The sequence below is a fragment of the Notolepis coatsorum genome (genome assembly GCF_963971535.1).
Source record: "Notolepis coatsorum genome assembly, chromosome: 7".
Classification (NCBI taxonomy): domain Eukaryota; kingdom Metazoa; phylum Chordata; class Actinopteri; order Aulopiformes; family Paralepididae; genus Notolepis; species Notolepis coatsorum.
This window is the reverse complement of record NC_140171.1, coordinates 126,613,724-126,685,812: the sequence shown is the minus strand read 5'-3', so window position 1 is coordinate 126,685,812 and position 72,089 is coordinate 126,613,724. Positions and strand designations below refer to the sequence as shown.

The 72,089-nt window shown below is 42.7% G+C and overlaps 2 protein-coding genes across 2 annotated transcripts in view; both read left to right on the top strand.

Moving 5' to 3' along the window:
* The window catches only part of get3 (guided entry of tail-anchored proteins factor 3, ATPase), a 20,215-nt gene extending 3,086 nt beyond the window's left edge, over positions 1-17,129 (top strand). Inside the window, exons 3-7 of the mRNA XM_084317838.1 lie at positions 1-130; positions 7,981-8,131; positions 9,195-9,302; positions 10,389-10,586; positions 15,320-17,129. The exon at positions 1-130 is cut by the window's left edge and continues 19 nt beyond it. Of these exons, the coding sequence (XP_084173964.1) occupies positions 1-130; positions 7,981-8,131; positions 9,195-9,302; positions 10,389-10,586; positions 15,320-15,448 (716 nt within the window). The 3' untranslated portion in view covers positions 15,449-17,129. The remainder of the gene's footprint in view (positions 131-7,980; positions 8,132-9,194; positions 9,303-10,388; positions 10,587-15,319) is intronic.
* Positions 17,130-18,178: 1,049 nt separating this feature from the next.
* On the top strand, positions 18,179-47,213 carry best2 (bestrophin 2; the record flags this gene model as incomplete). Its single annotated transcript, XM_084318377.1, has 9 exons — positions 18,179-18,333; positions 18,523-18,617; positions 35,238-35,471; positions 35,840-35,994; positions 36,763-36,840; positions 39,414-39,566; positions 42,938-43,018; positions 45,512-45,666; positions 46,523-47,213. Exons 1-9 carry the CDS (start codon positions 18,182-18,184, stop codon positions 47,211-47,213), a joined length of 1,794 nt encoding a protein of 597 aa, XP_084174503.1. The 5' UTR covers positions 18,179-18,181.
* Between the last annotated feature and the right edge of the window lie 24,876 nt (positions 47,214-72,089).

Genomic DNA, 72,089 nt, shown 5'->3' with positions numbered 1-72,089 from the left:
GTGTGGCAGAGCTACCAGATGAGTTCTTTGAGGAGGACAATATGCTGAGCATGGGCAAGAAGATGATGCAGGAGGCCATGAGTGCCTTCCCAGGCATCGACGAGGCCATGAGCTACGCTGAGGTCATGAGGTCAGCTGCTGTGGTCACTGCTAGAATCAACTCCAGCATGCACACAGTTAGATTTTCCATCATGTAGAGTCAACCTGGAATAAGCGCCTCCCATTTTGTAGTTGAGTCTACACAGTTCTCATTCCACCAGGCTGGCGATGAGGACCATGTTGACTTCTAAATTATGTGCTTATTCCTTGTAATTGTACCTGGTTGAGTGTACTTGGTCCTCATCCCAAATGATGGGGAAATATAAAACACTAAAGCAGCTCTTCTGGGGACAAAACATTTTCAAAGCCTTTATTTCTTGGCTAGTATGTATACCTAACACTGGCCTCTGTCAGGAGTAAACAATATGAACATCTTACATGGATCTATAAGCCAGTGGTCCTGATCCAGAATCACTTTTACCTTTCAGTTCATCATGAATGAAATTATCCAAGAGTAGCTGCCGAGTGTCATTCCAGTTACCTCATGTTAGCCGCGTTGCTTTGTCAGAATGCCACCGTTAGCCAGTTCATATCATATTATAGCAAGCATTGATGCTAACTAGCTAGCTAGCTAGCGGTAAAGGTCAGTTATCATTCATTGTCTATTCCTGTGTTGTCGGCAGGAGAACTGTAGTGCTTGTACCCCAATGACTGGGCAGCTGCAAGTACAGCGCTCGGTCACATTATGTTATACAAATAACACTGTAGCCATAGACTAGATTAACAATTAAGACTACATTACTAGGGATGCCCCGATCGATCGGTATTGGCCGATATTCAGTATAAATATGAGATTGGGGAACTATTACAAAGTGTCTGAGACGGATGCAACAAATGCCATCTGCAATGTATGCCAGGATAAAATACCTTGTGGGGGAAGCAATGTAAAAAGTTTCAACACAACAAATTTAATAAGACACTTGAACTCTCATCACCCAGAGGAGCATGGAGAGTTCGTTAAGCTTACAGCGGAGAGTACAAAGAACCAAAACGTCCGCTAACGCAAACCACTTTAGAGAGCACCCGTGCGTATAACCGTGATAGTCAGAAGGCTACGGCAATCACAAGAAACGTCATGGAATTCATAGGGCTTTAAGTGCCATTAAGTGTAGTCGAGACAAGCACTCTTTCAGCCCCGCTGCACTCTCCCAGCCGGTCGCTGAAAGGGACAACGAGCATGCCATGTCGTGAAGACCCGCCCTACTCTGCCTCTGATTCACAGACTGTGGGTGGGGGAATGTGATTGGACCAAAGCAGAGTAGACAGACACACAGACAGTGGAGCAGCCAGTCGGACATGCACAGACGCTGCTTGTAGTGGATATAGTGGAGACTCGTTGCGTGTTGGCGCTGTCTCACACATAATACAGATAATACATATGAAAAGTATAATTTGCTCAGAGTCCAGAGACGGTTGTGGTTCGGTCCGGATCTGGACCGGAGTCCGCACTTTGTGAATGCCTGTGTTAGACCTACAGTATAATACTGCCAGCTGCTATAACAAAACCAAAAAACGATCGATATCGGCAGTGTATCGGCCGATATGGCTCATAGACGATCTGTGATCGGTATTGGTGGCAACAAAAACGTGATCGGGACATCCCTAATTACGTGCCTATTTCTCTTTTAACACTATGGTCGCCAAAAACGCCGTAGCACGTCTTTCCCCGCCATGCTCATTCTGCCAAAGACGTCGTACCACGTCTTTGATATCAATATTTCAAAAATCTGTGATCGAAATCATATTTCTCCCCCGGAGACTTGAGATCTACTGCTGATCCCCTCTCAACTCTCCAACTGTTCAAGAGCGCCATCTGGTGGCCGATCGGCGGATCGCCCAGAGCGGAAACAGGAAATGGAAGCTGGTGCTCATTTCAATTCGGTCCGATCACTTGGTAATAGTCCCAGGACTCGAGCTAGACACAACGGATAGCAATCCGTTACCAATAACTCGATAAACAACATGATTTGGACGTATATACTATTATACAACCTGGAAATCGATCGCATATTTCTACATCCCATAATAGGAATATTTCTGTTCCACGCTCATCGCCCAACGCTATGAGGAAGCTACGGTAAGATTCAGCATTATTTTTTAACGTGTTCGATACTAACTGCTCTAATGATCATATCGCCCACACTAGATGAATCATCTAACGTTGGCCACGGAATTATAAACGACCCCCCCGCCCATCCGGTCAACATCAGATGATCAGTAGTAACTTCTAGAAGCACGTCCATTTGACATTTTTTATCTCGCGCAGATTCCTATCAAACTGTATTTGATCATAAATATAATTCATTTGGGGCTATAAATCACATTCTGGAGAAAGCTGCAGAAAACGATAAAAACATACTTATACTTTAGACCGTATTTTAGTATGAATATGTGAATGAAAAAGTATAACGTTGCTACACCCTGAACAATAGATACTTGACGTTGAATGGGCCATAGTAATGTCAATTTAGCAATATTTAAAAAGTTATAGCCCGGCAAAGAAGGTAAACATCCCCATAGACAAATAGAGCTGGCGGAGGATGGTATATTAAGAATATAAGCCTGGCGACCAAAGTGTTAATTGTACCTGTTTCAGGCTATAGTACACTCAACCAGGTACAATTACCTGGAATAGGCACCCCATTTTGTAGTTGAGTCTACACAGTTGTCATTCTATCATGCTGGCAATGAGGACCATGTTGATTCAACCACTACATTACATGCCTATGTCTTTTTGATTGTACCTGTTAACACTTTCAGAGCCCAAGCTTAATTCCTTTTTACCCCCTTGAATGCCCAGCACCACTTCAATGTTGGTGTTAATATCGCCTAATCTATGTTTTAAATTATGGCTATGTGTCTAATCTGCCCGTCGCTTATCAAAGACTCATTTTCCAGTCAACATTGTCAAAGCAGATTGTTTTTTTATTAGTTCATTTCCGTTTTCTAGCATTTTGAAAAGCACTCGTTTTCACGGAAAAAAGAAGACATTCCATGATAATCGCCCTTTACTGGAATATTCTAGAACGTTGTCATTTTTCGGCCTATCTATGAATCGTTTTCAAATAAACACTAGATTATCGATAGTATATGTGTACGCATGCACGCTCGTGCCGCGAGCTGAAAATCGATTCTCCTAGTTCCTGACCGCTCGCACAGTCAAACAGCCTGGGGGACACATATGGGAAACGCTTATATCTCCGTGAAAACGGGTCTGATTATCCTAAGACTGGTAAAATAGATTCCTTAGATCAGATGGTATCCAAATGGATTATTCCAATTCCTGATCGCCATTTCGAAAATCGATCCTTTTATTGATCCCTCGCGTATACTGTAAAACACATAATCCCCGCTGCTCTGAAGGTCCAGAATGAAACTGATCGGCTCTCACCGGTTACGGTGAGAAGTAAAATGTGGAGTCAGTTTTTTTTTTCTCATTCATTTTTATTGAGTCCAATCCAAAAGGGTGAATTACCATCTGGGAGACGATAGGGGGCGCTTTTTTCACATCTGAGCGTCTGGGGTGTCTGACTTACCAACGTTAGACTCGGTTGATGAAATATGAATTCAGATCGCCAATAAAAAAAAAGAGAAAACGAATATTCTCGTTATGGGCATTCACCCCGTGGGGGGTAAACCTGAGAAATCTCGGGTTGGGCAATCAAAGTGTTAATAGTCTACACAGAGTGGGTTCTCATCCCAAATGATGTGAACATTTAAAACAAAGGGAAAAACACTAAAGTAGCTCTTCAGGTGACAGACGTTTAAAAAGCCTCTTGTCATGTGAAAATCTTAAGTCAAGTCAAGAGTTTTAATTGTCACGGCATACAAGTATACAATGAAATGCGGGTGGTCTTGCCCGCAACGATGTGCAATAAACAGGTAACAGGTAACATGGTGTGACATCTCGGTATCTGTACATAGTTATTTACAGAGCATATAGGACATGCTAGATAGCTTTGGTAGTGCAATACACTGTTCCTGTTATACTAATTTAAAGTGGCCTTTCCTTTTGGCCATAAGTGTGCGTGTGTGCGGCATGAGTGTGTGCCCGCTCATGTTAAAGTGGCTGCTAGTGTGTGAGCGTGCACAGCGTGCGTGTCGTGTGTGTGCTCATGTGTGCTTATGTGTGGATAGTTCAGTGTTCTGTGGTACTCAATGTTCATTGTTCAGGACTCTGATGGCCTGGGGGAAGAAGCTAAGCCTAAGCCTCTCTGTCCTAGTAGCTGGGGTTCGCAGGCGTCTGCCTGACCTCAGCAGCTGAAACAGGCTGTTATTGGGGTGGTGGGGGTCTTTCATTATTCTGCAGGCTCTGGATTTGCACCTCTTGTTGTATAGAACCTGCAGGGGAGGTAGTGCAATACCCGTGGTACGCTCGGCTGAGCGCACCACTCTCTGTAGGGCCTTCTTGTCCTGTGCCGTGCTGTTTCCATACCAGGCAGTGATGTTTCCGGTCAAGATGCTCTCTACAGCCCCTGAGTAGAAGGACTGGAGTATCTTCCCCGATACTCTGAACTTCCTTAACTGTCTCAGGTGGTAGAGGCGCTGTTTCGCCTTCTTTACTACTGTGTCTGTGTGTTGACCATGTCAGGTCCTCTGAGATGTGGACCCCCAGGTACTTAAAGCTTGGTGCATCTTTAAGCCAGTGTTGATCCAGATTCACTTTTAGTTCATTATGTATGGAATAATCAAGTGGCATTCAGAGTCGGCCTAAGTCGTACCTAAGATCCTCATTAGATACTAGGGCTGTCCCCGACTGAGGATTTGGATAGGCGACTATGATTGGCCAAAATTTGCCGTTAGTCGACTATTAGTAGAAAAAAAAAATGTATAATATATATATATATTTTTTATCATTCCATTTGGGCTGTGGGGGTGCTTAATGTCTGAAGGAGTCGACTGAAGGCTTCTTGTCCTCTGCAAAAGCATGCAATTGGTCCACTGATGGATACATCTTGATATTTGTCTAGTCTAGTGTGTTCATTAGATGGGTGAAATCCTCTTTCAGTGCCTCTGTGCCTGTTTTCTTAGGCAGTTAGCCTCTGGTTCAGATTCAGATTACTTTATACGCGTATGCGTGCCATTAGCGTTAGCCACGCTTCTAGGCCTCTTTTCGTTTGGAAATAATGATAAAAAATATATATATATTTTTTTATACTTTTTTTAAATTTTTGTATTCGACTAAGAGGTTTTCAGTCGACTACGGCTCCTTTCGACCGATTAGTCGACTAATCGACTAATAGGGGTCAGCCCTATTAGATACATGCAGAGTGCCTTTATATCTGACTAGGGTTGTGTACCGACCGAATTATGTCGGTACTACCGAGTACCGATTCACATTAGATCAATCGGTGCCACATTTTGGTACCTTAAGACCCGCCCATTTAGAAAATAATCAGAATTCCAGTGAAGTGCAATTGTAATTTCATAATAGACACAGACCACCGCCGACCTTCAATTTTACAAGCTAGATGACATCTATCTATTCATCCCTGCGTTCAACAGCCCTGTGACAACTCCTCTCATGAGTCGTGCTGTTTCTATGTGTAGTGAATTTTTTATTTAATAAACCTTTAACTTCATTAGCTGAAATATTCTAAAATCATTAAGTCTGCTATAAGCCATTCTCCCTTTCTGTGTGTGTGCGTGCACGCTCACCCGTCCCAAAGACCAGATGAGGTCAGAGGAGGGACATGCCTCCTCAGAACTTTTTTTTGTGTACATTTTAAAGTTAAATGCATCAATCTGGTGCACTTTGAGAGCAAAATAAAGAGGCTAGATCTATGATGAACTTTGTGCTCAAAACACAAAATCGACTAGACTAGTGCTTCCCAATCCTCTCCTCGAAGCACCCCAGCCGTTCAATGTATTTGTTAAATTCCACCACCAGCACAACTGATTCAATTTAACTAGCCCTTTTATTAGTTGAATCAGATGTGCTGGTGGTGGAATTTAACAAATACATGGAACAGCTGGGGTGTCTCGAGGAGAGGTTTGGGAACCACTGGACTAGAGCAGGGGTTCCCAACTTTTCAGGCCGCGACCCCCAAATAACGGTGTCAGAGAGTCGTGACCCCCACTTTGGGAACCCCTGGACTAGAGCATACATTTGAGCCATCAAAGAAATGAAGCAAAAGTGGTTACCTGTGTTGAACTGGTTTATTTTTTAGAAAATAAAAAAATATATAGTGGATTACTATTACGACTACTACCACTGCCAATACTACTGATACATCCCTATTGGCAAACTTTATATTTAAAAAAAAATAGTAAAACAAATAAAATAAAAAAAACAAGTCTAGGTAATTAATGGGAAACACTGGTCGGTAGGCCAAAGGGATGGGTACCTTTCACATTTGAACCGATACCGGTACCTGTGAATCGATACCGGTACCCAACGGTACCTTTTTTCGGTACTTTAGTCTCAAGAAATTTTATTTACCTGCCTCAGTCGTAAAAAAGAAAAAAATCCAAACTTCAAATAACTACAATTTCGACAGTTTTTGGCTTGTCATTGCTCCGACTGCTTTGTTGTTGAATCAAGTCAAATCCTAGGTAAGCATATATCGTGCGTGTGAACGTTGACATGAAAAGAAAAAAGTTAAAAAAAAAAAAAAAAAAAAAAAAATCGGTTTCTCACTTGATTCGATACTCTGTAGTACCGACGTGTTTCGGTTCGGTACCTCAAAAGTACCGAATTCGGTACCCATCCCTACTGGTCGGGTACTGGTATCGATTCTCAGGTACCGCCGTTATCAGTTCAAATGTGAACAGTACCCAACCCTATATCTGACAGCACCCGCATACAAGAGCCAACCATGTCATCTGACTCACTTTGAATATTTACCAATAACAGGATATGATGGAATTATCCCTTGTGCTGTAGGATGAGAACTTTACATAGTGTTAGATTCTGATCAATCGGCCAGTATCACGTCTTCATCTGTTTGGCTTGTGTAATCATCTCCCCATCTGCATTGTGTTTTATCTCTCCGACGTCTCATACACTGGCTGATACAATCCTTATCTCTCCCCGTTAGTGCGATCCGCAAACCATAATAATTCTCCACCTTCGTAAGAATTCGACACCTTGACAGCATACCTTTCTTGAAAGAGCGTTGTTTATTGATATAAACCGAAACCTCAGCCCAGATGTTATCAGATTGTATTTTCATTGCTATCGTCTCTGCTGTTATTCAGTCCAATAGTGGTCAGGCCTGGTCGTTAGCCTGAACCATCCTTGTGTTAGCCGAAGCTAATGATGATGTGGCATTCCCCCCCTCCCCCCCTCTCCGTGATTAGAGGAGAGAGTCTCTTCTGGTTTCTTCCCTCTTAGTCTCAGTCAGATTTTAGTCTGCCCCTACCCGGAACCACTGTTCGATTTATAGATCTTCGTCACAGCAACGATGGCCCCGCCCCTCTTCTGGTTACTAGGTGCTGCTGCCATGACAACTGCTTTAACCTTTACACGCATCAAAACGTTTCATTACTGTAAACCTCCATCGCCCTGCTTCTGTGTCTCCTGCCCCGCCGTTATCTTTGTTGATGTACTGGGGAATTCAAAACATTCTGCTCTGCTCAGTGTGGTGCTCACTAACACCCTGCTCGCTCTGAACCACCATCTTCCACCACAGTCAGCCTGCACATTTCGACCCTTTAGATGCTCTCATCTCCCCCAATCTATACATCACATACATTGAAAAACACCCAAAAACACCCGTTTCCTTCAATAGGTTGAGATGTTAAAGGGTATTAGGCTGAGTTAAGCCCATGTTCAATTTTGAGATTGTTTCTGTAATCTGTCTAGATTAGACATTATTCATTCAAAGCCCCCCCCCCCCCCCCCCACATTAATTATGCCGCTTTGTCTCTCTGCATCAGGTTAGTGAAAGGCATGAACTTCTCCGTGGTAGTCTTCGACACTGCCCCTACTGGCCACACACTGCGACTGCTCAACTTCCCCACCATTGTGGAGCGAGGCCTGGGTCGCCTCATGCAGATCAAGAACCAGATCAGCCCCTTCATCTCCCAGGTGAGTAGGGACAAGCCAGGTCTATGCTTTTATTCACTTGGTTATTATTGGTTATTCTCAAGTGAGCTCAAGTGTGTTTTGTAGAGCATGCTTATTTTTAGTTTTGGAAGGACCGGTAAGATAAGATATTCCTTTATTGATCCCCTTGGGGAAATTCAGGCATCATAGCAGCAGGGGGGAGGGGAGGTACAGGTAGTAGAAGACATACAGGTACAGGTAACAGAATTATAGTATAGTGGAGAAGTAAAAGTAAAAATACAATAAAAAGGCAGTGTAAACAATATACAATATAATTTACTCTGGACATGCGCATATGGGCAACAATGTGCGAGATGAGGGTATGTATGCCCTCTCAGTTATATTTGCCCTACAATAAATATAGTTACAATATATAATCTAAATCTAATCTAATATATAATCTAAAAAATTTAAATGCTAAATATATAATCCTAATCTAATATATAATCTAAAATGCTAAATATTAGGGTGTCAAGCCACTGGCCTGTTATGAAGTAAAGTTCCTGTTAAGTTCCTTTACGCTCTGTGCTCATGCTAAGGAGTATTTCGGATGCAGCCGGTCTATGTTACGATCATTGGCCACAGGTGGTTGATCATTAGGGATGGGTACCTTTCACATTTGAACCGATACCGGTACCGGTACCTGTGAATCGATACCGGTACCCAATGGTACCTTTTTTCGGTACTTTAGTCTCAAGAAATGTAATTTACCTACATCAGTCGTAAAAAAAAAAATCCAAACTTCAAATAACTACAATTTCGACAGTTTTCAGCTTGTCATTGCTCCGACTGCTTTGTTGTTGAATCAAGTAAAATCCTAGGTAAGCATATATTGTGCGTGTGAACGTTGACATGAAAAGAAAAAAGTAAAAAAAAGAAAAAAGTAAAGTACTTGATTCGATACTCGGTAGTACCGACGTGTTTCGGTTCGGTACCTCAAAAGTACAGAATTCGGTACCCATCCCTATTGATCATAACCTCTCTTTCTCCCTCTTTCCCGTTTCTCTCTGTCCGTCTCTCTCCCTCTCTATCTCCCGCTCTCTAGATGTGTAACATGCTGGGTCTGGGGGACATGAATGCAGACCAGCTGGCCTCTAAGCTAGAAGAGACGCTACCCGTGATCCGCTCAGTCAGTGAGCAGTTCAAAGACCCTGTGAGTCGCAACGCTATGTTCCCATTAGAGGTGTACATGTTACAGCATATGAATGTTGGTGTAAAGTGGTTTATATGTTGTTGTTTGAGTCGATGAATTGTGTGCCTTGGTGGTGCAATGTGTGTTTCCCATTTGTGAGGTGTAAGTTGCTGTATGCATCACAAAATTACTTAATGTAGTTATTGATTAGGAGATTTAGGACTGGGCCACAATTTAATATTACCGTTTTATCGTCTTTTATTGGGATGATATTGGGATGAAATTATGATATCGTGGTGGTACACTATTCTGTTCTGTCTAAATTAAAATAATAATCTTTGCATCCGTTATAACCGCTTGCCCTGCCCGAGTAGTTAGACCCCGCCCGCACGCCGCAGCTCGGCCCAGACACCAAGCCACATCGTTTCAAATTGTGTGCAATAGCGGCCGCAAGGCGTTAGGTGGCGTTATTGGACGCTCAAAGTGTTAATCGACAAATCTGTAAAATTGTGTTTCCCACACAATGCAATTATGGAGAAGGAACTCTTTGAATCTCTAGTGCTTACCAAACATGTGCTTATAATCTTTCAGTAAACTACTCCTTCAGCGTGGAAAAAAACACCAATCGACTTAACACATCTACAGTATGGGGAGCTCCAGTAGCTCACCGCATATCTCGGCGCTATTTCTGTGTCGGGGAAAACCGTGCTGCGTCACGGATCTGGTGGACTCCGAGTTCGATTCCCGGACCCGCCGTCATTTGCCAGAATGTCTTCCCCTGCTCTATATCCCGTTTCACCCTGTATCTGTCGGTCATGCTTGACCAGAAAAGCGATAAACGCTAAAAAATAAAGTTTAAAAAAGAAGAAGAAAAAAACACATCTACAGTATATCGCCCAACCTAATTGACCCAATCTCAAGCTCCACCCTCTTTTCTTTATCCTCCAATCACAACTTGAAAGCAACAGTTGTGGTTGGAGGATCAATACAAGAGGCGGGCGAGATTTCAGATAGTCAATTATTGATAACCCTGTAAAGGGTGTTATGGATTTGTATGTTGTGCATGCTTGTTGACTACTCTTCCTCTTTCCTCCTGCCATCCATTAGGAGCAGACCACCTTCATCTGTGTATGTATCGCAGAGTTCCTGTCGCTGTATGAGACCGAGCGTCTGATCCAGGAGCTGGCCAAGTGCCGCATCGACACACACAACATTATTGTCAACCAGCTAGTTTTCCCAGACGCTGAAAGGCCATGCAAGATGTGCGAGGCTCGCCATAAAATCCAATCCAAGTATCTAGACCAGGTAAGCTTACCCCCTATGTTAATTTATTTTGATTTATAAAAGATCTTAATTGAATAAAATATTTGTGTGGCGTTGAACTAAATGAAGATCTGATCAGTAGATTATTTAGATGAATTTAGTCAGTGAAAAAGGCCTCTAAGCCAAATCCAAGAAGTCAAATGCCAGTCAAAGGTCAGGCAGAGAAACGTACAGCAGGTCAAGTTAGGTTTACTTCAGTCAAGGTACACTTGATGTGGGTTTTGCTTGTATGGATAGATGGATTATGTCTCTGTTTCAGTGTTTCCCACAGAATTTAAAACTATTCATGACGCAGCAGACAGGTGGGGGGGGGGTGGGGGTACTCAAGCAGAGATACTTTTATTTAGTAAAGAAAATAGGCCTAACGGATATAAAGTGCTCCACTGTGAATTATTTTAATGATCTAACAAAGCAAATAATTCAAGAACTTAAAGGGGAACTATCTTATAAATTGCCTTTTTGAGTGTTTAGCATTGTTTCCTAGCTATGTGAACTTATATTAATATGATCTATGTCTCAAAATTCTCATATTGGCGCATTCTTCCAATTCTCCTCTGACAATATTCACCCTCACTGAACTGAGTCGTCTGAAAATGTGCCCTATATGTGATGTCATATAGTCACTGCTGCATGTTAATGTTCAGGCCGGCCGGCCCGGCGCAGTGGTTTAGGAGCCCAGGCTCAAAACGGCTCGAGATCTTGAGGTAGAAAAATGCTGTTTTTGAGGACTTGATTAGAAATACAAAACAATGAATAAAAAAAATATATATATTACAGAGGTGTTCCATAGACTCACAGGAATTGTGTAAAAGTGCCCAAATAGTGAAAGAAATAGTAAAATAGTTCCCCTTTAAAAAAAATAATAATAATAAATAGCTGGGACAGATGTGTCTTAAATCTTTTGAGTTTGTTCCAGTGTCCAATGCTTTTTTCTTTTGCGGTTACCACTCTAAGGGAAGTTAGGGCATCAAAATAAGTTTAGACAATCAAAATATGATTGAACAAATGGGCACAAATATGTACATAGTCTATAATGTCCATAAAGTTTATCACCCCCTTGGGTGACCCGAGAAAACTGCAGGGAAATGGAGGGAGATATTGTCCACTTCTATAGTTCTGTGGTTGTTCCAGTAGTCGAGTGGAATGCTGGCACAGCGTTGACGCAGTGTGGAGTGAGGTCTGGCCATGCCAGGCTAGTAATGGAACAAAAAATGTAAGCGGAACGAAATTGATTCACAAATACAATGTGTTGCACACGAGAGCTGTAAAGAAACACTGTTGCTAGGTTGCTGTCACACAAAATCTGTTATATTGTCTATGATAGCGAGCTAGCTAAAGACATATATGAAATATGACAAGAAATATGACTAGGCATACCTCTTGTTCTTTGGTTTCATGTCTACTGCTGAGGTCTGTGCAATTTTGCCTTCAAAATAAAAACCAGAGAACGTTCAGTATTTTAAGTAAAATACATTTTAAAGCGGTTATCTAACTATTGAGACCCAATAAATGCACACCAGAACACTAAAAGGAACTTGCAGTTTAATGTTGGAATGAAAAGAGACCAGTAGAGAAATGAATACAAATTAGATGGTGTAGTATTTGCTTTCTTGGCTACACTAATACCTTGGCCATGTTCAAAGCTCTCTAATCAATTATCACACTGCAGGCAATTACCCAATGGGGGCCTATGGAAAGAGTTGGGGAACCACTGCTCTATTGGAACATCAGCAAATCAAACAATTATGAATTAATTCACAATGTTGTGAGAGTCTTTTTAGGTTTTAAGTACTCAACTCAACAATTACATTTTACCTGTTGGAATCGATAATATCTGATCAATTACAGACATAGCCTTCTATGTAAAAGGTGGAGCTGAGAAGCAGGTAGGTGTTTTTGTGTTACATGGTCGAGTTGACTATTATTTGGTTGATTAGAATTAATCGAATTTAGAGATATTTTTCAATTATATTTGTCGGCCAAGAAGATGGATACCAAGTTCCTCCCTGTGCGTTCACTAGAAAGCTATCCAGCTGTTGGCCAAATACTAGACTAGGCTAGTGGTCCGTATACGCTTCCATTCATTTCTGCTACGCTAAGCTAGCTTGCAGCTGCATAGCTTTTACTGAACGCACAGAGGAAACTGGTATCTTATCATCTTGTCTGACTCTGGAGAAGATGGTAAACGCACAATGTTGGTGTGTTCCTTTCAACCCATTTAGACCTAAAACGCCTTCTAGAAATGCACTATATAGCCTGCATATATACACACATGTGTTTCCCGGTTTCAATGGGTTAAGAAAACATTGAAATACCCAGATAAAAATCCATTCCATTCAAAATTCTACTTAAATGAAAAGTAGAGAAGTATTTAATATTGAATTAATGTACTTAACTATCAAAAGTAAAAGTACACATTCTATTTCACGTTTGTGTATTCTAGTGCTTGAGCACGTTCACCTTGATCCATTGACCTCTAAAGGGTAACGTTAAGGTGGTATGTGGTCCAGTTACACATACAGTATATTTTTTAAGAATGGATAGAAAATACGCAATTTGATTGTAAATCAGAATATATATCTGTTTGACTACAGCAAACATTTACAGAGTGGGTTATAGAAGGGCGGCTGATTGGCGCAGTGGGCAAGGCGATCGCCACTAACGCAGGAGACGCTGGGTTCGAGCCCAGCTCTCGGCGTTGTTACCGGCTGGCCGGTCATTCATACTAACACAATTGGCAAGTGTTAGAGGGTGGGAAAGCCGGTGGGTGGGGATTGGACGTTGTGGACAGCGACTTCTACAGGTCGGTTTGGTGACGCTGGTGCGGCGGAAGCACGAAGTAGCGGGGGCAGCGTGAGCCTCCCACGCGTTACTCTTCGCCACAGAGTTCGAGCTGCTGCGGTGAAAAGATGCGACAGGCTGCCTCCTCGTGTACCGGAGGGGACGCGTCTATTTTTTTTACCAACGGATTTCCAGTTTCGCGTTCTGCGATCTGATTGGCCTCTGACGTTTCTGGTGCGATCTGATTGGCCACTGACGTTTCTGGTCATGTGACATGTGAGCCCAATCGTGTGATGCCTGTGTCTTTGCCCATTTCCGCCTTGAACGGCATGCAAACTACCTAACGCCTAGTTTATCACTGGTTAAGCTTAGGCGACTCTTTCGAAGTTGGTTAAGGTTAGAGTTTGGAATCCGGGCTGGTGTTCTATCGCCCTGCTCTAAGACAATGTGATCCTAGTTTGTTTGTTGTGTACCTTGTGTAAGACAGGGTCCTATAATAAAATGTGAAATCCTGCTTATTTGTCTGAAAAATCTAATATAATTTCCCTGTTTTCGCCATGGGCGGCGCCATTTTAGATGGTGATGTCACGGTGTTGGTTTGGTGTATACACTGCTGGTTAGCTGCCTATAGTAAACATGGATTGTCGGGTCAGTCAGTAAATAAAATGTTGCCTACCAAACAACGGGACCACGTGGTTCTTTTTGTATTGCTCCTGGCTGTTCAAACTAATTTTACCGTGTGAAAGAGAGAGGACAGTTGGTTCATTTCCACAAACTACCAGTGAAAAAAACAGTGTTATTGGCACGTTGGCTGGCTGCACTCAGGCGGCGCGATCAGCCTGTTGGACAGGGAATGAAGATCTCCAGCGAACACTTCATTGCCTCGGATTATGTTGTTGGGGGTGGGAGGTTTGTCCAGAAGACCACTAATCGGCTGAAGCCCGATGCGGTTCCCTCGGTCTTCGACAGACAGACCGGCGCAGGCAGTTCAGCGGCGGGAGCATTTAGCCTGCTGGCTACCTAGCTCCAGTTCAAACAGCGTCGGGAGCTCCAGCAGCTTGTTGATGTGCTAATAGCCGGCTACACGGCTGTTTCTCCCCTCGCGGGATTGATTGATTGATTGATTGAACATTTTATTAACGGAGCACTGAGAGCAGCCACGTTCGAAACATTTAGCACTTTAATAGCAACCAGTAGTGTATACACCAAACCAACACCGTGACGTCAGCAACAAAATGGCGGCGCACATGTTCATAAATGCTACATAAATGGACATAACAAATCGTTTTTTCTTAGAAACGCCTTATTTTTATAACGTGATTTTTTTCCTGTGGTTTATCTAAATACTAATTTGATGCTATGACTATGTTTATATCGCTATGCTTCATCTCCCCTTTAACCGGTGAAAGAAACGGGCGTCACACGATTGGCCGCACATGTCACACGACCAGAAACGTCAGTGGCCAATCAGAACGCGCACGCGGAACTGGAAATCCGTTGGTAAAAGTATTGACGCGGAGGGGACACGTGATGCAAGGCTTCTGTCCTCACTACAACCGACCAGTGGGAGGCATAGTCTAGAAACGTTCAAGACAGGGGAGGGAAGAATTGGATAATACGAAAATTGGGATGGGAGAAAAATAGAAAACGGGGAGAAAAAGTAGATACAAAAAAAAGAGTGGGTTATAGAATTGCTAGTTGTAGCTAAAAACTGATATTTACCTTACTTATAGTGTTAGTCCTTGTATCAAGAACTCAGTCAATCAAGTTTAAATTAAAACATGTCTCCAGGCATTCTTAGTTCATATTTTGATGACGTTTGAATCAGTCATTGGGCCTTCAAGTCGTGTATTTCTGTGGCTGTTGTGACATCGATTGAGGACCGTCACCTCTCAACGCCTTTGAGTAACAATTTGTGATTTCTTACTCTATAGATGGAGGACCTGTATGAGGATTTCCACATAATCAAACTACCGCTGCTGCCCCATGAAGTACGAGGTGCTGAGAAGGTCAACAGCTTCTCTCAGCAACTTCTGGAACCCTTCAACCCCCCCAACAAGTGATCTCCCCCCCCCCCCCCCACCACACACACACACACACTTGCCGGACCCCTCAGTCTGAACTCACCTTCCTCAGAGTCTCATCCCTCTTCCACCAGCCCCCCCCACGCAGTCTCAAGACCATGCTACTAGTCCTCCTCCATCATCCACAACATACCTATACTGCCACTGCAAGACACACTTCACACCGAAGGGGAACGGAATACACACACACGCACATACACACACGCACGCACAACATACACAACCTAATCTTGCGCTACAGTTTTATGAGAGACAAGGTGGCTCAATCTTCTGTCTCTGTCTCTTCCTTGTCTTTCTCCCTACCATTGTCTCTTTATCCATATGTACTATTTCTCCTTCCTTAGAGCATTTAACCCCCCCCCCCCCTCCTCCCTGTTCCTCCAGCCTTTTAAAGTGCAAATTGATGGCAAAAAGTCTTTCTGGTGACGGTGCTTTGTATTCCAGGATAAAACGGCTTTCAGATGGTTATCCATCTTGTTTTTTTGTGTGTTTTTTTGCCATGTGTTTTTGTTTTCCTGATGCATCTGCATATCATCTGACTTAACTATTATTTCAGACGAGATGAACATGAAACGGGTACGGACAGCGGTGGGGAAGTTGCATCTTCCTCCTGATTTTAACATAGAGGGGATTATGATCAGGAAATTGAGTGTCCAGAAGAGTGGTTTAATTCACATTCAATTGTTTCAGCCAGATTCAGGATTTTTTTTAAACCGAGCAATGATTAAAAGAGAGACGGGATATCCTCACCCTGGAATATGCCCTATCGTTTATGGTCCAACCAAGACCGTCTGGGGGATTGCCTCGCAATAAAGAACACGGGTGCAGAGTGTTGACTCTTTATTGGTATACCTGTTCTTCAGTAGTCAAATCACGCCGGCAGGCCTGCAGTATCAGATTTCAATAGTCCAACTAATTGCCTGCTCTATATCTATTTGGTTAAAACACTGTCAATGACAGTGATGTGCATTATCTTCAGCCCTCTTTCCACGTGCAATGACGTTATACACATTTATCACAAAAAGGTTTTCATTTTATTTATTAACACCTATGAGGTCACTATACTTGGTTTTGTTCAGCAGCGGGTGGCACGTTTGGGGAAACATTTGCGGCTGAACTCCTCTATATCTTAGCTGTCTGTAAACAGTGGACCACATACCTGCTATTCTGTCAGTAGAAGGCTCCCATGCAATACATGTAAAAGTGTTGCTCTTTCCTCTCTCCATCCTCCATGTCCCTCCTGTATTTTTCCGAGGACTTTTGTCTTTATGGGAACATTATAGAAAGACATTGGCCTCATTTAGTGCATTGTAATTGATTTAATGATAACTGAATGTTGCTTGATCTAATGTCGGAACAAAAACTATTAAAAATAAAAAGGCCTGTGAGTTGTTAAAGCAAGTGTAAAGGCATATTGTTACTCATTCAATGTTTTAATTTGCTCCCCTGACGCTTTTTGTGCACAAACATTTCATAAGCACAATATGATCAAGTAAGAGAGTATGGAAATTAAGGGTGGTAATGCACCTTCAGGTGGTAGAAAGCCTCATCATCTCCCCCTTCTGTTATCGAATGCTTTTGATTTATGAGTACATTTTCTATAGATTTTCTTTAAATTGTGTTGCAAGTGTTACAAAATAAAAAAAAATGCCTCATTTGAGCCCTTTGCCTTGTTCTTTGGATCTGCATATAATTATATCTTGGAGTGATCAATGGACTGAGACAAAGTGTCCCCCTGAAAGTACACGGACAGACTCCCAAGGGTCAGAAAGTTAGTTTGGGCCATGAGGTGGGCAGGTGGCTAACCCACAGATTCGCTTTGACAGGCCCTATGGCTTTGCAGTTAACCTTAGCTATTACAGTCCAGGACCAGCAAACAAGCCCCCCCCCCCGTTGAGCGCACGGTGTAATTTCATCTAACAATCCGAAATATTTGGAGAAGGGTATTTGATGTATAAAGCAGGGAAAGTACCACAACAAAAACAAACATTTGAACTATGAACATGAAGAATAGTTATTTCATCCCTTGTCACAATGTAGCACTTCATCCGTTCGTCGGTGCGAGGTTTTGACGCACACGCTCCTCGCTTCCAGTCCACCTCGCGGCGGCCTGTCGCTTGTGGTCCATCACGGTCTGGAGTGCAGTGTGCGAGTCTCTGTCGGGGGCCGCGCTAATGAGCTCCTCTCCCGGGGCGCTCTGACCACTGAGCCCTCTGATGATGAGGCTCCGCGGATTATTGCCATGTAGCCTGCATGCAACGTCTCCGTTTACAAGGCTGACGCCAATGGATATCGGGGCACGAGTTCTTTAAAACAGTGTAAAAAAAACACTGGGCGAATGTCTTTAAAATATACAGTTGGTGCTGCAATGAATTCACTCGTTTGGTGGCACCAATTACACACATACCTTTTCGGACAAAGCGGCACCTGCGAGCATTTCTAAACATCAAGAGAAAAGCTCAACTGGAGGTAAGGGAAATGTTTTCTTTCAAAACTGAAGTAGTAGCTAGATAGATTTTTTTTGTATATAAAAGCAAGTAGACTATGGCTAAATGTGGTAAAAATTGGGAGAAATGGCTGTACTTCTTTCGGTGAGCATTAATATATAATTGGCTTACGTTTCTTTATGGTGAAAACATTTCAGAACGGCATCATTTCCTTTCTCCTTTTAGAAAACCCTACTCTTTGAAGTCCTGATCTATCTTGTCACCAATGACTGTCACCTACACCGCCAGAGTTGCTAATGCCCGCTTTTGTGGCTTCTCTAAACTACTTTTGGCCTGGAGAGGAAGCATCTACAAGGTCCTATATAAAGAGTTCCTGGCTTTCTTTGCTATGTATACCGCCATCAGTGTCACATACAGGTAATATTGACAACTTAAAGGAACACGTGACGCCAACACTATTGGAAACGTCTGGCTCTGGAGAAGACTAAGCGTATTTCCCATAATGTTGGTGTGTTCCTTTAATCAATTTGACTGATTCATCATTCTGAATTGAACTCCCATGTGAACTGATGGCTTCTTCTACACAATGATCCTCTCTCCTTTTAGATTTGTTCTCTATGATGAGCAGAAGAGATATTTTGAAAAACTTGCAATTTACTGCAACCACTACGCCAGTCTCATCCCCATGTCCTTTGTATTAGGTAAGCTAACAGTTTCATTGAGAATGTGTGCTACATTCTAAATGAATTATACACAGATGGAAGGCATGAGAGTATAGGGTCTAAGCTCAGACCACTAACGGCATGTGCTTACAGAGAGGACGAGGGGTTGACCAGGGGCCATATGCACACGGGAGGTGCAGGGGGCAACTTTTTGCCCTTTTTATTAGTTCCCCAAGTGCCCTTTTCTGTTTGATAATTCCCTGGCTGAAGGGGGTGCCCTAATTTTATTTTTTATTTCAATATGTAAATTGCCCAAAAAGTCACGCCAGAGGGACACTTGCTTTGAATATTTGAATTTTTAAATCGGAAAAGAATCTGGGTCCCTTGAGCAAAGTAAAGACCATGCCTGTCCCCCGGGCCCCCTCTCCCACAGGCCATGCCCCTGCGGTAGTATACTCCTAGCATTTTAGTGTTCTTTTTAGTTGTTTTTTGTATCTACCCCTGGAAAGGTCTGTGCAGCACACCAGTAAGCCTTACTGAAATGTTGCTCTATCCTCTGGACCTTATCAACCAGTATGTCCCATATAGGAACATGTGGTGCTTATACTGCTATCTTGTTTTAATCTCTGGTGGAATAGGAGTTTTTTTTCATTTAGGTGTCACTTTGTATACTCATTGATATATGAATTATTGCTCCTAAAGGTCTCTTGACTTTGTCTATTTTATAAGTTTTATCTATTTTATCTAGCACACTCTCAGGAGCCCATACAGAAAAAAGCCTTTCATGGAAAAATATTCTGTATTTTATAGGGATGCTCGATATTGGCTTTTTTACCGATACCGATATTCCGATATTGTCCAACTCTTAATTTCCGATACCGATATCAACCGATATCAACCGATACCGATATATGCAGGGTTTCCCCGTCCAAAAAACTGAATAATTTCAGGTAACTAATAATTTCACTGGATATATATATATAACAAATATTGTTATTGTTTTTTTTTGTTTTTAAACCGATACCGATATTTTCCGATATCACATTTTACTGCCGATATCGGCCGATAATATCGGTCGGCCGATAATATCGGACATCCCTAGTATTTTACTATGACAACTATTAAAGAAACTTGAACTTGAACTAGGAGCAACAAGGATCCTAGTTTGAGAAATATAAGAAAAAGTAACTGAGTTAGAAGTGAGATCCCATCTTGGATGTTGCTTTTCTATCTCAAAAGAAACATCACCATGATTGTTTTATGTCTCATAGAATGTTATGAGCTTTATATGAGATAATATTGAGAGTTCAATGGTCCTCATTCACGACTTATGAGAAAAGTTACAAGCAAATTTCATTGTAACTCGGCTTTTCAGGCCGATTTTGGCATTCTGGAACGGTTCCTTCTTGGGGATTCGCTCGTAGCTAAGAGCAGGATTTACGAGCGCGGAAAGCCAGTCGTAATTCGGACAGACTGGTGTGCGCCCATGTTCTTAAGAGCTTCATTTTGGAGAAATCATTGGTGATTGCGTTCACGTCGATTCTACAGACATCCTCGGAATTAAATAATTATAATAATAATAATAAATCCAGACTATTTGTATCATTAAAAATTACGTTTTACAGGTGCGGCTGAGTGGCGCAGTGGGCACTAACGCAGGAGATGCTGGTATCGAGCCCAGCTCTCGGCGTTGCTACCGGCTTGGCCGGCCGTCATACTAACACAATTGGCAGTGTTAGAGGGTGGGAAAGCCGGTGGGTGGGGATTGGACGTTGTGGACAGTGACTCCTACAGGTCGGTTGGGTGACACCTGTACAGCAGAAACAGGAAGTATCGGGGGCAGCGTGAGCCTCCCACGCGTTACTCCTCGCCACTGAGAGTTCGAGCTGTCTGGTGAAAAGATGCGACAGGCTGCCTCCTCGTGTACCGGAGGGGACACGTGATGCAAGGCTTCTATCCTCACTACAGCCGACCAGTGGGAGGCATAGTCTAGCAACGTTCAAGACAGGGGAGGGAAGAATTGGAATCACGAAATTGGGATGGGAGAAAAATAGGAGAAAAAGTGCATCAAATTTGTTTTAACGTTTTACACGGCTGCTGGGTGGCGTAGCGGAGATTGCGCTCGTCACCAATGCAAGAGACTCCGGTATCGAATCCCAGTCTCTGCATTGCCTTTGGCTTGGGCTGGCCGTCGTACTGGCTCATTTGGCAGAGTCAGCGGGTGGAAATCGATGGGTGGGGATTGGACGTTGTGGACAGCGACCCCTACAGGTCGGTTGGGAGACGCCTGCGCAGCAGAGACAGGAAGTGGCGAGGGTAGTGTGAGCCTCCTATGCGTTACACCTCGCCAATGAGAGTCCGCGCTGGCAGGCGAAAAGATGTGACAGGCTGCCTCCTCATGTGCCGGAGGGAACACGTGATGCAAGGCTTCTATCCTCTCTACAACCGACCAGTGGGGGGCATAGTCGAGCAACGTTCAAGATGGGGGAGGGGAGAATTGGATACACGAAATTGGGATGGGAGAAAAATAAGGAGAAAAAGTGGATAAAAAAAAATATTACGTTTTACATTTAGTTATGATCGTGATGTCTGAAAATAAATAAAAGCCCTACAAACACTGCAAATGACAGTGAATAAATAAATAAGAACTAAACTCACGCGTTATGTACATTGTATTGTACTTGTGCTGTATAATGACAATACATTTGAATCTAATCTAATTTTGATCAGTAGCAAATCGCTTCTGCGCTACCTGTTGAATATGGGGGTCAGCACAACCCAGGTGCAAAGCTGAGCCTCTCGCTTCCGGTATAAGGAGCTGTTGTATCTGTTTCCACACGGTCCTTCATGCCTTATAAGGAGCTGGTGGGGCGTTTCTGTATGCAAATTCAGGTGTACGAGAACGCACTTTCAGTTTAAGAATGTGTTGTTCTTCATTCAGTTGCAATAATTGATTCAACTGAATCCGGAGGAGGACTATCATAGGTTTCCTCTTACGAACTTCTTACGGGGTTATTTACGAGGAAACCTATGAGAATGTTAGTGAATGAGGTCCAATGACTTCTCCGATTTCCAAATGGTCTCGAAAGAGGATCTTTGTTGTTCCTAAGGGACCTTTGAGAGCAACAATTATTTTTATTTTTTTACTTAAATCTTTATTTACAGTTTCTTGATTTACAAACAAACATCCACATACAAAAATACAATTGGCGGTCAAAATGATAAAAGACAGTACAATACAATTCGCCAGATAAGAACTAAAAGATATAGCTGATAGTAGAAAATAATATCAAAATCAAATGAAGAGTTGACCTAAAATAAATTAACTAAAGGGAAAAGGGAAAACAAAAAAACTAAAACAAAGAAAAGAGATAAAAGAATAAAGTGATATGGGTTCTTTGGTACCTTCTTAGTTTATTTTCATTTCGATTTCTATTTCTCTTCTTGTCTCCTTTTCACTCTCCTGTGATGTCGTTTCTTTTCTTCCTATACTCTTCCCACTTCTCCCATTTTGACTAAAACTTCTCGTCTTGTAGCCTCAGCCTATGTGTGATTCTCTCCATTTCCTGTATCCCACCCACTATCTCTGTCCATTGTTCCCTCTTCGGTGCTTCTACTCTATACCACATTTCCGTCAATGCTTTCTTGGCTGCTACTAGTAATATCTTAATCAAGTATTTGTCTTCCCCCTGAATTCCTTCCTGCAGTTAAGTTCCCTAAATACAATACTTGGCCTGTCTGGGGTATTTCATATCCTACTATTTCATTTATTATCTCTCCTATCCAGTGGAGGTTTCTCTATGACAACACGTGAAATACAAATTCACTCATAATTCATAATTATTATTAATTTACATATACCTATATATATATATATTTTTTTTTTTATTATTATTATTTTTTTATTATAAATGTTTTCCTCTGTAAAAAAATGTCAGTGAATTTTTTTTTCTTCAAAAATGGCCAAAATTGACAGCTCTGAGCAGGCCTGCACTTCAGTATTGCCTGCAGTAATTATACGTGCAGAATATCTTCACAGGTTGACCCATTGTTAAATAAATAATAAATAACAGCCAATCAAAATAGGCTATTAATGTCATCTAAGCACGGTCTGTGAAGTTAAACTCTTGCCATTGAATGGAGGATTTAATGATTGACAGCCCTTGACATCCAATACACGGAGGTTGAATGATTGGCAGCCTTGCAAATCCAATCAGAGTATGGCTCCTACGTCTGCAGCTCTGCAGTGTTGTGGAAATTGAAAGTCGTCTCAAACCCTTGGTAATGCATGAAATAAATATAGCTTTGGATACAGAGTCTTCACAGTCAAAAGTGATTTATTATCATATTCTGCAGAATACAAAATGGTGACAAGTCAAGGCAGAGCACACAAAATGCCCTACCCCGAGTTGCACACTTGAATGAACATTTTAACACAGTTTATATAGGGTAAAAGTGGGCAAGGATGATATGATATTGTTTGATCCAATCACATAGATGACAGCGGTGTCATCCAATCCAATACATGCACGTTAAAGAAGTCCCATCCGAGGAAAGCAGTGGTGTAATGTTTACACAGGGCCGATACAGGGGGGGTACAAGTGTCATGTCATCTTGAGGTCATGATGACAAGGGCAGTGATCATAGTGGTATGATTCTGAGGGGCAGACAGGGTTTATAGAAATTACACGAAGGTGGGGGGGGGGGGGGGGGGGCGGTAGTAGTTGGGGGCAGTTAGCTTGTACGATTTGGGGCCAGTCAGCTTGTGCAAACAATGGCTTGTTTGCATAAGCGAACCTTTGGACGGACAGACAGTCAGTTTATGCTCCGAGATGAAATATATCTAATTGTGAATTTTGTACATTTATAAATAAGATATCATACATAAATAATTTTCCCTCACAGCAGCTACACAGCTGTTTCTCCCCTCGCGGGATTGATTGATTGATTGAAATTTTTATTAACAGAGCACTGAGAGCAGCCACGTTCGAAACATTTAGCACTTTAATAGCAACTTATTTTTCGCGGCGGGACATTTACTGAGGACCAGCACAACACACCTGTGGATATTATGATTTAACAAGTCTATCTGTCCAGGAGGATGACAACATTATTGCAGGTATAAGCAGGCAGCCTAGCAGTTTCTAGCTTGGATGATAATAACTACTAATGTTATCACGCTAGCTTGGATGCTAACTAACGTAATTAAGCTTGTCATGGTTCATGGTGAGCTGTTTGTGTTATAACGAGACAGCAAATGAATGAAAACTTTATTTGGGTGAATCGCTTGGGTGACTGTCTGAGTGACCACCTGTCGGGAGTCCCGAAAATGGAACGTGTGTCACGCATCAACAGAATAGTGGATTTCGACAGCATCCTCACGCAAATGAAGGATCGATTAGATCACAAATGACTGCTGTTTGATGATATATATATATATATTTTTTTATCTCAGTTGTTGTAAAACGAAAGCCTGCAGTGCTTAGCTTGGACCAGCCGAAGTGTAGTAGTTCTAACTTCACTTGGGAGACAAAAGCCAAACATCAATTTGATGCAACAAGCTGGCTCGCGATGCACTATTGTTTACATTTCCCATGGGATTAATGCACGCGGCTCGAGTCGGACTCGTCACATGGAGAAGCTGCACTATTCAACGATAGATGAGATCGATCGAGATACCGTCTTTATGGGTAAGTGTCTTCTTGGCTTTAAAATGTCAGTTTGTGTAACGTTACTGTAACCGAATTGAAACCGCATCATAACTCCTACATCGACCATGTCACTTTTCAAAAGGCATGAATGAATGAAAACTTTATTTAACAGATTGCAGAATGGGTACAATATACAGTACGGCTCAATACACATAATTGTTAAGGAGATGCAGACCAGATAAAGACTTTCGTCTTGTTTACATCAGGGTCCCCCATTTTCAATTCATAGTGAAATGTATCTTGTGTTATTAGGAGCCCTGCTAAAGTTGGTAGCTAACGTTATATTGATAATGTTTCAATATTATCAGGTTGATATTATTAGGTTGATAATGGTGTCAGTGTTTCAGATAGCAAGGTGGAGATCTTTGTTAACTAGTAGAGCTTTGGTTGAGAGAGATTACAGTGCTGTCTCTTAAAACTCATAAACAAGTATTGAGCAAGACGAGTTATAGTCTGTTGTGTTGTGCGTATTGTATGGGAGGGATAATGATGACTGTGTGTAACTAGGACTAGGAGGGATATGAGGACTGTGTGTATGTGGCACTGAATTGATGTAAACAAGACGAAAGTCTTTCTCTGGTCTGAATCCCCTTAACAATTGTGTGTATTGAGCCGTACTGTATTGTACCCATTCTGCAATCTGTTAAATAAAGTTTTCATTCATCATTCATTCATTCATGTGTAGAAAGAAGAACTATAACATTCTCATTATCAAAGACCACAGTCTTAAACACACGCACACACAAAAGATACATGGACTATTGTTATTGGACACAAGCCACACACATGGACCCTGCACCATAATACACCTGTGATTATAGTATGCTTGTTATTACACACACACACACACACACTCTCTCTCTCTCTCATTCAGTTCTGTTGTGTTAATAAAAACCCGCCGTGGTCTCTCTGTCTCTCTCTCTCATTCAGTTCTGTTGTGAATATAAACCCGCCGTGGTCTCTCTCTCTCATTCATTCATTGTCCTTGTGTTACATAAAACCCATCTGTGGCCTCGTGCAGAGGAAGGTGGTAAATACATGTTAGATATTCCAATGTACAGTTTTGCATACCATTGACTCAGAATGGTCTGTGTTATTGAAATCGTCACAGCAGTATAGTTTGTTTATACTTCAGTATGACAAGTATGATATTTAAACATGGTCCCCAAAATGAATGGAAGCGAATGAGGAAGGAGGAATGGGGGTGTTGCAGCGTTGGGGATGTTTAAAAAATATAATTTAATATATAATATAATATAATAATTTGTGCTTCACCTAAAAATGTGGTCAGCAGCCTCCACTGCTCCTATCTCTTCCCAATAGTTCTTTATTATCTGACATCCCCAGAATATGTGTGTGTGGTTTGCTATTTCCTGTCCACATTTTCTCCAGCATGGTTTCTGTGTTGGTGTATAGTTGCCCTGTATTTCTGGTGTTATAAAGAATCGAATTATGTTTTCCCACCCAAACTCCCTCCATATCCTTGACCCTGTGGTTGTGTGTTGTATCTTACATATCGCTGCTGGCGGAACAAAACCTTGTAACTCCAAAAACCCAACTTTTCAGCAGATGAAAAAAATGAACACAGATTTGAGGGCAAATAGAGTTACAAGGTTTAGACAGATGATTGGTTTAATGCGTTCCCATTGTGTAGACTTTGTAAAACCACACACACATGGAGGATGATCTACTGAGTTGATAAAAATAAATAAAAAAGGAGTTACGAGGTTTTGTTCCGCCAGCAGCGATATGTTATACCATTCTTCTGTTATCTCCGTTTCTAATTCCTTCTCCCACTTTTCCTTTATATATATGGTTGTGATGTCCTTGCTGTCCATTATTGCCTGATATAGTGCTGATATCCCCCCCCCCCTTCCTTCCTTCGTATGCTTTTACCATTATCCTAATTATCCCATTCTGATCTTTGTCTTTGTCTAGTTTTATTTCCTTGTTTTAGTAGTCTCTAATCTGTAAATATCTAAAGTGGTCTCTATTCTCTAGTCCGAATCTTTCTTTCAATTTTTGTAGAGTCTGGATCTCCCCTCCTTCTATCATTGTACATATTGCTGTTATGCCCCCCCTCTCCCATCTTTTGAACCCATGATCTTCTATCCCTGGTTTAAATTTGTTGTTGTGCGTTATCCATCTCAGTATCTTGGTTTCTTTTTCTAGCTTGTATTTCTTTACTATCTTGTTCCATATATTTATAGTGAATTTGGTAATTGGGTCTATTGGGGGGCTTTCTCACTAACCATTCGGGGTCGAATCACAGCCCGATCGCACCCAAATAGGGTGTGGTCGTCCTACTGAGAACGCTCCCCCCCCCGTCCCCGGGGACACTGATTCGCTCCAAACCTGGACCGCTGAAATAGGTGGTTCCGGGTGCGCGCCAGTGGGAGCGGGGGGCGTGGTGTACAAGCTTGTACCAAAACACAGAAGAGGCTTCTGTATCAACTTGCTGACACACACAACGTCGTTACTGTAATGCTTTCATGCTTGCTTGAATTTTGGGCAGATAAAAACATACAGCAACAACTGGACAATACCCACAAAACGATATGTATGGGCAATTTGGCGATTTCAGACCTCAACCAAACAAGCATGTTGAGCATCATGGCTCAGTGGATGAAAACATGAAGCCATGTTACAAGCACAAGACTTCCCTGGCTCGCATTAGGCCTGGCAATTTTTTTGCCATTGCTATGTCTATACATTGGTTTCTTGTTCGAATGCATTTATTTTCTATAGACCAGTGGTGCCCAACCAGTCGGCGGTGATTGACCGGTAGATCAATGACATGCAATATAATTGACGCGAGCAATGTTAGCTGCTAACTAGTAATAAATAGGCTTAGCGTTAGCCGCTAAGCATGGAAAGCGCTCAAAGCGGACTCCACGACACCAGTTCCATTCGTGAGAAAAGGGGGTGGGTTATATTGACAAGGCTTGACAACAGAGGTTCAAATATAACTTCATATTTATTGGTTATTCGTTTCTTTATATCAACATCCAGTTTCCACCACCGTGTGTTAAACTCTTCCTGTGTTGAAGTTCGAGCGTAACATCATCACCTACGGCAAGCTTACACGCTCAAAACGCAAACCGTAAACAAAACCCGGAGCGCACCAAGACTGCAGTGTGTACACAAACCAGAGGGGGGAGAGGGAGGGGGGGAGTTCGCACCCAAGGACGGAGCGAGGACGGAGCGGAGCTGATTCGACCCTGACTGGCAGTGAGAAAGCCCCCTTAGTAGTTCCTTTCTTCTGTATAGCTCCCTGTCTCCTATTAGTGCCTGCACTTTGAGTCCCTCATTTTTTGTTTCTATGTCTTTCCATTTGGCTTCATAATTCTCGTTGCACCAACATGCTACTATTATCAGCTGTGTAGTAGTAATCTTCTAAACTGGGTATTGCCATTCCTCCTTTGGTAATTGTAGAGTCACTGATCCTTGGCCTTCCCCCCCCCCATATGAATCTTGATATCTGTTTATTCCATTCCCTGAACTGGCTTTGTGGTATTAATATAGGTAGAGCCTGAAATAGGTATAGTAACCTTGGTAAAGTCTAGAGGCATTACTGTCCATCTTTCTAGGTTTCTTTTGCTTTTCTGATTAATCTGTGTATAGTTTGCATCATATAGTCCCTCCACCCCTCTTGTAATCTTCACTCCTAGGTATCTGATCCTGTCCATATCCCATTTAATCTTGTATTTTTCTTTGATCTCTGTCGTTGGGGTGTAGTTCAATGTTAAGGTCTGTGTCTTCGTTACGTTAAGTCTATACCCTGAGTAATATCCATATTCTGTCAGTAAATCCATCAGTGTCGGGAAGCTTGTGTCTGGTTGTCTCATATATCACATCATCTGCGAACAGTCCTAATTTATGTTCTGTTCCCCTTATCTCCACCCCTTTGATGTCCTCGGTCTGTCTAATTAGTTGAGCCAGTGGTTCGATGAATATATCGAAGAGCGTCGTCGAAAGACAACAACCCTGTCTTGTAGCCCTCTCTAGTTTGATCCGGTCCGTCAGGTTGCCATTTACTTTAATCCTTGCCATTGGTTCTTGATATAATGCCCTAATTGTTTTGATCACGTTTTTGTCTAGTCCAAATTTCTCTAATACTTTATATAGGAATATCCAGCTTACACTGTCGAATGCTTTTTCTGCATCCAGGCTAACTAGTACTGCACTTCCTCCTTCTTTTTGTATCTCCTCTACTATCTGCACTGTCTTTCTTATGTTGTCCTCTGTTTTCTTCCTTTAATGAATCCGGTCTGGTCTTCGTCTATAATATCTGGCATAAATGTCTCAAATCTTTTGGATATTATCGATGTATACATCTTGTAATCTACATTAAGTATGGACACTGGTCTGAAACTACTACATAGTTCCTTATCCTTCCCTTCCTTTGGAATCGTAGTAATTATGGCTTCTTTCCATGAGGGTGGCATTGTTCCTTTTTTCATTGTGTGTCTAAATGCTGCCTCTAATATGGGCCTCAGTTCCTGTCTAAATGTTTTGTAAAATTCCGAAGGGAATCCGTCGCTACCTGGTGACTTATTGTTCTTTGCTTTACTGATCGCATTTCCCACTTCCTGTTCTGTTATCTCTGCATTTAATATTTCGTTCCGTTCCTTTCCTATTGATGGTAAATCAAATTTGTCTAAGAATGTCTCTATCTCTTCTTCTCCTGCCGCTTTCGGTTGTGTGTATAGTGTCTTATAGTATTCTACAAATGTCTTCTCTATTTCAGCTGGTTCTCTTAGTAACCTGTTTGTGTTTGTGTCTTTTATTGTGTGTATTGTATTTAGTTTCTGTTGTATTCTGATTCGTCTAGCTAAGAGTCTGGTCGCTCTCATTCCTCCTTCATAGTCTGTCAAACATAGTCTGTTTCACATATCTAGCCTTTTTCTCAATTTCTGTCAGTAATTCTTTGTTTATCTTTTCTCTAACGTCTTTTACTTCCCTACGTGTCTCTTGGTTCTTTGAGTTTTGGTGTTTTCTCTCTAATTCTTTCAGTTTCTTTACTAAGTTCTGGTATGTCTCTATTCTGGCCCTCTTGAGTAGTGCTGCCTTTGCTATCAATTTTCCTCGTATTACCACCTTCATTGCATCCCATAGAATGTTTGGATCTACCTCTCCGTTATCATTTTCCTCTCTGTATCTTATTATGTCTTCTTTTACTTCGTCTACTAAGCCTTTGTTATTCAATAGACCTACGTTCAGTCTCCAGACTGTTTCTCTGTCTACTTTTCAGATTCACTGTCAGATATGTTGCGCTGTGATCTGATATGTTTGTTACCCCTATTCTACAATCTTCTACTCTGTATCTGTCCCCTGTTGTCATGAGGAAGTAATCTATCCTCCGTGTCTATCCGTGTCTATAAGATGTTGTGTGTGGGTGTGAATAATGTGTGTATTCCCTGTCTAGTGTGTGTGTTTCTCTCCATATATCCGTGATTCCTAATTCTGTCATTTGTATATTCATATATTTGCTAATGTGTGTTCTCCATCTCTTTGTGCTTGTCGTGTCCATGTCGTAGTTCAATACTACGTTGAAGTTCAATTTTTCTTTCACCAAAGTACAAACAGAGAATTAAAAGTACTCCCGTAGTCTCGCGAGAGGTGCAGAAATGGGATCTGACGTCAGAAGAGACGATCCGGTCAGTGTTTCACCACACAGACTGGATTGTGTTCCGCGACACAGATAACATTAATGCCTACACGGAGACAGTGCTGGACTATGTTTGTACTAGGGTGAAAGAAACAATCCCCACTACCAAAATGAAAGTTTACCCAAATCAAAAACCCTGGGTAGACAAATCCGTCCGTGAAGCTCTGAGAGAGCGCACCAAAGCATACAATGACGGCCTAGTGGCAGGCAACATGAATGACCACAAGGTGGCGCGACACAACGTAAGGAGGACAGTGTCAGAGGCCAAACGGCGCTACAGGGATAAAATTGAACTCCAGTTTGAACAAGCTGACTCTAGAGCTATGTGGCAGGGGCTCAAAACGATGACAGACTACAAAGGCGCCTCCCTCAAACTGAACAGTGACATCTCCTTAGCAAACGACCTCAATACCTTCTATGCGAGGTTTGATGCTGGTAATAACAACACCAGCTCACAAGCCTCGGCAATGGGGGGGGGGGGGTCGGCTGCTGATGGAGGCGCAGTGTTCAGGGTAACAGAGCATGAGGTGAGGCGGACCTTTAAAAAAGTGAATATCAGGAAGGCAGCAGGTCCGGACGGCATCCCCGGCCGCGTCCTAAAAGTCTGTGCCGACCAACTGGCCCCAGTATTCACTGACATATTTAACCTGTCCTTAGAACAGGCTGTCATCCCCACCTGCCTGAAGAAGTCCACTATTATCCCTGTACCCAAAAAATCCAAGCCTGCTTGCCTCAACGACTACCGCCCTGTAGCTCTCACCTCCATAGCCATGAAGTGCTTTGAGAAGCTAGTAAAGGGCTACATCTGCTCCTCCCTCCCCATCAACATGGACCCCCTGCAATTTGCATACCGCCCCAACAGGTCCACGGAGGACGCCATATCCCATGTGCTGCACACAGCAGCATCACACCTGGACAAGAGGCAGGGGAACTATGTGAGAATGCTATTCATCGACTACAGCTCGGCATTCAATACCATAGTCCCCTCCATACTCATAGCCAAGCTCAGGGACCTGGGCTTGGGCTATGACCTCTGCCAGTGGGTCTTGGACTTCCTGACTGGCAGACCCCAGGTGGTGAGAGCAGGCAACTGCACCTCCTCATCCATCACCCTCAACATAGGGGCCCCCCAGGGCTGTGTTCTGAGTCCCCTCCTCTACTCCCTGTACACACACGACTGTGTGGCTCAGCGGAGTAGCAATACAATCGTCAAATTTGCTGATGACACAGTGGTGGTGGGCCTGATCTCTGCCAACGACGAGAGGGCCTACCTGGAAGAGGTCAAGGTCCTGGCGGGATGGTGCCAGGAAAACAGCCTCTCCCTGAACGTCAGCAAAACAAAGGAGATGATTGTGGACTTCAGGAGGTCGGGGGTCAAGGACTACAGCCCCCTCAGCATCGACGGGGCACCGGTTGAGAGAGTCAACAGCTTCAAGTACCTCGGAGCCTACATATCCGAGGACTTGACATGGACCACACACATTAACAGTGTGGTGAAGAAGGCACGACAACGCCTCTACTTCCTCAGGCGCCTAAGGAAGTTCCAAGTCAGCCAGAAGATCCTTAAGAACTTCTACTCATGTACAATAGTGAGCATCTTGACCGGCAACATCACCTCCTGGTTTGGGAATAGCACTGCAAAAGACCGAAGCAGACTACAAAGAGTGACACGTGCAGCCGAACGCACAATTGGAGGGGGGCTCCCCACCCTCCAGAACATTTACTACAAGCGTTGCAAGGGCAAGGCTAAGAGAATCATTAAAGACTCCAGTCACCCGAACAACTGCCTCTTTGAACTGCTGCGGTCAGGCAAGCGATACCGGAGTCTCAAGGCGAGCACAGAAAGACTCAGAAGTAGCTTCTATCCCCAGGCCATCAGGCTGCTAAACGAACAATGAATGAACACTACACAACAACAACCACCAAACGCACATAGCACACACATCCACACGCACACACTCACTTTAAACAAACACACTGTAGCACCCACTCCACACACTTTATAGCACACACCCACTTTAAACAAACACACTGTAGCACCCACTCCCCACACTTTATATTTATGGATGAAGGATTGCACTACAACTCGTACACCTTACTGTAAATTGTACCTAAAATTGTACCTCATCCCATTTCTGCTTTGCACTAGATAGTACTGTACATTAGTACACTGCATAGTATTGTGTATTGTATATTACATGGTAACTCAGAACATTGTACATATGTCTATACCGAACACTGTGACCTCATTTTCTTCTTCTAAATTCATGCTATATTATGTTATTATGTTATTTGATACTATCTTGTCTAGCACAGTCTCAGGAGCGTAACAGTAAGAAGCATTTTGTATGAAAGTATTCTGTACTTCTGTATGACAACTATTAAAGAACTTGGAACTTGGAACTTGGAAGTCTCCTGTACAGATTAAAACCCCTTCCCCTTCCATTGCTATAATATCAAAGATTGTTTCAAATAGGTATTTCTCACTGTCTGGGGGTGCATATATATTCATTAATGTTACCATTTGACCTTCCATTTTCCCCTTGGCCATTACATATCTCCCCTCTTTATCTCTCACTTCTTTAATCAATTCAAACTTCACTGCATTCTTAATCAATATAGTTACTCCTCTCCTAAGGTTCTGTTTAAAAGAACTATAAAACATATTCTCGTATCCGAATCTTTTTTAAGTTTCGTCATCACCTTACTCCTTTTGATTGGATTATTCATTCCATTAACATTCAGCGACATCATCTTAATACCCTTAATTTGTGTCATCTTTCCATTCAAAATGATCTCCCGTTCTACCCATGTCACATAAAATAATGTTTGTAGTTGTAGCCACTGCTAACTCTACTCGACTTACATTCAAAGAACTATAATAAACATTTACAACATTCACAAAGTGTGACAATTCCATGGTGTCGGAGGTAAATATTTTCTTTCCTCTATCCCCTGCTGGGGGGTGGGGAGAAAAGGCTCTCCTAGTGAGAGGGCTCCCCCTAGTGGCTAAATGTAAGTACCATGTAAGTCCAGCATTGTCTGTGTGCTGCCCTGCCCTTGATAGGGTGACCAGACGCATTGCGCGTGATTGCACAGCATTTCTGTCTCTTTTCACGCGTCATGCAAATTGAGACCATGTCCCGCATGATTGGTTGTCATCCGCGCTAACACCCCCCCCCCCCACCCCCAGCCAAAGTGAAGAACCTCTATGCGTCCCGGTAACGTTACTAGTATCTGACCGTGAGTGACACCGCATCCTGGGCATCCTGGCGACATGACAACAAGTCCTAACGCTGTTGCGCGCGGAGGATCCGTTCGAGCCTGGCGCAACGAACCCAGGCAAGGGATACACGCGCGCTACGGATCAGATCAGTTCCACACGCTGCTGTTACAGTATCTCCGCTGCTCAGCACGAGAGAATAGCGCTTGGTCCAAGTTTGAAAAGGGGAAAGCAATCCCAAAGGGTTTAGATTGAAAACTAATGATAACAATAAATAAGATGCGAGTAGCCGTTCATGTAACCGGTAACCACCCCCCCCCCCCCCAAATCAGTGCAGGTGGAAGATAATTGTATTCTGTACTTTATTATTGTGCCATTACTGTTCCTGCTCTCATCACTGTAGTAGTGCCAGTGTGAATCCCTGGACTTGAGTTGTTTTGGTGAGTTACTTTTGTTAGTCAAAAGTCAAAGTCAGCTTTATTGTCACCTCTCGTAATGTGCAAGACATACAGATACATTCAAATCAAATCAAATCAAATGTATTTATAGGGCCCGACAACACACGTTAATGTCCCCATGGGCCGTACAGGTCTTCTTTAAACAAGTCAAGAAGAAAACATAACAATAAGTCAAGAACAGAACAAGAACACCATAAGGTCCAAACATTTTTAGATGAATGCAAATAAATGAAAGAATGCAAGCACTCCCAGACATACCCCACGCGAAGGTAAGGAAAAACTCACTAAAACCTAACAATAGGGAAAAAAGCTCCACAGGCAGTGTGGAGGAGAGAAACCTTAGAAGGGCCATTCAAGGGGGGATCTCCCTTTTTAGATGTTGGTGATAGTAGTGTTGCAGACGGACAGTTGGTAAATTAAATTGCATTTCCCCCTTCCCACGGTGTATATAAAGAACAAGATCTAATATAAACATAAAGTAACATATAGTACACTATAAACATAAAGTAACATAGTACACTATAAAGTAACATATGGACAGTATACAGGACTATATACAATGTAGACAGTAGCTAAAAAAAAGTGAATGTATGAGTGAATGTAAATAGAGGTAAACGAGAACTTAGTGCAACACTTTTAGCAGCAGTGGTACATAGTAAGTATGAATAATAAATAATGGCAGTAAAATATAATAATGGCAGTAAAGTGGCAGTGAGATGATGGATATGGCAGTAAACGAATATGATGTACACTAAATAAATAAACTAATTAATGGCAGTAAAGTAAAGTGGCAGTGTGTGTCTGTGTGTGTGACACAGACACTTTACTTTGTGTGTCAGAGGGGGTTAGTCCAGAATCTGTGGGGGGCAGAGTAAGAGAGAGGGGGGAGAGCTGTGTGTGTGTGTGTGTGTGTGTGTGTGTGTGTGTGTGTGTGTGTGTGTGTGTGTGTGTGTGTGTGTGTGTGTGTGTGTGTGTGTGTGTGTGTGTGTGTGTGTGTGTGTGTGTGTGTGTGTGTGTGTGTGTGTGTGTGTGTGTGTGTGTGTGTGTGTGTGTGTGTGTGTGTGTGTGTGTGTGTGTGTGTGTGTGTGTGTGAGTGATAAGACTGCGGGTCCAGACCTATAATCATAAGTGATAGTAAGTCTGGGTGGTAATTTTATCTATTTTTAGTACTTAACACCCATTAGAGACAAAAGGGGAAAAAAAGAAAATATGAATAAGGGCTAAACATATTAGGCTTGTGGTCATTTTAATGAGGACAGTGGTGGATGAGCCTTGAAGGAGGCGACAGGGACAGTCCACCAAAAAAAGGGGAGGGGGCTGCACTGGGGGGGGGGGGGGGGGGGGTGTCCCACATTGTCCCACATTGTCCCTCACAAACATACCATTTGTCCCACATTTGGTTTATTGGGATCTGGTCACCCTAGCCCTTGAGCTCCCGGTAATATGAATCTTTTAAAAAAAAAATATTAGAGAGCAACAATTCAGCTCTCAACGAGCACAAAGTGATACCTAAATGAGAAAACTCTCCAATCTCCCGAGATCGAAATGAAATCCCAGTAAAAGCACTGCATTTTCCCTATGGGGTTGTTCTAACAGGTTTCTACGTGACCCTGGTGGTAAACCGCTGGTGGAGCCAGTACATGTGCATCCCGTTGCCCGACCGGCTGATGTGCACGCTGTCGGGGGGCCTGCAGGGAGCAGACGAGCGCGGGCGGCTGCTGAGACGCACCATGATGCGCTACGCCAGCCTCTCTGCCCTGCTTATCCTGCGCTCGGTGAGCACTGCCGTCTTCAAGCGCTTCCCCACCATGGACCATGTGGTGGAGGCTGGTGAGTGGTGTGGACAGGAGGGGGGGGGGGGGGGGGCAGATGTTTCCACGTGTTGTATCACCAAGAGACCTATGGTCTATTATTATTCTCCGTAAGGCCCGATGTGGCTAGTCCCACCACCAAAAAAAATATGAAATTAGTACAAGTATAAGAGAAAGTATTTTGTGGCTGTAAAATGTTTGTTTACATTGCTAATGTTTGTACACTAGAGTAAAAAAGTAAAACGGATCTATATTCCAATTTACAAATGGTGAAGAAAGGATTTTCCTTCTATAAATCAAACTCTTCAAGAATATGTGTGAATATACCTCACACTGATATGGTCCAAAACAAATCTTTAGGCTTGAAATCAGTTTAAATCTGTTCAGGATTCATGACCAGAGAGGAGCGTAAGAAGTTTGAGGGCCTCCAGTCTCCCTACAACAAGTACTGGATCCCTTGTGTGTGGTTCACCAACCTGGCTGCTGTGGCCCGCTGTGAGGGCAGGATCAAAGATGACAGCACCCTCAAACTGCTGCTAGAGGTGCAGCTACACACACACACACACACACACATACATTCGCGCGTTATCTCGTGGTGAATATTGTATAGTTTCAGAATGATCCCGGCTAATTCCAGAAAGCTGCGTAATGGGGCGCTATGTGAATTCTACTAAAGTCGTTGGTGTTTTCCGCCTGGACACGCTACTATTCCCTAATCAAATGTATATAATAGGTATTATGTTTTATCATGAATGCATCAAAGGGGGGGGGGGGTTGATCGCCAGTAACTGCTTTCGTTTTGAACACCACACACGCTGATCGGCCTGATGGGTATGAAATCATTGCAGGATCAAGCTGGAATTGACGTCAGATGTTCCTTACCTTAGATCGGGCTTATTCCAAAATGTCCATCTGGTCCCGGACATAATGTGGCACAACTTATCCATCGAGGGGCATTGGACACGTTTCCAAGTGATCGTGTGAACCGCTAGACTTGCCTGAACCCAAATTATGCGCCCGGAGGGGTTTAAATGTAACACACTGTCTGGAACAGGGTTTCAAGCGTTCTCGATACTGCCACCTAGCAGGTTTTGGCCGGTACTGCACTTTTTGGGTCTCTAGATGGCTTTCACGCATAACATATAGGTCCGTGAGTGTAATATTGATATTAAGATCGAATAAAAGAAAAAAAACGATCTAAAAACATATATATACGTTTATGGTGCTGAAATGTTGGCGAGCAAACACGTATATATACGTGGTTGGCCGTGAAAGTGTTAAGCTTGATTATTATTTGTTATTGTTGACAGGAGCTGAATGTGTTCAGGGGGAACTGCGGCATGCTGTTCCATTACGACATGATTAGCGTGCCCCTGGTATACACCCAGGTAAGCCTAGTGTTAGTCTCTCCTACCCTGGGCCCCGTTCCCCGTACCTGGATAACTGAGTTAGCCGGATAATTTCCAGTCTAGCCTGACTTAAGCCGGACCTTTCCATTCCCCGACGCTCGATTGTCCAAATCACCATGGTAACAGATAAAAAAGTTTGAGCCTGGTCGAGAGCAGGGTTAACTTCAGTTAGCCGGATGAACCATGGCCACGCCCCCGCAAATAAATGACAGCTCGCTTACTGAAATGATTCTCACAGTCTAGAGATCCCATTTATACCATTCTGAATTATGTTTCTGTGCTTCGTTTTCCTAGAGGGGGCTTTTGAAATGTATAATAATAGAACTAAATGCTGATAATAAATCATATTGAGCCTATAGATTTACTTTGTCCTAAATAAAATAATGCACGTCATATACGGCGCTCGGAGTCGCGATACACGCTGCATGTGGTTATTTTAATAACGGCGCATTGCAAATGTGAATCCCGCGGGGATATTTTTAATGAATGAAACCTATCGGCCGTTTGGCTCTGATTAGTTTCATATATTCTCCGCTGTAGATTTGCTTAACGGAGCGCCCGGATTGTGTTTCATTCAAGCATAAAATTGAAGTGTCTATGCGTGGATTGTGGTTTTTGTGTGATATTGTAACTGGGATTAAAATGTCTGATGAGATGCGCTGTTTGACGGATTTGAGAAATTGAATGAGCCGTTGACGTCACATTAATGCATTTGAGAATAAAGAGATAAAACTTCATTCAAAAGAAAAATATTCTAAACACGGGTCTCGCGTCCATTAATGGATAAACAATGAATATATCCCGTCTGGCACAGTGGCGCAGCGGCTAGTTCTCAATCCTGGCAACCGGGCGACCGGCGTTCGAAACCCCGCGTTTCCAATATAATCTTTTTGGAATATAATATTAATGATTATACGCAAAAGTAGCCTAGTTTTAAGTTAAAATATTATAAATCTACATGCATTGAGGATGTCATTCTTTATATAGCTCTCAACGTGCACCAAATTGAATTATTCCTACATTGCAAAAAGAAGGAAAAGACTAGGAGAAGTGGGATTCGAACCCGGGCCGTCTGCTTGAAAGTCAAAACCACAAACCGTCACACCACAGTGCAGATAAGTAAAAGATCCACCATACATCAATCAATGGGTAAGAGAGCCGTATCCTTATTCTGTATAACAGTTAAACTAATTATTTTCGCTAGCAAGATCTCATTTGATTATTCAATCCATAAACCTACTGCCAGCAGGCAAGTTTAAAGAAATATAATCTGATTGATTGGGGTAATGAGGGACTTAAAATTAGCCTATAGATTATGCATTTAACTTGTCGGCGAGGCTATTGAGCCGTACTGCAATCTGTTAATAAAGTTTTAAATCAATTAATCAATCAATGCCGTTAGAAAATCAGGATCTCTGCTATCTATACGTGCTGGCTTTTCAACTGAAGCGGCCGCGCGCACTTATCCTGGGTCTCAAGTCTGGTTCGAGTTAACGAGACTGAATCCACCTTCGAGGAACAGGAAAATCCCGGCTTCAAACATCGGGTTAATTGAATCTGGATAATGGGACTCTTGATCGACTTAGTTGAACCAGGTACGGGGAATAGGACCCAGGTCTGTTGTGGTATATACACCCAGGTAAGCCTAGTGTTAGTCTCTCCTACCCTGGTCTGTTGTGGTATACACCCAGGTAAGCCTAGTGTTAGTCTCTCCTACCCTGGTCTGTTGTGGTATACACCCAGGGAAGCTGCAGTGTTAGTCTCTCCTACCCTGGTCTGTTATGGTATACACCCAGGGAAGCCTAGTGTTAGTCTCTCCTACCCTGGTCTGTTATGGTATACACCCAGGTAAGCCTAGTGTTAGTCTCTCCTACCCTGGTCTGTTGTGGTATACACCCAGGTAAGCCTAGTGTTAGTCTCTCCTACCCTGGTCTGTTGTGGTATACACCCAGGTAAGCCTAGTGTTAGTCTCTCCTACCCTGGTCTGTTATGGTATACACCCAGGTAAGCCTAGTGTTAGTCTCTCCTACCCTGGTCTGTTATGGTATACACCCAGGTAAGCCTAGTGTTAGTCTCTCCTACCCTGGTCTGTTGTGGTATACACCCAGGTAACCCTAGTGTTAGTCTCTCCTACCCTGGTCTGTTGTGGTATACACCCAGGTAAGCCTAGTGTTAGTCTCTCCTACCCTGGTCTGTTGTGGTATACACCCAGGTAAGCCTAGTGTTAGTCTCTCCTACCCTGGTCTGTTGTGGTATACACCCAGGTAAGCTGCAGTGTTAGTCTCTCCTACCCTGGTCTGTTGTGGTATACACCCAGGTAAGCCTAGTGTTAGTCTCTCCTACCCTGGTCTGTTATGGTATACACCCAGGTAAGCCTAGTGTTAGTCTCTCCTACCCTGGTTGTGGTGTCACTAGTGGGTAGTAGGGCTATGGGTTGTTTGTGCTACAGGATCTAAAGTGTTTCTGTCGAAGACCAACTAAAATCTATCCATCCAACCATCGTTCCCTCATCCAACCATCCCTCTCCACCTTTTCCCTCCATCTCTTCCGAGGTTGTGACCCTGGCAGTGTACAGTTTCTTCCTGGTGTGTTTGATTGGTCGCCAGTTCTTGGACCCCAGCCAGGGCTACCAAGGCCATGACCTTGACCTCTACGTCCCCATCTTTACCCTGCTCCAGTTCTTCTTCTATGCTGGCTGGCTAAAGGTCAGATGGACTGCAGTCTGTTACATATTATTATATGCTCTTTTGTTTGAACTCCTGAACCAATGTTGTCACAATTTAAGTAAACAATTCATCCGCTGGAACCTGTGCTTTAAAACAGGGGTTCTGAACCTTTAGTTTGTGATCCCATAAAAATATAGGAACATGTAGTCGTGACCACCCAACATGGTCAAGCATAGAATGGTGAATTTTGACTTCAAATGCATTTATATATTTACCCTTTTCAGGCTATTTGACCTGATTGATGAGGACTTTAGACTTCCAATATTCATTATATCACAAGAAAAGATATATATATATGTATAAATTATTATACATATGATCATGGGTTTCTTTTCATGACCCCATGGGTGTCTGAGGAAGGCATGCAGCATACCTCTCAGGTACAGCTTCTTCCCCTAAGCTGTCATCTCTCTGAACTATGTACCACGTGACGACCCCACCCCCATACAGTATATACAGAACTATGTAACCACAGTAACGGCCCCACCCCCATACAGTATATACTGAACTATGTACCACAGTGACGGCCCCACCCCCATACAGTATATACTGAACTATGTACCACAGTGACGGTCCCACCCCCATACAGTATATACAGAACTATGTAACCACAGTGACGGCCCCACCCCCATACAGTATATACTGAACTATGTACCACAGTGATGACCCCACTACCATACAGTATATACTGAACTATGTACCACGTGACGACCCCACCCCCATACAGTATATACTGAACTATGTACCACGTGACGACCCCACTACCATACAGTATATACTGAACTATGTAACCACAGTGACGACCCCACCCCCATACAGTATATACAGAACTATGTACCACGTGACGACCCCACCCCCATACAGTATATACTGAACTATGTAACCACAGTGACGACCCCACCCCCATACAGTATATACTGAACTATGTAACCACAGTGACGACCCCACTACCATACAGTATATACTGAACTATGTACCACAGTGATGACCCCACTACCATACAGTATATACTGAACTATGTACCACAGTGACGACCCCACCCCCATACAGTATATACTGAACTATGTACCACAGTGACGACCCCACTACCATACAGTATATACTGAACTATGTACCACAGTGATGACCCCACCCCCATACAGTATATACTGAACTATGTACCACAGTGATGACCCCACCCCCATACAGTATATACTGAACTATGTAACCACAGTGACGGCCCCACCCCCATACAGTATATACTGAACTATGTACCACAGTGACGGCCCCACCCCCATACAGTATATACTGAACTATGTACCACAGTGACGACCCCACCCCCATACAGTATATACTGAACTATGTACCACAGTGACGACCCCACCCCCATACAGTATATACTGAACTATGTACCACAGTGACGACCCCACCCCCATACAGTATATACTGAACTATGTACCACAGTGACGGCCCCACCACCATACAGTATATACTGAACTATGTACCACAGTGATGACCCCACCCCCATACAGTATATACAGAACTATGTACCACAGTGACGACCCCACCCCCATACAGTATATACAGAACTATGTAACCACAGTGACGGCCCCACCCCCATACAGTATATACTGAACTATGTAACCACAGTGACGACCCCACCCCCATACAGTATATACTGAACTATGTACCACGTGACGGCCCCACCCCCATACAGTATATACAGAACTATGTAACCACAGTGACGACCCCACCCCCATACAGTATATACTGAACTATGTACCACAGTGACGACCCCACCCCCATACAGTATATACAGAACTATGTAACCACAGTGACGGCCCCACCCCCATACAGTATATACTGAACTATGTAACCACAGTGACGACCCCACCCCCATACAGTATATACAGAACTATGTACCACGTGACGACCCCACCCCCATACAGTATATACTGAACTATGTAACCACGTGACGACCCCACCCCCATACAGTATATACTGAACTATGTACCACGTGACGACCCCACCCCCATACAGTATATACTGAACTATGTAACCACGTGACGACCCCACCCCCATACAGTATATACTGAACTATGTACCACAGTGACGACCCCACCCCCATACAGTATATACTGAACTATGTACCACAGTGACGACCCCACCCCCATACAGTATATACTGAACTATGTAACCACAGTGACGACCCCACCACCATACAGTATATACTGAACTATGTACCACGTGACGACCCCACCCCCATACAGTATATACTGAACTATGTACCACAGTGACGACCCCACCCCCATACAGTATATACTGAACTATGTACCACAGTGACGACCCCACCCCCATACAGTATATACTGAACTATGTACCACAGTGACGACCCCACCCCCATACAGTATATACTGAACTATGTACCACAGTGATGACCCCACTACCATACAGTATATACTGAACTATGTAACCACAGTGACGGCCCCACCACCATACAGTATATACAGAACTATGTACCACGTGACGACCCCACCCCCATACAGTATATACAGAACTATGTACCACGTGACGACCCCACTACCATACAGTATATACTGAACTATGTACCACAGTGATGACCCCACTACCATACAGTATATACTGAACTATGTAACCACAGTGACGACCCCACCCCCATACAGTATATACAGAACTATGTAACCACAGTGACGGCCCCACCCCCATACAGTATATACTGAACTATGTAACCACAGTGACGACCCCACCCCCATACAGTATATACTGAACTATGTAACCACAGTGACGACCCCACCCCCATACAGTATATACAGAACTATGTACCACGTGACGACCCCACCCCCATACAGTATATACAGAACTATGTACCACGTGACGACCCCACTACCATACAGTATATACTGAACTATGTAACCACAGTGACGGCCCCACCCCCATACAGTATATACAGAACTATGTAACCACAGTGACGACCCCACCACCATACAGTATATACTCATAACTACCTACCTCAACTTATAATCTACCCATACAACACTGTATGATAGTGTACAATACTGTATACTATATATATTTATCTACGGTATATCTGCATATATTCCAGTTTATATTCCTATTTGTATATATTTATTCCTGTTTATACACACTGACTGTATACTATATCTCTAACTGTATATATCCCATACCTACTCTTATAACAAGAGTACTCTTATAATACTGGCCACTGGCGAGTATGGCTTACTCCCGTATTGTATTTATACTTCCATCACTGTACATAATAATACTGTACATACATCAGTACATGATCGGTGACTCCTCTTGGCCTGTGGTTTTGTTGTCCTGTCTTGAAGGTAGCGGAGCAGTTGATCAACCCATTTGGAGAAGATGACGATGACTTTGAGACCAACTGGCTGATCGACAGGAACTTCCAGGTTCTCAGTGTTCATGCTTTCTCTCCTCTTTGCTTCGTTGATCTCTATCATGTTTCTATCTTGCACAGACACTCCTTTTCAATGTTTAACCAAAAGGAATTTGAATCCCGTAGAAATGACCAGTCTGAAAGATCGGGTAATATGTGAAATCTGGGGTCAAATGCAATTAGCTAGATACTGTAGGTAGCAGTGTGGTAGTACTCGAGTCCTGGACTGATTTTCAGGACTTGTGACTCGACTTGGACTTGAGCACTGACTGCATTCGGACTCGAAGGTGCAGACGAGGACTCGGACTTGTTAATTGATAGTTATTTATTTTAAAACATTTTTGTAATAGGCCCTAATCATTTGGCATACGATATGTATGGCTGCTAGTGCATTTGTTTGGCTATTGTGTCACAAAGTAAATAAACTCCCATTGAAATGGTGACCGCTGTGTTATTTATGTTTAATGTAGACCTTTTTATTTGTATGTCAGTGCGGAGTGGACTCAACCTTGATGACTTGGAGTCGGACTAGGGTAATAGGGAGGTGTAAAGTTAGTAGTTACGTCATTGTTGTTTCCGGCCGGTCCACCTCGCTTGAAATTGCAATGTATTTCCAACACATTTCTAAATAGTCTTGTTTAAAACAAATAAAGCATGAACATTGGCATGGTCATGCTGGACCTACAAAAGGCCTTCGACACTGTCAATCACACCATTCTGATTGACAAGCTAAGAGCAATTGGTTTTGATAGTCTATCAGTGAGCTGGATGCAATCCTACCTGGAGGGGAGAGAGCAGATGGTGGAGGTAAACGGTACCCTATCCCCCCCCTCACAGTAAGCTGTGGTGTTCCACAAGGAAGCATACTAGGTCCGCTACTGTTCCTAATTTATGCAAATGACATGTCGTCAGCTTGTGACTGCAACTTGTTCCTGTTTGCGGACGACTCAGCCCTGCTGGTCTCTGACAAGAACAAGTTACAGGTTGAAAAAACCCTCAGCTCAGAACTAGGCAAAATCTGCATATGGCTCGCTGATAACAAACTATCATTACACATGGGCAAAACAGAGTCCATTCTCTTCGGTTCAAATAACAAACTCGGCAAGACCGACGGCTTCTCAGTTACAGTGGGTGACAATATTGTCACAAGGAAAGAAGATATTACCTACCTGGGTTCCATCCTAGAGGCAAATCTTTCCTGTGACAAAATGGCATCCAATGTAATAAAAAAAGTCAACCAACGAACTCGATTCTTGTACCGGATCTCCTCACTGGTAAACAAGAATACCCTGAAGACTCTGGCAGGAGCACTCATTCAAGGGTACTATGACTATGCTTGCACCTCATGGTACCAAAGCACCTCAAAGGTGCTTAAAACAAAATTACAAACATCTCAAAACAAACTGGTCAGACTACTGCTTGACCTTACTCCTAGAACCCACCTCACCCCTGCCCACTTTGACAACCTAGGATGGCTTAGAGTAGACAACAGAGTACAGCAACTTGCAATGGGCCTGGTCTACAAGATACACTACACGACCAAGGTACCCATGTACATGTCAAAATACTTCCCAAAAGTCAGTGAATACCACGATCACAATACCAGAGGGAGCTCCACAAATCATGTTAAACCCAGATTCGGCTCAAACAAGGGACTAAACACGTTTCGCAATTATGCCACATCAATGTGGAACGCCCTACCCAAAGCTGTAAAGGAATGTGAATCACTACCCACTTTCAAAAACACTTCAATAATTACCAAGTATGGTCTTGTCAATATTCCAATGTACAGTTTTGCTTGTACAGTTGTACAGTGTCCCCCACCTACCCAACCTCCTCCAATGTACAGTTTCTACGTCAATTGTATATACTCTTTTTTCTGGACTCTTTTCGTATCACAAACGGTACTGTATTTACAAATCTGGTATGTCATAAATGTATAGATGTAGCAGTACTGTCTATCTGTATGTCATGTGTGTCATATATGTTACGATGAATTGAAAATGGGGGACCCTGATGTAAACAAGACGAAAGTCTTTCTCTGGTCTGCATCCCCTTAACAATTGTATGTATTGAGCTGTACTGTACTGTACCCATTCTGCAATCTGTTAAAAGTTTTCAATCAATCAATCAATTCTGTGTGTATTCATCCACAATCTATAGCTCAACATGAAACAATTCACAATTAATCGTAAAATAATTACATATAATTGTATTTCAACCAAAAATGCTTAAACAATAATGTTAGTGATAGAAGGGAAAAAATTTTGTGCAAAAATGGAAAGCTTGCCAATGTTCATGAGGCAGAATTATTACAATAATCAATTTTCCCAATGATAAATCCCTATACGAGTGGACCGCGTGGGAAACTAAAGTGACGTCAGACTACACCTCCCTATGGGGATTCGACTCGGACTGGAGATTTAGTGACTCGACTACAACACTGGTAGGTAGGCTCTGTACTCGTAGTGCATCATCTGTTCCAGCTGTCGTTACCTGGTCTCAGGTGTCCATGATGGCGGTGGATGAGATGTACGGGGATCTTCCCATGATGGAGAGAGATCGCTACTGGAACGACTCCAACCCCAGACCGCCCTACACAGCCGCCACGCTCTTTGTCCTCCGCAAGCCCTCCTTTCAGGGATCCACCTTCGACATGGCGTGAGTTTAGCCATCTTTTCTAAAGACTTCGTTATTCAATCGGGGAACAAGTTGGTATAGTTGTCATTCCTGCTGCTGTTGCTAAAAACAGCAACTTGATACACGATTTACCTGATTTTGGTATTTGTTCAGGGTATTTGCCATCAGGGGCTCGGCAGTGTTGGGGAGAGTAGGAATATATGGCCAGTTGCAAGTAAAGTATTGCATGGGTAGGGTCGGGAAGGAATCTGCCGTTTGCCGTCTTGAAATTGTAATCAGTATGGTAATCCCTCGGATTACACCAAATCAGTAGTATAATCGGATTACTTCCAATTCCCTTTTCGATTACTTTGCCTCAAATTCTAAATTAACTACAATTGTAATCGTTATTATATACAGCCATGGTTTGTGTCTATAATCACAAAATTACAAAGCATTTCCCCCCTTTATATATACGGTATGCTGTATATATATTTATTTTGTAATCCAATCAATTACAAATCACTTAATACTTTTTATATATATATAATCTCAATTCTGTGTTGTAAATTGTAATCAAATTATGGTCTGTTACTTCCCAAACCTGTGCATGGGCTCTTGCAGATGAAGATAAATCCAGTTATCCCTGATATCCCTTTAAATTTGTTTTCATTTACATTACGTTTACATTGTCATTTAGCTGACGCTCTTATCCAAAGCGACTTACAAGTTTTGTACAACAGGTCAGTAGGAAGGGTACACCTCTTGAGTGCTGAACACTTTGGTGAACATTGTTACTCAGCTGGTAGAGTTGTACCCTTCCTACTGACTTGTCGTCTTCATCCACCGTATGCATGGCACTGTGACGTGTTCAGCCTCTCCACTCCACTCCCAACAGTATTCCCAAGGAGGAGATGCATTTCCAGCCCCTTGAGAACATCGCCGAGAACCTGGAGGAGTCGGGCGGCCGTCACCCCAACATGGCTCTGTTCAACCGCCTCCTCAACGTGGCCCCCTCCCCCACCGGCTTCATGGGAGGGGCTCTCCGGCGCACCTCGGCCCAGCTGCAGAGGCTCCGCCGCTCCCCCGGCGTGGACCAGCACACCAGCGACGAGGAGGACGACGAGGACGGGACACTGGGTACGGGTGGGTCTCTGCCTTCGGGACTCGGCCAGGACACTCAGAGCACCCTGTGCAGTTTCAGAGGAGAGGTCAGTGCCAGAACCCCGCTGCTGGAGATCCAGTTCGAGGAGAGTGGGGGCCAGCCGGCCTCCGACCAGAGGAAGGAGAAAGGAGAGAAGAGCGGGGCAGACGACGAGAAGAGGGAGGAAGGATGGAGAGCCGAGAGGAAAAGCGTGTTGCTGCTCCCTCCACCCCTCCTGATCGCCTCCTCCTGCCTTAACCCCTCTGTCCGCTCCACCCGAGAGCTCTCCAGCTCCCAACCCATAATCGACCCAAACACAGCCGTGCCCTCACTTCCCAAACTACCCGTTAGTGGAGCCAAGATGGCATTCCTCACTGTGCCGTCCTGCAATGGTCCTCAGCGTCTGCGCAGTGTTAGCATGGGGTCAGAGTTCACAGGTTCCTAAATGGGAAATGTAACTCCATGAACTTTGGACTATTTGAACTATTCTTGATTCTATTGACCTTCTTTTTTTTTTTACTGCTTGAACTAACCCATTTAGACCTAAAACGCCTGCTAATAATGCATTATATAGCCTGCATTCTCGGTTTCAATGGGCTAATACACGTACACCACTGAATGGAAAGTTAGGTGACACTGTTTATTCCCTTAAATAAATTAGTAGTTGGCAAGGTAGTATGGTTGGCCTACAGAAAAGCTCTAGATAGATGGGCCTAGTTGAGAAAACACTGTTAAACCATGAACTGGCTTCCAGGTCTTCAATTATTACTGCATGTATTGTAGAATATAGTCAGTCTATGCTGAAATGGTGGTCGCAACCCTGAACTGAGACCTATGCACCCTGATCGCTAAAATATTCTGTAAATAGTATACTCATTTCTAAATATACTCAGTCCTTTCAGTGGCAAAACATTTATTTTATTTATGTTTTTTATTATTGTATTTGTTTTACATCATATAGCAAGGTTCGTTTTGCTGTTTGAATCCATCAGAAAGTTTGAATACTAAACTTATTTAAAAAATAAATAAATAGGGATGTACAAAACAGTCATTCCAGTACCAACTTTGACCAGCAGGGAGCATCAAAAGCAAAGAAATGTACAATAACTAGCATGCCTCTACAACAATAACCTAACATTTTAAATGAATCTCACTCAATCAGCAGCTTTCTTCCATAGTCTGGGCACGTCACATACTGCTCCAGAGTCTTCCTTCTCTTCCCTGGGAGTGAGGCCTTCTATCTGGGCTGCAGCCTGGGGGAGAGACCTCTTCTCTCCTGCGTCGACTGTCTCTGTTGGGCAAGGAAGGACTGAGCCTGGCCTGGCGCTCTGGAGCTCTCACACAGACTGTGCTGCTGAAGAGCCACACTCTACAAGAGAGGACGCCAGGACACACACCTGTCAGCCTCACTGTTCTAGAACAGTTGCAGGAGGTGCAATCAAAAGTAGTCCACTTAAAATAAAAAATATATACTGACCAATGTGACTGCACACCTTAACCCTTGTGTCTGATAAGGACAAAATTGTCCTTTTTAGATTCTTATTTTCTTTTATAACTTTGCAGTGGTTGTCCTCTTCAAAAACGCCATACAAATATATGATTATTTGATATATTGAAAATATTTACATTTGTGTTTTTTTTAACAATAATTAAAGGGTTAAAAAAAATGGTGGTTATGATCAGGGCTGAAGTTGAATAAAATATTTATTTCAACATAATATTTTTATGGCGTTTTTGAAGAGGATCATTTTGTCCCTTAACTCATTCAGCGCCAATCGCGAGTATAGTCGGGTTAACTTGCCATCGCTTGAGCGCCAATCACGAGTATAGTCGGGTTTCGGTTGTTATTTCTCTTATTAGCGATATCCATTCATTTTCATCCATCCAGCCTGATATTATCGTTGGGAATGGGTCTGAGCTCGCAAAAGGGTATTGCACCCCATTGGGAATGGTCTAGTTTCTATTCTGGGACGATCCAAGCCATGCAGGCGTGTCTAAATACTCAGGCGAGGTGACCTGATTCATACATACATCTGCGAGGCTCCCCCCCTCAATATGCAATGCTGTTGAACGTGGCACAGACCTCCGCGCCCAGTACTTCAAATGGCGATGAGATAATTGGATTATTTCTTTTGCATTACATCAGATACAAGGTAAGAAAACTATATAAATTTGATCGTTGATCTGATATGTGTTGAGGCTGCAGCAAAGCCCCGCGGTCCAATGCTCTTTTCATGTATGCACGAGGAAGGATAATACTGATAATCTAGCGTTGCTTTCAGGAAGATATGATAATCAGGCGAAAGATTGTGTGTTGTGTATTCCACTAAAACGCTATTATCCGTCTTTCTCTGGAATTACTCAGAGGCACCCAAAGTTATACTCATATTCAAAAGGCTATAAAATGGAAATGTACAGATGAAAAAAACAATCCGTTTTGTACATGTTGACTGGATGCAACTAACTGATAATCAACGGGTGTATTAGACCCATAGCTATATTTTAAGGACTCGCAAATCTCAGTCCCCCCATTGACTTAGAGCGGTGGCGCACTACTGCCATCTCGTGGATTAAGCGGTGGTGCTGAATGAGTTAATGGTAAGAGTGTAACAATTTAGTTTTCAGACAAGGGTTAAAGTATGCAGACTGGGGAATTACATGTTACAAAATTCATATATAGGTGAATGATTGATCATGGCTATTCAATGAAGACACTGTCCAAATAGTTTTACAAGCCGTTTCAGATTACCACCTGTGAATCACAACTAGGCCTTAACTGGCACTAATTTCTGACTTGTTTATGACTTAGGTTTGCGGCGTTTGAATTGATGCAGCCTTTGGAGTGCCTCAAATCAACAGGTTTAAAACATTTTAAATGTTTAGCTTCCGAGAATGTATTTTTCAACCATTCAAGCAGCCATTCACTGTATTAACTAAATTATTTGGTTGAATTACAAAACAAAAACACATTATTCTTAGCGAGACATGGTATGTTATAAAATAAATGTATGAACAGTTAAAAGAGAATGGCCTTATAAAACTTAACAGATACAAGAGGAGATGGATTCATGAGAACCAGGTAAACAAAAGTCTCCATGTAAAAGATATATTGCAGTACACCTCATATTGGCTGAGCTTTCATTGCTAGTGTAGCATCAAAAGCCCATGATTGCCTAGCACTCAAAGCTCAGCCAATAACTGCATTGCGGTTCAGTTTTGTGAATTTGGTGATATTTGGTTACTTAGTTCATGCACTGGTCAGCTCTCCATCCCCCGAACCAGATTGCGGACGTTCGGGGACAGAGCTTTCAGTGTGGCAGCTCCCACCCTCTGGAACTCCCTCCCCGCAGAACTCCGCACCGCCCCAACTCTGGACTCATTTAAAAAACTGCTCAAAACCCACCTTTTCAACTTGGCCTTTAACCCCTAATTTCTCACTGTATATGTATATGTTGTGTCTGTCCACTATGTTTGTTAATTTGTCATCTCCCCCCCCCCCCCCCTTATGTAAAGCGACCTTGGGTCTTATGAAAGGTGCTATATAAAACGAAGTTATTATTATTATTATTATGCAGTGCAACCGGCAATGTGGCTTGAAGGTTTGTAGGAATTTAAAAGTACACGCTAACATTTTGGGAAATTAGCTTATTGTCTTCTCCAGAGAGAGACGAGAAGATACCAGTTTCCTCTCTGTGCGTTCAGTAGAAAGCCATCTGGCTGCACGTTAGCCTAGCTTAGCACAATGAATGGAAGCGGACAGTGACGGGTAGCCTAGGCATTGTCCAACTAACACCTCTCCCGAAGGCTACCCCCGTCACTGTCCGCTTCCATTCATTGTGCTATAGCTTTTTACTGAACGCAGAGAGGAAACTGGTATATATCTTCTCGTCTCTCTCTGGAGAAGACGGTAAGCTCATTTCCCAAAATGTTGGCGTGTTCCTTTAAGTATTTTCAAGAGAGAAGTTTTTCCCACCATACAGTACCCACCATACTGTGCCAGGCTGTAAGGATCAGTCTTTCCTCCTCTTCCTGTCGGGACCTTGTGCTTGCCTGAGACACCTGTAGTGCAAATCAAAATCAAAGCTAGAATAAAACCAACACTTAAGGGAAAACAGTCATGGAACCTGGATAAATACTCACCTCTTGAACAGTGGTCGTCATGGTATCAAATGGAACGGGCTCTTCTTGGGTTGTCATCAATCGCAACAGATCACAACACCTAACAGGGCCAACCAAAGTCCAACCACAAATATGTTTTTATAACCGTAAACACAGAAGCGGTGTCCTCTCTCTGCAGCCCTGTGCTGGCCCTGGGTCTTACATGGGAGGCCCTGGTTTCTGTGTGGCGGATGGCACAATGGTGAGGTAGGCTTTAGTGCTCCGACCCACCCCATCCTGCTGACCGGAGCACATTCACTGTTGGTCAGTCAGTCACAGCCACAGGGTTTGGGGATTAGGAGGTAAGCACAATCAATCAATCAATGTTTATTTTAGGAAAGCACACTGTTATTAGGCTTGGATGCAATGTGTTTCAACTGGTGGTCTGACGTTGAAATGTGAAATCAGGTAAGGTTTTAAATCGGAAGGCTGCAAATGACTAGTTATGTGTAGTTAGTCCATAGGTCAATCTGTCATTTATTGAGCACTATTGGCAAAGTGACAAACTACAGAATATTATAATAGAATAAAGCTCCTTTGGGTATATATAAAAAAGAAACAAATGCAATGGGCCTCATGCGAGAACTGTGCATACATATAAATCATGCATATGAGCAGTTTTGTGGCATTCACAGATTTTCTCATTGTATTCGTTCATTAGAATGATCAAAATGTAGGTAGTGCTGTGGACCTGTTGTACCAAGATACGCACATGCGCGAGTCCATAAATCATCTGTATTGCCTTTGGAAACTACTTTTAATATTGGTGAACTTTAAAAAAAAATCGATCATTAAATGCAAATAGTTTGTGTACATTCTATGCAAATATAAAATGTGTGCGTCACTGGTGTGTGATTTGTGTGTTTGGAGAGACCTGTTACGGGCAAACAACTTTACTTTACTATTCTATAGCTAACGATGAATGAGCCACCACAAAAAAATATGTCCAAAGCAAACTGTTTTACGGCAAGGCCTCATTTAATGTCTTCTTTAAAAAAAATGTGCCTTTCAGAAAACCTTAGTATTTTTCAATGTTTTTTTTTATATCAGGCTTTGGACTCATTTTTAACCCTTTCACTGCGACAACACAGAAGGTTAACCCTTTCACTCCCACGTAAGTAAAGCTAGCAAAGATTGGCTAACATTAGTTTGATAACGTTCATGTATTGTGTTACCATTAGTTATTAGCTAGTCTGTTGACAAAAGTTGAACATGTTACAATTTAAGATTTTAACGATAATCAGCTCTATAAAAGTATAAATAAAGCATTAATTTGTAAGAAACTTAAGGGTACGTTTTATTCATTATTGTTTGTTACAAATCGTAGCAAAATGTGGCCATATTTGGGTTAACTGACCTTGCTTAGAGATTTCAGTTCAAATAAAACAATTATTGTAGGGACCAGTGTTGTAGTCGAGTCACTAAATCCCGAGTGTTCGAGTACGAGTCACCAAAGAAGAGCCTGAGTCGAGTCCCCATTACCCTAGTCAGAGTCCGAGTCCAAGTCATCAAGGTTGAGTCCACTCCACTCTGGCAGTCAAAGAGCTGACATACAAATAAAAAAAGGTCTACATTAAACATAAATGACACAGCGTTCACCATTTATTTACTTTGTGACACAGTAGCCAAACAAATACACTAGCCATCAATATCTTATGCCAAATGATTAGGGTTCATTACAAAAGAAAATAACTATTTATCAATTAACAAGTCAAAGTCCTCGTCTCCACCTTCAGAGTCTGAATGCAGTCGATGCTCGAGTCCAAGTCCGAGTCACGAGTCCTGAAAATCAGTCCAGGACTCGGACTCGAGTACTACAACACTGGTAGGGACACAAATAACCTCAAAATATATATACTTGAAATACTTGATTGGAAAGAAATAATGTATTGGTTTATATAAGTTATGCAAATCAGACAATATTATGCTATGGATAAATATGAGTTATGATTGCCGAGAGATGAGCTAGGGCTCCCTCTTTGGGTCAGCCCTGCTATTACAGAGCCAGGTAGGATCCTTATTAGGGGAACTGCTCTCACCTGGGAAAGGCCGAAATTAATAGGATATACCTGGTTGGAGACTGGGGAGCGGACACAGTATTTCTACCGTAAATATAGACTCAAATCATGTTTACTTTAATTGTTTTATAAGGCAACGTGGGCCAAATTCTTTCTTTAATGATTTGTGAATAAATTCCCTTGTTAAATGGAAACAACAGACTTTGGTTTTTGGATTGCGCATCATCAACCCCGCTCAGAGTGGCTCTTTGTTAAAGGTGCTATGCATTATAAATGTCATTTTTCAGTCTCTAGCATTGTATTATAGTAATAGGAGTTCGTATCAATGTGTTTTTGGGCCTAAATACTATATTGGCGAATTCCTCAGCTACAGCCCATCCCCTCTTTGCCTCTAGTAAATCAGGTCATGTTGATTTGACGACCTGGTGCACGTCACAGGGCGCTGTTTATAGCGCACGGTGATGTGATTGGCTCTGTGGTTTTAGTAATGCCCGCCTCCATTCTTGCTACCTGCAGGGTGGAAGGTTTGTCCAGAAGATCACTAATCAGCTGAAGCCTGATGCGGTTCCCTCGGTCTTCGACAGACAGACCGGCGTTAGCTCTCGGGACTCGGGAGCGATCGCTAGCTACTTAGCACCAGCCGGGGCCGGCGTTAGCAACCGGGAGCGTCGTTGAGCATTCAGCCTGCTGGCTACCTATATCCACTTCAACCAGCGTCGCGGAGCATTCAGCCTGCTGGCTACACAGCTTGTCGGTGTGCTAATAGCCTCTGCAAGCTAACGGTAGCTGGCTCCAGGCTATTAGCACATCGACAAGCTGCTGGAGCTCCCGACGCTCGGCTGGTTGAAGTGGATCTAGGTAGTCAGCAGGCTGAATGCTCCGCGACGCTCCCGGTTGCTATCATGTGCAGGTCCTCTTCTCAGACCTGTGTGGCAAAGCACTGCACACGCATCATGCAAGCTACACATCGCTGCATGTTGATCAATGGTGGCCCACTCGGTGCATCACAGTGGGCTACTATTGTGCTAACAACAACCGCGGTGTCCGGCTTGTCGGCCGGCATGAGTGCTCGATTTGGGGTGGTTCTCTCCTCCTTGTGTGCCCCCCTTCTCGCGGGTGTCCTGCCGGGGAGCTTGTGGACGCGACAACAGCGGCGGCCGTAGCGTTAGTTAGCTCATAGCTATTGTGTACCACTAGCGTTACGGCGGGCTCGAGCACCCTACGGCTGCCGCCGTTGTCGCGTCCATGGGCTCCCCGGCAGGGTACCCGTGGGGACGGGGGTGTACAGAGAGGAGATAACCATTTTGTGTCGGGCGTGCATGCCGGCCAGCGAGCCGGACGTCGGGATATGTTGTTAGCACAATAGCTACCAAGCTAAGCTATGTTAGCTTCTAACGGTGTATACACAATATGTACAACGACACAATGATTTACATTATTACAAATATGGTAACGTGGTTGTGGCTTTTACAAATAGTGGTAACATATATATAGATACAGTACTGCTACATCTCTATATTTATGACATACCATATTTGTATTGCTACAGTACTGCTCAGTACTGCTATGATGGAGACCAGAGAAAGACTTTCGTCTTGTTTACATCAGGGTCCCCCAATTTCAATTCATGGTAACATTTTATATATATATAGATAGACAGTACTGCTACATCTCTATATTTATGACATACCATATTTGTATGTAACCTGAAACCTAATCTCTGACGGGGAGATGGGCGGAGCTATTTGGTGGGTGGCTGTCACTCAAAGCATTCTGCCAGAATGGGTGGAGCCAAGCCAATAATAGCCTGCTTTCATGAGGCTGAAAAATGCTGGTTTTGAGTACAAGATTAGAAATATAAAACAATGATTATTTTTGGAATAAAAATTACAGATGTGTTACATAGACTCACAGGAAGTGTGTAAAGTTGCCCAAATAGTGCTAGGAATAGCAGTGCATAACCCCTTTAAAACAATATTTAAAGGGGAACTATTTTGCTATTTATTTCACTATTTGGGCAATTTGACACTATTCCTGTGAGTCTGGAACACATCTGTAAGGTTCTTTTCAATAAAATTCATTGTTTTGTATTTTTACAAAAGTACTTTGGTGCACCACTTTCTCCCCTTACAAAATCCAAGCTGTTTTTGGCTGGGCTCCGCCCATACTCGCAATGCGCTTTGAGTGACAGTCACCCACCTGCACTGGCAGATACCTTTGGGGGAGAGAGAGACAGACAGAGAGACGAGTGTGTGTGTAAAAAGCAGGGGGAGAGAGCTGAGGAGAGATTGCTAACTTCCTCGAATTGTTGATTGTGGGCGGTGGCTACAACCACAGAAAGAGCTGAGGTTACGCAGATCCGAATTCTTACACGTCACAGATCCGCTAAATTCAGAATGGCTTGGTTTAGTGGGGGAGGATCTTGTCTCAGCTGAACTGGAGGAATGCGCCTGGATGAGAATTTCACACCTAGTCAGTGTTGGTTGATTGATTGATTGATTGAAGACTTTATTAACAGATTGCAGAATGGGTACAATACAGTACAGCTCAATACACACAATTGTTAAGGGGATGCAGACCAGAGAAAGACTTTCGTCTTGTTTACATCAGGGTCCCCCATTTTCAATTCATCAGGACATATATGACATACATGACATACAGATAGTCAGTACTGCTACATCTATACATTTATGACATACCAGATTTGCAAATACAGTACTGTTTGTGATACAGAAGGAGTCAGGAAAAGGGAGTATATACATTTGACGTAGAAACTGTACATTGGAGGAGGTTGGGTGGGGGGGGTTGGGTACACTGGGATATTGACAACCATACTGGGTAATCTACATTGGAGGTGGTTGGGGGAGGGGGCACACTGTATATACAAGCAAAACTGTACATTGAGGGGGGGGGGGGAGACACTGTACAAACAAACAAAATTGTACATTGGACTATTGACAAAACCATACTAGGTAAATTACTGTACATTGGAGGGGGTTGGGTTCGGATATTTACAGGGGCCAGTGTTGAATTGCAGTCTCCCGTAGGTGTCCCTTGAGAGAGGTTTTGAAAGTGGGTAGTGATCCACATTCCTTTACAGCTTTGGGTAGGGCGTTCCACATTGATGTGGCATAATTGCGAAACGTGTTTAGTCCCTTATTTGAGCCGAATCTGGGTTTAACATGATTTGTGGAGCTCCCTCTGGTGTTGTGATCGTGGTATTCACTGACCTTTGGGAAGTATTTTGACATGTACATGGGTACCTTGGTCGTGTAGTGTATCTTGTAGACCAGGCCCATTGCAAGTTGCTGTACTCTGTCGTCTACTCTAAGCCATCCTAGGTTGTCAAAGTGGGCAGGGGTGAGGTGGGTTCTAGGAGTAAGGTCAAGCAGTAGTCTGACCAGTTTGTTTTGAGATGTTTGTAATTTTGTTTTTAGCGCCTTTGAGGTGCTTTGGTACCATGAGGTGCAAGCATAGTCGTAGTACCCCTGAATGAGTGCTCCTGCCAGAGTCTTCAGGGTATTCTTGTTTACCAGAGAGGAGATCCGGTACAAGAATCGAGTTCGTTGGTTGACTTTTTTTATTACATTGGATGCCATTTTGTCACAGGAGAGATTAGCCTCTAGGATGGAACCCAGGTAGGTAATTTCATCTTTCCTTGTGACAATATTGTCACCCACTGTAACTGAGAAGCCGTCGGTCTTGCTGAGTTTGTTATTTGAACCGAAGAGAATGGACTCTGTTTTGCCCATGTGTAATGATAGTTTGTTATCAGCGAGCCATATGCAGATTCTGCCTAGTTCCGAGCTGAGGGTTTTTTCAACCTGTAACTTGTTCTTGTCAGAGACCAGCAGGGCTGAGTCGTCCGCAAACAGGAACAAGTTGCAGTCACAAGCTGACGACATGTCATTTGCATAAATTAGGAACAGTAGCGGTCCTAGTATGCTTCCTTGTGGAACACCACAGCTCACTGTGAGGGGGGGGGATAGGGTACCGTTTACCTCCACCATCTGTTCCCTCCCCTCAAGGTAGGATTGCATCCAGCTCACTGATAGACTATCAAAACCAATTGCTTTTAGCTTGTCAATCAGAATGGAGTGATTGACCGTGTCAAAGGCCTTTTGTAGGTCCAGCATGACCATGCCGCAGTATTTGCCTGCGTCCACCTCTTGTTTGATGTGGTCATTCAAATAGAGAAGGCATGTGTCAGTGGAGTGGGATGTTCTGAAGCCAGATTGGAATTCGTAGATTAGATTTTTTTCCGCTAGGTACTTTTCGACCTGTTCGTAGACTATTTTTTCCATGACTTTCGAGATGGAGGTGAGAATAGAAACAGGGCGGTAGTTGCCTGGGTCTAATTTGCTGCCCTTTTTGTGCAGAGGGGTCACCCTCGCAATTTTGAAGTCCTTGGGGACGTGTCCCTGTTTTATGGAGAGGTTTATTATGTGTGTGATGATTGGGGTGATGGCGGCTGCTGAGTCTCTGAGGAATTTGGAAGGGATGTTGTCGTGGCCAGTGGCCTTGTTAGGTTGGAGGGCGCTCAGTTTATTGAGTACCTCATCTGTTGTTACCATTTCCAGCTTGAAGTCGTCCTTGCGGACCCCTAGGTGGTACAACCCCACATTGCTAGAAAACAATGCAAACCACTGGAAAATGCCATTTATAAGATGGGGGACCTTTAAAGTATTTAATGTTCACTCAACACTTGACAAAGAAAACCAAGGAGATCATCATGGAGGTTGAGTGTGTCTCCATATCCAAATTCCTGGGTGTCCACATCTCTGAGGACTTTTCTTGGACCCTCAACATCTCGACTCTGGTCAAGAAAGCTCACCAACGTCTCTTCTTCCTGAGAAGACTGAGGAAAGCCCACCTGTGTACTTCTGCCATTACACCATAGAAGGCAAACTTACTAACTAACTGCACAATACGATATGGCAACTTCCCTGCCTTGGACCGGAAAGCACTGCAGAGGGTGTCAAAAACTGCCCCAACTCATCACCGGTACATCACTCCCTGCAACTGAGACTGTCCAGTACAAGGAAGGCACACTGTATCATCAAGGACACCTCTCATCCCAACCACAGACTGTTTGGCCTACTCCCCCTGGGAGACGCTATAAGAATCTCAGTTCCAGGACAAGCAGGCTCAGGAACAGCATATCACTATATCCAATCTATAGTCTATCCATATAACACTGTATGATAGCAATGTACAATAACACTGTATATATTAATCTATGGATGTATTATATATATATCCACTGTATATTCATTCATCTATATCTGTATTTATATCCATACCTACCGTTATTACCACTCCCTAGCATGGTTTATTACCAGTGTATTTGTATCACTGTATATGATAATACTGTACATACATTAGCTTAGCATATTTACTCCATAGCTTCCTCATATATACTGTATACTGCCATGCACTTTACTGCTACTCTGTACTTGTGCAATGACAATACATTTAATTTAAATTCTAATCTATTGGTTTTTACAGATATACCAGAGATAGCCAGTAAATTATGTTTCAATCTAACTTTAGTTCTGAGTTTTGTGAGCACTTTGATTTGGAAATGGCAGAATTAATTGAGATGAATCAATCCTCTGTGGATGATTCCAGCTTTCAGTTAATTGGAGATTATATTATCTAATAAATCATTATGATCAGTTAGCTAAAGTCCATAGCTAAAGTAAACAATAGAACTAAGCTGGTCCCTCAGAGAAGTGAATTTGCTGTTCAGAGAATAAGACCAATATTGCTTTGGTGATCGTCCTAGCCGTTTCTTGGCCAATAAATTGAGAGATTAAATAATTTAGCAAACATACCCACTATAGTAGGGACTGGGGTAACTGACCCTAAGCTTATAAGTACTAAGATTTTCAGTAATATAAACAAACAAATACACACTACAGACAATACTGCATCAATGACAGTTTGAATGTATTTTAATTAATTAAATGTAAATCTTTATTACCAGATGATTCTACTACACTATTTCTATTGATGAGCTTTCACTTTAGGAGATGAACAAGGGCAAATCACACTGAAAAAAGTAAATTTGATTTGTATTTAAAATGTTCTAACCCTTTTAGGCCCTCCTGTTTAAATAGGATTACTACAGCTATTCAATGCTCCTCCCCCTCAAATGTATAACATTCTCTTTTAGAAACTCTGTCTGTAAATAAACAGTACTGTATATTTGTATGTCATAAATGTCTGGATGTAACAGTACTGTATATCTTAGTATGTCATGTATGTCATAAATGTTATGAATTGAAAATGGGGGACCCTGATGTAAACAAGACGAAAGTCTTTCTCTGGTCTGCATCCCCTTAACAATTGTGTGTATTGAGCCGTACTGTATTGTACCCATTCTGCAATCTGTTAATAAAATGTTCAATCAATCAATCAATCAATCAATCCTTTGGTAGAGATAATACTGCTCTAATGTCATTGTCGTTAAAAAGGATAAAGATCCTGTCTAATGCACTAGCTACCGCTGTATGCAAATACTTAACCAGAGACAGTCTATGCATTAACATTCTGGTGGTAAGACATTTAATATATTTAGGTATGAGTATTGTATCTTCAATTGCAAAATATTTAAAAAGAAATTACTAATACTCTTAACACGGTCCAATCTGATCGGGAAAGATGGATGAATTTATCATCTAATGATGATACCCAGAGTGGATCAATATGATCTCTTGCCCAGGAGGTCTGGGGTCGCCTAGGCTGTTTGTGCCATTGCCTAGGGCAGGGGTTCTAAAACTATTTTATACCACAACCCCCTTTTATTTAGGATTTTTTTTGGCGACCCCACACTTAATGTATCGCGTCATTTCAACGTGGAATTAAGGAATATCAAAATAAAAGCACACGTTGTTGAACTTGATCATGCATATTTATTAGAAAATGTAATTACAGCACTATGTTATCAATACACATATATAAAACAAGGCATATTTTGTCAAAATATGTTGCCAGAACATAAAAAAAATAATAAGATGAGAACCATAGAGAAAAATAACTGGGGGGTTCTAGTAGGGTAAGGTGGGAGGGTTTAACAGCCTCTGAGGGATGCACTGTGGGAGGTTATGAGAGTGTGATGGAGCAGGGAACTGTGGGAAGGTTTGTGAGGATAGGAGAGATTTGGTGGGGGCTACTTAGGGCAGCATATAGCCTCGACATGGAGAAGGCTATAGACCACTACTCTTCCGCGTTACATTGAGCTCATGGGAGAGAAACGGGGGAGAAAATGAATGAATGTAGATGAGAGCTTTGACATTAAGTGGTTGGAGCTACAGCTGTGGGGGTGCTGGAGACATGATACAATACTTTTATATGCCGTGGCCCGAGTCTTCTGAATACGGAGAGACCGGTCCCAAGTCGATCTGCACTTTCTCGGCTGAGCTATAGTAAATTGTCCGCACCTACTCCCGAACTCCGCATGTGCAGATTGCCCACAGAGTCTCTGGATTGATATCGGAGATCTAGGTTTATCAAGCTATAATGTATATTGGATCATGATTTCAGAATACCGGAAGTGTTGCGTGGTCTATAAACAGGTCAGCATAAGACAATGATCAGAAGCAGATGTTTTATTCCTGCTGCCTACTGTCTGTTCTCCATCATTCTGATTATTTTCTTTTTTTTATCCTCAATGTATTTTCCCCTCTATAATAAGAAAAGAAAATAACTTCATTAGCTCTGAGGGACATTTATATCATCATTAGCAGCAATACACTAGTGATAGAATGGAAATATATGAATATATGAATATGAACATGGGGATGAAAGATTTACTAAATAAAAACACAGGAACAAGTAGATTCTTGCAATTCTTTTCACATTTTGTAATGCAGATCTCTACATATGGGCATGATTTTGTGCATCAAAAGCAAATGTGTCATGTCTATTCACATTCTGCTATAATCAACATGTATCAACACATTATCTACAGATATTGACAGATTTATGCATGAGGAGGAAATGGATCATATACTTCGGCAGGGTAGCATATGGAGTAAATCACAACATGTGTAGCAAATATGTAGATAAAAACAGATAGTATATGATATACATACTATTTTTTATGTCCAACTTGGCTTGCTTTCTTTTTACTTTGAAGATAGTTTTGATCTTACAAATATATTTAACAGAATGTTATTTGTACAATTTATTATGGATATATAATGATTCCATGAAGACTTAAGTCTCGTAGGGCGGCTAGGTGGTGCAGTGGGCAAGGCGCTCACCACCAATGCAGGAGACGCTGGGTTCGAGCCCAGCTCTCCGCATTGCTATCAGCTTGGCTGGTCGTTCATACTAATACAATTGGCAGTATTATGGGTGGGAAGCTGATGGGTGGGGATCGGACGTTGTGGACAGCGACTCCTACAGGTCGGTTGGTGCGCCTGCGCAGCAGAATCAGGAAGCGACGGGGGCGGCGTGCCCTCCAAACGCAGACCCCCGACGCTGAGAGATCGCGCTGTGCAGGTGAAAAGATGCGACTGCTGCTTCCTCGAGTACCGGAGGGGACACGTGATGTAAGGCTTAGTCCACATTGCAGCCGGCTTGTGGGAGGCATGGCCTAACAGCGTTCGAGACAGGGGAGGGTAGAATTGGATGATACGAAATTGGGATGGGAGAAAAATAGAAAATGGGAGAAAAAAAGTAGATAAAAAAAAAATACTTAAGTCTCGTCTACAGCATCATCCATTGGTAGGATTGGGAATTACACTGGCAGAGATACCACTGCAGCTCACACATAGCCCTTTCACACCGGCAGGGCTCCGTGCTGGTTCCGGTTCCCAAACCTAATCTTGAACCGGACAGCGCGTTCAGACCGAAAATAATTGGTTCTGAACCTGAAAAGTCGGTTCTCAGCTGGAACCGAAAATGTTTTGGGTTTTCCTTGCGAACCATGACATCATCAGTGGGCGTGTCATATTCTAACCTGTGAAGACCAGTGAAAACGGCTAACAGCAGAGGTTCGGCATTGCCATGCTGATCCATTCAAAAGGTAGCGCGGAAGCGATTTGCAACTGATCTCAAAATGACATTAGATTCAAATGTATTGTTATTATACAGCACAAGTACAATACACCATGCAACCAGAGTGGATAAATAAATGCTCCATAAATAAATAAGTGTGTGGAGAAACGGCTTACTAAGGCAGCCTCAGCGCACAAGCACAGACACACGTACTGTATATGTGTGAAATAAATCGTTCCAGCAAAGTAGGCTTTTATTATTTTAATGACTTGTTTTATTAGGTATTACAGTAGTAAGTCCTACTGTAGAACATGACATATTAGCATGCCATCTCATTTAGTAATGTCAATACTGAACGACTGGCTCTCGGGAAAAAAAAAATTGGATGGTGTATTGTACTGTATAATGACAATACAATTGAATCTAATCTCATTTTGAGATCAGTCGCAAATCATTTCCGCGCTACCTGTTGAATGGATCAGCTGCAATGACGAACCTTTTGCACACAGCACATTTTGCCACCGTTGTGTTTACTTCCGCCTGAGTAACGCCCCCCGTTGAAGATGGAGGAACATTGGTTCTGCTTAAATAGGAGGTGTGAACGCGGGCTGGTTCGCCAGAAAGCACCAAGGTTCAGAGGCTCCAAGTCGGAGCCTGAACCGGAGCCCTGCCGATGTGAAAGGGCTAACAGGAAATGTTCCTACAGAGAAAGGAAGCAAAGTCTGATGGCTATTTTCAACTCCTTGCCCGTGACATATATTGTGTACCTCTTGTAACATTAATGTCTTTGCAAGCCTAGGTGATATTATTATAGGTACAATATTTCATGAATGAGGCCCAATGTAAATAATAGTCATATCATATTGACACACATACTGATTAAATTTGAATGGTTATTTTCTCAAAACGACATTCCCTTTAGGCAAAACACTTTATTTAACTTGTAGATACTGCCACACAATTTGACACAGTGCTTCATAACAAAAACAGCTGGTAATTCTTAACACTTTGAGTGCCAGGGACGCGATTTGTCGTTAGTTCATGCCGCCAGTTGAGTGCCACCAACGACATATAGCGTTTGTTTGTCGTATTTTTTTTTATTTAGCGATTTGAATTCATATTTCATCAATCGAGCCTCACGCTAGTGTTGCAGACTCTCTCTGAGCTCAATTGGGAAAATACCGCCCCCTATCGTCTCTCACCCCATTGGTTAGACTGATGGGGGGGGGGGGGGGTCCAGCCTCCTCATGTTACTTCTCCGGCAAGCCAACTGAAGAGACCCAAGTTGATCGCCGACCCTCAGAACAGCGTGGAATCGGTATTTCGACCACCCAACGCTGAATCAATAAACGCGATCGATATTTGGAATGGCGATCAGGAATTGGAATAATCTTTTTGGATAACATCTGATCTGAGGTAAGCAATTTATTTGACCAGTCTTGGGGTAATCGGATCTGTTTTGACCTATATATATCAGCGTGTGCCCCATGTGTGTGTGTGTGGCTGTGAGTGTGTGTAGCTGATCAGGAAGAGAGAATATATTTTTCAGATTGCTTCTATAGCGTGCATAAGTACACATATACTATCAATAATCTAGCGTTTATTTGAAAACTATTCATAAATAGGCCGAACATTTTTGTATGCCAGAATATTCCAGTAAAGGGCGTTTATCACAGAATCTATATATTTTCCTGAAAAACAAGGGCTTTTCAAAATGCTATAAAACGGAAATGAACCGATTAAAAAACAATCCGTCTCGACAATGTTTTTTTTGAGCAAATGTTTTTTATTTTCCCTTTTTTAACATGAAACTAGACAAACAATACAGTAACAGTAATAATCAATGATAAATCACAGGACAATGACAGAAATAATAATAACAATAATGACAGTCCAGTAATTAAATCAAAATAAATGTAGATTAAAAGACATAAAAATAATAAAAACAATACATATGCTCTTCCTCGCCCTTTCCTTTTCCTTCCCTCCCCCTCCACCCCCTCAGAACCCCCACTTGGACTATACATCCACTATTTCATTTAACATCAGAAAATTACAAGTTTATATGCTTCCCTTTATCTTCTCCACCACAGCTAACCAGACTGCTATGCTGGCTTCATTAACACCTAAAATTCATGCAGTAGATATCTCTAGATAAATCACATCGAGATAGGTAAGAACCCATACCTTCCGGCACATTTTATCCGGTTGAATCCAGCATGACGCTATCAACTTTTTGGCAGCCGTAAGACCGGACAAAATTAGTCTCTTTACATGTACCGAGGTTGATAACTGAGAAACATCATTCAACAACAATACAGAAGGCAGTGTAGGTATGGTCAGAGATAAAAAATCTGATAATTGAGTGGTTACTTTTTCCCAGAATATCTTAACAGGAGGGCATTCCCAATACATATGCATAAATGTACCAAGAGCACCGTTTAAACACAAGGAGCATCGAGGGTCTTGTCTGAGACCCATTAGGTGTAGCCCCTTTCGTGACTTTCGGTTTGCAAGCCTGGGGCTTTTGTGACCGCAGTCACTTATTTTCGCATCGCGATCACCCAGGAAAACAACAACCAAGCGTGATCGCGGGGCTCGGAGTGTGTCAAAAACATATCAGATCTGAATTTCAAAGATACCCAGCGTACAATATGGGTTTAACACAGCTTCACGATGGGGTCTGGAAGCTCGGAGTTGCGAATAAACAGTTTAAAACATTGTTAGGAAACACAAGTGGTACTCACAGCGAACTCTGGCAGCAAGATGGCGTCTTCTCCTTCTGCAACTTCTTTTGTCGCATGCCTGGTGCGCCAGCAATCACTGCGCTCCCTATCGGTCCCCGTTGGTCATTACCTATAGGCCATTACAGGGTATAATCTGCTGAGCGCGTCTCCTGTGTATTGTTGTAATGACCAACAGGGACCGATAGGGAGCGCAGTGATCGCTGGACGCACCAGCCATTTTGCCAAGGTTCGCTCTGTGAGTACACTCGTTTTATGAAAATGATTTAAAATGTTTATTAGCAACTCCGAGCTTCCAGACCCCATCGTGAAGCTGTGTTAAACCCATATTGTACGCTGGGTATCTTTGAAATTCAGATCTGATATGTTTTTGACACACTCCGAGCCCCGCGATCACGCTTGGTTGTTGTTTTCCTGGGTGATCGCGATGCGAAAATAAGTGACTGCGGTCACAAAAGCCCCAGGCTTGCAAACCGAAAGTCACGAAAGGGGCTACATTAGGTGCAAACGTCTAGGAGTCAGGTAAGTCCTATGAACAAAATTAAGATTAATCTATTGGTGATCCGGGTTGCGTGATGATAGCCGAACGTTTGCCCAGACTGCATCCCAATCAAAATCTACTTCCAAGTTTGGGATATCCTTCCTCCAAACCGAGTCTAGGGGAAGGACCTCATATGAGGACGTAAGTAAGTGACGATAAAAGTCAGAGATGAAGCCTCTCGAGAATTTGTGAAATCTGTGGTGCTCAAGTGGAATATTTAATGGGACTCCGTGAGCCTTCAAAGCTGCTCTTAAATTGTAGATAGAAAAAATAAGTGGAACTGGTGAGGTTAAATTTGTTAAATATATAAATATATAACTGCAGAAACCATAGTCATCGAAGATATCCCCCAATGTGTGTATGCCTTTCTTTTCCCATCTAGGAAATCTGATAGGTTGTTGTGCAATAAGGAGTAAATTGTTATTAAATAGGGGAGAATGACTGTGCCATTTATGGTGGTTAGTACACTTTTTCTGTGTGTCACGCCATATCCGGATCACATGTGTAATAAGAGGGCCAAATCTCAAGTTGCATTGCTTAATTGATAAATTGGTGTACACTATATCCTGCAGTCTATGTGGTGCCACTATGTTCTCCTCTAATGGTCTCCAGGATACCGATGCTTGAGAATCAAACCAGGTGATCAGTGGTCTTAAAGTAAGACCGTCTCGACAATGTTGACTGCAAACAAGTCATTGATAAACGACGGGCAGATTAGACACATAGCCATAATTTAAGACAGAGATTATGCGTTTAGAGCGCCATCATTGAAGTGGGTGGTGGCATCCAACGATAAATAGTGCACGCCACGCTGGCAATCAAAGTGTTAGAGGCTTTTTTTATTTGTTATTTATACATTTTATGGTGTATTTTACATCTTTCCTTCGTCAAAGGACCTATGCAAGGAACTAATGGAGAACAGTCGTGCAGCATTTGATCAAATACCTCAGAGACGAAAGGAACACGTCGAGGACTATTAAAGTGTTACCACAGTCGGCAATTCCATAGGTTCAAGTTTAATTTAATAGTTTTCTGTTATTTGTAAGTAGGTCCTGGTTGATGCTGGAGCCACCAATCCACACTCCACGTGTCAGGGTAGGTCAGAACTAGGGAGAATTACACTGAATGCAAAAAGAACTGCATGGTTTGGAAAAAAAGAATACTTCAAGAGACCCCTTTGAAAATGGCTGTTCTCATTTCCCACCCCATCAAAAATGTTGCTAGACTTTGGAGCGATACCTACACCTTTACCGGTGAGTTAGCATGACAGGGGCTATGAATCTATGGATTCCACAGGGTGTCTAATGTCATATGATACTAGCTAGCTTAAGAAATGAGCCTGCTAGATTCCATAAAAGATGGCTAATCAACCGGTAACAATATTGGCAAGATACACATTGATACAGATACATCAGTGATATTACCAGGATTCCCTGGAAGAAGATATATTTGATCTCAATGGGATGTTCCTGGCTAAATAAATACAAATAAAAAAGCTAATATCAGGACAATGTAGAACGAAGTTCATATTCAAACACTTCCAAAGTGACGTGGATAATCAGCATTTACAGGGTTGAAGTTTGATATGATTGTCTGCTGTAGTGTATACTGCTGCATCAGTGAGTAGTGTAGTTCTCGAAGGAGGGACACTTGTTTTTCTTCCAGAGACTGAAGCCATTCCCATGAGCGCTTTTCCTTGAATGTGAACATGCTGTCAAACGCAATAGTAACATCTCTCAACCTGGCTTCCTGCAAGTGTTCGACAATCTGTGAATACTTCCTGCAGTTCACATCCATCCTCAAGTCTTGGTCTATCCCGGAGGTCAGCATCTTACAACACACCTCTACAAAACTGGCCAACATCACCTCAACAATCTGGACTGTTAGCTCAAAAAACTCTGTGTCAGTCTGCATGGTGAGCCTGTCAAAAACAAGGTCCTTTTGTACCTCCACGTCATGAAATAGACATGTGCTTCCTTCTACCATGTCTCGTCCATCCTCTTGCCATTCTATCAGCTTGGAGATTAGAGTTTGGTAGCGCATTTCCATCTCCAGCAGGTTTTCCTTAGATGTCAGGGCTTTCCAGAGAGGATCAATGATGAGCTTGGAAACAAGACCCAGAGCTCTGCAGCCTGCTTTCAAATGCTGAACCTCCAAATCTGCAGTAGCTGTTCCCAAGAATCCATGGTTCATCACATGGTTACTGGTGTATTCAACTAACTCGTCACAGATGCTGTAAACTCCTGCTGCATCTTTAAACAATCCACTGATGCAGTTTTCTTTGGTCGCAGTCAAAGGGATGTCCTCAAACTCTCCTCTATCTGTCAAAAAGCTTCTGAAGTCAACAAGATTGCCATCCATTGTACACACCTGTATTTTGGCAAAGTCACACAAATTCCTCACCAAAAGCTCTGTTCTAGACACTCCTTCTGGCATCCCATTGTTCATGTGGACAGCAAACTTCGATTCTCCAGAAATCATCTTCTCCCAAAGCTCAAGTGTCATCTTAGACTGGTGAGCCAAACCACTGATCAAATTTATACCACACAGGAACTCATTCACTTTAGAAACCTTGATCTGTTGAGTGGGACTGAGGTTTCCGTATTCCTTTACCAACATTGGCAGGATTTCAGATTTGTATTTGTCAAGGATTTGTTTGAAGTCCTTGTCTGTTCCTGTGTCATGGTTGAAGATATCCGCTAGTCTGTGAAATATCTCCCTTTGTGGTGTGGCCCCTTCATTCATAACAATGTCATGAATAATCTTTCTGCAAATGTCTACATGTCTCTCTGGGTGTGATGCGGTGTCTTCACCCCAGCAGCTTGTGTGGTCAGAGTCTGGTGTTTTGTCAGCAGAAATGTGTTCTTGGAAAGGCCTGGCTGAACCAAGAGAGATCACTGTACTCTGCTGAGGAAAGCTCTGTTCTGTATACATGGCTTCCTGTTTTAGTGAAGTGTTCATCATGTCATTCCACATGTCAATTTGTCTTTGCTGATCAGACTGTTTAGTCACACAAACATCTGAATCTTGGACTGGTCTTTGCCAGTCTAGGCAGTATCCATCAGAGCTGTGTGTACTATGGCTGCCACGTTGTTTTTTACAGCCTCGTTTGACTGCCTTTGCAGTGTATTTGAAAGGTAATGGAAACACTATGTTCTCATTCCCTCCCGTTCTTTCCCGTCCATAATATGCCACTACTTTCACTTCCCTTACAAGATCAGAGATAAACTCTCTACGCCTGTGGTTTTGTGAACGGAGATCAAAGTTATAATCTAGGATTCTATAGAGATCCCAAGAGTAATTGCCCCCACTATACTTTCCTTTAATGAATTTATGAATCTCATACACAATGCCCCTCGTTAGTAAAGATAAGTCGAGTTTTGCTTCCGCTTCTGATTTGGATTTCACATCAAGCTCCAAACCTATTTCCTCACTAAGCGGGTAACAAGTCTTCTTTTTCAAATTTGTTTGGGTAGGCGTCACTCTATTAGCCACTATGCGTCTTTCTTTCTCTGTCTCCATGTCCAACCTTCTTTTTTTCATCACCTCTTTCAGTCTAGTGCTTTCTGGCGCAGGTGGTGTTGTTTGAGGAGCACTTCTTCTCACACTATTAATTTGTATGGGAGTGTTAAGCCATCGTTCAATTCCTATTGATCGATAACGGCCATCCTTATTCAGAATTCTGTTTTTCACTCCAATAGACCTTGACTGAATGTGTTTAGCAAGTTCTGTTTTCCCACTTTGCAGATCAAGATCAAAATTGTGCTCCAGGATTTCATGGACAATCGGCCAAAGCGATCCAGCTAAGCCCTTAGCAAAAGTGGCAATTTCATTCACTACCCCATTGGTCAATAAGCACAAACTTGGTTTCTCTATTTTACGGCTTTCAACTGCATGAAGATTGAGACCAATCTCACGACAGAAGGGGTAGGGTTCCATTGCATGACAGAAGGGGTAGGGTTCCATTCTTGTTTGTGTCCTGGTTAAGGACAGTTGTGAATATGAATAAGCCTCTTCTTCCTTAATCAGAGGAAGTTCAAAAAGCTCTCTCACCCGTGGCCCAGTTACGTCAACCACTTGCTTTATGTTATGCCAAGCTTGTAACTGGAAGGTTTTTCGTTGCTCATCATTGTGAAAACATATGTTAAAATTGTTTTCTAGAATCTCTGTAAAAAATATGTGAGCTTTGTTCATTTGTCTGGCAAATTTAGAAATTTCAAGTAGAACGCCATACGTCATTAGCTGGAGATCAAGACTCTGCTTCCTCCCAGATCCCACATTGAAATCTAGACCTGCTTTCCTGCAATGGCCATATGGGTCACTCCCTTTACATGACACTGAGAGGATTTCTTTGGAGCGAGCAGAACGACGACTCCACAACATTTTCTGTATTATTTTACATTTCTGGACATTGTCATGATTGCTGGCCGTCTCTGTATCTATGTACACATCTGTGTCTGTCTCCTCAGAAAACAAATCTAAAACTTGTTCTTCATTTGTGTAATATCGCCTTTGATTAAAATCTGAGGCAACATGCTGATCCTCTTTGTGACTTTCATCAGAAGTATTAGACAATAGGGGGAGGGCAGCAGGGACTTCACAAGAAATTGATATCTCATCATCTTGCTTTTTTACATGCAGTAATGTGGGCACCGTCTGTGTTGCCGTGGCTGTTTCTGAGGAGCATCTAATTTCTGAGCTCCTGTATGTTTCTTCCTGATTATTCCTTAGATCTAACTGCCTTCCTGTAATTACATTTAGTCTTTGATGACTGGGGGCTGTACAAGCTTCCCCCTTCCTCATGTTTGTTGGAATGTTCTCAAATGAAAGACTTTCCTTACGGAATGCATCTCTCAACTCTTGGAGACCTGAACATAGCTTTTCTTCCCTTCCTAGAACCAGTCTTATTTTCTTTCTAGCATTGTGTGCTTTGGCTTCACCACTTTGGAGATCAAGATCAAAATTGTGCTCCAGCACATCACAAACTATCTCATAGAAACTTCCAGACAACACTTTGGCAAAATCAAACAATTCATCCATCACACCCTTGGTTAGCAAATCTAGATGTAGTTTTTGTTTGGGCTTGCCTTTCGGTCTGATATCAAAATCCAGACCAATCTTTGCACAGAAAGGGTAGAGATCACAGTTGAGTTTTAGCTCTCTTGGTTTGTGGATTATTGCTTCACTATTCAGTTCTCCATTAGCGTCAGCCTCGATAAACTCTGATGAGATCAGGTTCACATCACCGTTTCTGCTGCCTTCTGCTGAGATTCCAGATTCCTCAGAGATTTCCTGTAGCTCGCCATGACACTCTCTGGCAAGACTTGATTTGCTGCTCAATGTTAATGTCTTTGGATCAGGAAGCACAAAGACTTCCTGCCTCTGCATAAGGTCATTTTTCATAGTGTCCTTCATGACTGTTGCACTTTCGTGGACACATGTCGCAAACTCACCGCGCTGAATGTCATCATTGATGCCCAGATCAAAGTTGTATTCTAGGATTTCACAAATGAAGTACCTCTCAGCTTTATTAGCTGCTTTAGCAAAGTCACATATATCAAGTACTATGCCATTTGTCAGCAGTTCCACATCCAGCTTTTCCTTTAGTTTGTGTGTGACATCAAAATCTAGACCTATTTGAGCACAGTCTGGGAAAGAGACTGCACCTTTCTGAATGCGGCGCTGCCAAATGTACTCATGGTCTATGCCGTCCGTGACTCCTTTTACTTCCAAACCTTGGCTGAGCAAGTTGACATCCATCCCAACAGCATCCATCACTCAACTCCTTTGAAGAGTACTTCCTGTTGTCTCAGTTACAGGTGTCATCATCAGCTGCTTATAAGCAATTCAGCTGACTGGGAAGAAAAAGAAAAAGACTGTCAGAAATGTTCAGAATTGATCTCATGAATCACTAAATGCTGCAGAACATTCCGACTCATGCCGGGAACAGACCAGAGCCGAAGCGTCACAAAGCACCACGAACGTCATTTCTCCTGTGAGCAGTACGCCTAGTTGTTCACACCAGCAGTGGTTCTCCTACGCACCAGTCTGCTCCACTGTCACAGGTAGAGCCGATATTTATCATAGGTTAAATTAGAAATAAAGAGCTTGATAACTCTTGGACGTGGTGCAGCTGGTGTTAAAGGTCTAATATGTGAATCTGTGCCGAAAGGAAACTGGCTGCCAATCCCCGTGCTTGGCGGTGCTTCAGGCTGCTCATGGCGCTTCGGCGTTCAGTGTGCCGGCCCCATAATTAGTGTAACTGCTGCTGCTTGGATACCCTCACACACATGATGATGATGGGTTCAGTGTGTCCTTCACTCATATTATTAGATTCCCTTTTTATTTAAAAGAAAATTGTAATTACCATCACTGCAATACCACCATGCAGAAAATCTATGAGCTACTTACAGGATGTTTTAAAGTAGGGATGGCACCGATCCGATACTCGGTATCGGTCCAATACTGGCCAAATTCACAGGATCGGATATAGGAAAAACAGGAAGTATTTTCCGATCCGACACATGCCGTAAAGCGTGCCATCATGTGAACAGTAGTAGTGCGACAACAACGTTAGCATTAGTTAAACGTGAGTGAACTTGTTAGGAGCGCGTCACGATCATGTCAGCTGTGTGGAGTTATTTTAAGCTCAAAGAAGTGTAAGCCCCTTTCTGTTGTCTAAAATGTCGGTTTTCGACGCTTAGTTGAACATTCAGAGCCTCGCTACATGTTTTTTTTCATTTTTATCTCAGACACGGCTATCCCAAATAAGTACACAAGCAAGTGTGCAAGTTTATTTCTAAATGCTTGGAAAACGTTGCCACCTTGAGTTTGACATCTGGAGTTAATAT